The sequence below is a fragment of the Canis lupus genome, chromosome 7 (assembly GCF_048164855.1).
Source record: "Canis lupus baileyi chromosome 7, mCanLup2.hap1, whole genome shotgun sequence".
Taxonomy (NCBI): domain Eukaryota; kingdom Metazoa; phylum Chordata; class Mammalia; order Carnivora; family Canidae; genus Canis; species Canis lupus.
Window position 1 is genome coordinate 22,591,732 of NC_132844.1, and position 72,089 is coordinate 22,663,820.

Here is a 72,089-nt window from a genome sequence, read left to right on the forward strand (position 1 = left end):
AGATGAAAAACTGTCAGGGAAAAAAAATCAACTTAAATGGTATGAGACACTGCAACAACCATTGGAACATATTTGGAGAAAGCTTGGGACTATAGAGGATGCTACTTGTCTAAATGTGAATCATTCAAAATATACAGAATAGTTTCTTTGTTTCTAAATGTTAATACTTGCACTTTCCTAATTATAGAGGAAATCATTGCAGATGAGGAATCCTGGTCTCTGAGTTAACTATCCCAAATGAAGGACTGGAGAGACAGGTTTAATAGAGGTGGGCAAACTTTGGATAAACTTAATCTTCCAAAAGCTGAGATGCTTATCTCTTAAGTCCTTATAATTAATATCTCTAAGTAGTAGTGTTTTGTAATGTTTGGTCAGAATTCAACACTTTAAAATAAAAAAATTCTACAAGAAGTGGCCTTACTTGTGTCATAACAGTGCTTTTTGTTACTACTGGACTGAAATAGAAACTCAGATTAGTGGCATGAATCAAGTTTTAGGCTCACAACCAAAAGACTAAGGAAGCCCTTCTTATCTATTGCTAAGTACAAAAAAAAATTACATCAACAAGTTGACACCTCCTCTTTTATACATCTTTTTTCTTACTCCAATTCACTTCATAATAAGGGCTACTAAATTAATATTTAAAATTAAATCACCTACTGGGCTTTTTTTTCTACCCACTATTAATGAAACACTATACAAAATGCAACAAGTGATGTAGAATAATTATTATACCAAAATGTATATCCTTTTTTAAAAAGATTTTATTTATTTATTTATGAGAGACAGAGGGACAGAGAGGCAGAGATGCAGGCTCTCTGCAGGAGCCTGATGTTTGACCCTGAGTCAAAGGCAGACGCTCAACTGCTGAGGCACCCAGGCATCCCCAAAATGTATATCCTATTGCAAAGTTCAAAAAATTGCTTTCATGTGCATCATCTCATCCAACTCTCACAATACCCCTGCAATGTGTTATATTAGCTTGAAAGATAAGGACTCTAAGGTTTAAAGAAAGATTGTAACTATCCCAAGCTAGTAAACAGGAAATAATTGTGAATTCTAAGCAATGTTTTATTTCTTGCGGGTTTGTGTCTTTAAGGATGTTCTGATCCAATCAAGATTTGAACTGGAAAATCCTGTGCATCCACAGGAGTTTCTCTGGAGAATAAAAATAAAGATTTATTCCAAATAAGAGCTACAGAGATGATGTTCCTGGGAGAAGTGGGAGTGACTGGAAAGATCTTCTAGAAGCTCTTTGGAGAAATTAAAGGAACACCAGGAGCCTGGAATGGCAACTGCTGGAGGAATATTAAAAGACAAGCATGTAGGAATGCAGTTTTCATAGTTACCATGCAGAGGAGTGAGGGCAAGGTAAAAATATTTAGAACTTGAAACTAGTAGGAAAATCCTCAAGGAGAATATTCCAAAGATCAACAACAACAACAAATGGTCCTTTCTATGGTCAAGCAAATAAGTATTGCATATTCAGGTTACAAAGTCAGGACCATGCAGCAACTTTTTGAGGGGAAAAAGGAGGCACTCGGGGCTTGGACATCCAGGGTTTTTGCTTTGCCAGACCAATTCTTTAAAGGAAAACCAAAATGAGTGAACCACAGATAGCTCAAGAAATCAACGATAACCTTATAGAAGTAAAGAATAGAAGAAGAAAATCCACTCAATCTATTTCAGAAAAGGTTGATGATTGTTTACTTGACCTACTAAGAGGAGGCATCTCTTTGGTTAATGATGACATACACAGTCCAAATGCCACTTGTGACATCTCAAAATAGTAGCACGGGCATACGGGGCATTATGTGGGCATAATGACTGAAAAATTCACAAATCTAGGACTCAAACTTAGATCTTATGGCACTAAATTATATTCTTTTCCCTTCTATATCATAAAAGGGAAGAGACAGAACAGCGAGTGCTCTGCCAAGACACTCTCTAGGGCTTACTACGAGTGTCCCTGTGAATGAGACCTGACCTGTGAGGCTGAAAAGACCATCACGGACTCCATCACCAATACCAACTTTGGCATCTGCCACAATGCTGGACACCACAAGGAGTATAACCACTGAAGGATGCTCCTCCTCCACCACTTCTCCCTGGCTGGCCACCCCCTGGACCAGCACCTTCCTTTCCTGATTGGATTCTCAGCAATTAAAGCTCTTCCTGCAACCTTCAAAAAAAAAAAAAAAAAAAAAGAAAGAAAAGAAAGCAATTACAAAATATTGCCCCAAAATTAAATAAAATATACTCTACTCCACTCTCCCATTCCCACGTGTTTTAGTCTCTTTAGGCTGCTGTAACATATGAATTTGGAAGGGAGAGGACACATTCAGTGTAAGGCACCATGTAATTTCTTATTTGGACAACTGTGATTGTCTCCTGATTGATCATCTATCCACCATTGCTCCTTGCTCTATCCATCTGCTACACTGTATCCGGTGTGATCTCTCTAAAATGTGGATCTGATCATGGCACCCCCATTTGCCCTAACATAAACATATTCTGAAGATGCTTTAATGACTTCCCACTGAATACAGAGCAAAGCTTTTCAGCATAAATACTTCTTATACTTTTGTCATACCAATTTCCCAAACACAGAGCACTTCTAGCCTCTGCGCCTTGTTACTGTCTGCTTTGCCTGGAATATTTACAGCCTCCTCCCTTATGTCTGCTAAATCCTGTTGCTGTCTTCAGGCTCACATCCCCTACACAGCCTTTCCTGAACACATCATCCAGTTTATTTCTTCTACTTACGTTATATGATTATATTTTTGTGAAGATGTGAAGGAAATGTTATTTCTGGCACAAAAAAGGTCTCTTAGGAAAAGAATTGAATTTCTTTGGAAAAAAAGTATATCCAAAAAAGGTCTGGGATAAAAGGTGAGATCACAAATGGGCTGGATCTGGGGAGAACTGCTGGCATCAGACAACAGAAGAATGTGTTATTCTGAGAACAGTTGGGAGGTGAGAATCCAAAAGGAAGGGATGGAGGGTGGGGGACTCTGAAAGAGCAGATTGTTCAATGAGATCCTTCCATGAATAACCTGGAATTATTGGTACATTCTACAAAAATGCAAGGAAACCTTGGTGTAGATGGATTTATACTTGAAAGCCAACATAGGAATGAATCTTTGAGTCCTGGAGAAGGTGGGTAGAGAAAGGAAGCACTAATACAGGAGCCAGACTATAACAGGGCAAGCCCTGTTAGTTTGCAAAAATTTTAGAAGTTTCACATATACTCAAGTCATAGACTTGAACATATGAAATAATGATACCTATATGTCTAGAGCCAAGAAGACCCAAGCCAGTATCTAAGTTATCCTTCAGTTATGGGCTCTACCTTAGTCTGTCTTTATTATAATTAATTATATATGTCTGGCTCCCACACTGAATTATGATCTCATATAGGACAGGGACCCAGGCCTACTAACCTCTGTATTCCCTTATATAGGAAATACAGCAAAATACTTATGAGTAGAAACTCAACAAATGTTTGTTGAACTGAATTGAATTGAATTATTAATAAGAACATTTTCAAAATGTTCAGAAATTCCAGAATAATCCCTTTGAGATGCAATTTTCAAAAATCCACCAAACTATAAATGAGGGCTTGGGAAGAAAAAAGAAGGAGGTGGTGTAATTGTGGCAGTGGGAAAGGTTAGGATGAGATAGTAATCATTATAGTCAACATGTAATATGAGGCCAACATATAGGAATGGGTCCTTAAGAATATCTTCCATTAACTTTCTCAAACTTGAGACCGTTGACATTGGATCAGATAATTCTTTACTGTAGCTATCCTACGTATTATACAATATTTAACAGTATCCCTGGCCTCTACCCTCTGGATGCCAATGACACCAGCCAGTTGTGACAAGTAAATAAATCTTCAAACATTGTCAAATGCCCCCTGGAGACCATATCACTCCCAATTGAGAATGGCTAATCTCAAGTGTAGATGATTTATAGCACCTACTGAAGCAGAACTGGGTCCCAGCTTCTAAAGGGGATGGAGTAAATGTCATGGAGACTGACAATTTGCCATGAGCTATTCAGTTGACTTCTTCACACCCTCACTCTTGGCTGGTCAGTCTTACTCCTGATTTCAGCTCCTACTCTTCAATGCCCATCAGAGCCAAACTCCGCCACATCTCCAGCTTGGCAGCCCTGTGGTAGTTAACATGATCTCTACTGGCTGACCAGTTTGTCCCAGGCCTTCTTACAACCACTCATTTTTTTTAATTTTTATTTATTTATTCATAGAGACAGAGAGAGAGAGAGAGAGAGAGAGGCAGAGACACAGGCAGAGGACCAAAGGCGGCGCTGAGCCACCCGGGCCGCCCACAACCATTCATTTTGATGCTTTTAATTTTTGACCAATTTGTCATTGATTAATTAAGTATTCCACTCAAAATTCAAGCTCCAGAAGTCAGTAGTAGCCTGACACTCTCCCAGTTCTGCTTCCCTCTCCTGGCTCTCTGCAGCTTCTCCTCTATCTGTATTTTTATCCTGAATATTCTACTTTGACATGAAAGAGCCAGTTGCAGTACGTGTTGCAGTACGTGTATCACCATTGTAGCCAATTTCTGTGAAATAGGAATCTTTGAATCCCACCAAGTACAGCTTCAGGATATACAGTAGCATTTCCCCTTTGCATTATGGGTTCTCAATATCTACAAACTATCACTGAATGGAAGAGGAGCCAATGGTATCAAGAAAAATGATGACAATATTTCAGGGTCTTTCCAGACCATATTACATTCTAAATAAATGCGTGGGACAGCAATATTCTATAATGTAATCTGCTAAGTAATTTAAATAAGACTTTAGAAAAATACAAGAAACCAAGACACTATCACTGAAACCACATTGATTATTTTGGAATGGATGACAATGTGGAATGGAAAGAAGGTGGAGGAAGGTAAGAAAATAGAAGGCTGAGGTCCCCATCCAGTCAGAAATTGAGGAGAGGTCATTTAAAAAAGAGAATACTGCCCAACAACAAGCCAATGAATAACTCAAGCATAGCTCATGTTATGTATGAATTACAAGTACTCAGGATTCCTCAGAAACTTCTAATTAGAATTGAGAGAATTGACTCTGAAAATGAATTATGGTAATCAGTTTCTTACAAGACTTGAGTCCCAGGAAATCAAGAGTTTTAAACTATTAATTGACTCATTTTGTAAGAAAGATATATGTTTAAATCAAGTTGGAATTCTCTATTGGCCTTATTTTACACAAAGAGAAGAAAGAATATGGGAGGAGGCTATTGAGCACACAACCCATTACTGATTGGAGCTTAAGGAGAATTTATGATATATTTTACCATTAAAGCCTTAAAAAGAAATATAGCTATTTTTTAATCAGCTGCTGCTCCAACCCAAGTGCTTTTCCTCATTTTGATTTCCAAATGCAATAATTAAATATATATATGTATATATATATGGACTTACTTTAGTCTCAAATGTGAGAACATTTTACTCACATACACAAACACACACACAAACTAATCATAGCACAGACTACTCCATTCATTCATCAGTCATTTATCTAACATAATTACTGAGTGCCTCCCTTGTCTTAGAAAACAGCAAAATTTATTTACCTAAAATAAATTTGGTGTAGGTGTATTGTCTACAGTCCCATTCAAGTAAATCTTCCAAGTCTAAGTCCTTGCACAAGGTGCAAACATATTTTATCAGACGGCTTCCCAAACCCTCACTGAAGGTGATTGGCTAGGGATGGTCACCTGACACAAGGTCAGCCAACCTAAAGCTGGCCAGCAGTTGCTCAAAAAAGATAATCAGAAACCATGAGATTTCCACCCTCGGGAAATTTTTCCCCCCCTCGGGGAATTTAAGGAAAGAACCTTAGGAGACTGATATAGTCAGTGGTGAGAGCTGAAGTACATGAAGTAAGAGACATCAGAAGAGACACAAGATCCTGTGACAGATAAAGTTCTCCAGAGTTGTTCTGTGAGTCAGCAAAAGAATCTATCTGGAGAGGGAGAAAAAGAGTACGTGCATTGATCCAACACAGACCAGGGGGCAAAGGGAAAAGTAAGTCTCTGGAACTGACTTACTCTTGATCACTTCTCATCCCAGGCCACCAAAATTTCAATAAGGGGACCCCTTTTTTCTTAAGATGTTTGACTGAGTCTCTGTTTCCAGTCCCTGAATGACAAAAAGTAGGCTCCAGTCATATGCTTAAGATAGCAATAACCCATTGAAAAGAATAAAAACAAAACAAAACAAAATCCAAAAAATTTCACCCCATTATTGAGTCAAAATTCAATTTTGATATAAGCACTGATATGTCAGGCCAGCAATTCAATATCTGCTTTATATGCAAAATCAGGACACGCCCCCCCCCCCCCCCCCCGCCCCACCTCTGTCTCTAGTAAGCTTTATGTTAGATGTTTGGATTTGCTGAGGCAATTCTTTTTGAATCTGTATATTCCTGTCAGGCTCCAGTCTGAACTGCTTAAATCCCCCATGTTGCTTACCCTGGAGTTATGAACAGGAAATAAAGGCAAAACGGATGGCACCTAAGCTAGCAGGGAGACTAATGTAAGTAAAACACAGTATTGTACTGTGGAACTTGTAATTGGTTTTAATCATATTTAACATCTGTTTCTCTACTTTAGCATATAATTTAGATGAAGCAGCTTAGAAATCTCAGCAAGAATTCATATTTTACATTTATTGAAAGAGGAGCACTTTCCAAGTGATCAAATTGCTCTCCTAATTCACTCATAATAATGTAGTAATTTGGAAAGTCTTTTTTATTTTCCTCATGAAACATTCTTAATCAGTGGTCCTAGCTACTAAAGACTTCCCATCTGCCATTCCCGGCAATAGCAATGTAAGATTATCAACCCAGCAGAACTTCTCAGAATTCTCCCCTCTTTGGCTATGTCTCTCTCTTCATTTGACCTCTAACTTTACCTTGCTGCTGAAACTGCTCTTTAGAAAGTCACCAACTCCCTCCTACTCATCAGATTCAATACACTACTCTCACTTCTTGTCCTCTTTAGCTTCCCAAAGAGATGTATCCAACACAACTTGACATTCTCACCTCCCATGGTGTCATAGGGATAAGTGAAACCTTGTGAACAATGAGAACTAGGTTCCAGTCCTATTTCTCTGGGTGTTTTCTGTCCACATCAGAAGGAGAGCTCCATGACCCTTGGTATAGTTCAGAACCACAAATACATTCTATTTCTCCTACCCAGTGCTTTTAAGTCTAATTTAATGTGTTATAATCCTATGATTCCCATTATAGTCTAGAGTTATGACTTCTTTGAAAAGTCAGAGGATCTGGCCTACTCATAAAACTCACCAGTGTCCCCATTAAAAAAGGCTTACCTCCTTGGTGCCTCAGTCCCTACCTCACACTCAGTTGGCAAGTATTCTCTGAGCTCAGACTCCCCCTCCCTTTTTAAGTTACCGGCCTGACCCTTGTGGGCTCATCCAACCCCTGCTCCCACTGTGCCTTCATCCACACCATTATACCAACAGTTGACATGTACTAGCATTTTAACCTCTGCTTTTGTCTTCTGTCTCTTCAGGAATCTTATTTTCCATAGCTTTCCAAAATTACTTCTGAAATGACACCTAAGTGTATACTTGAATCCTTATATCTCATCTAGCTCCATATTCAAATTTCTAACTGAAGTTAGTCACCTCCACTCAGAAACCCCACTTAATTCAACACACTCCAAATTGATCTCCTGAGGTACTCCATCTTCCTGATCCCACAAGCCAACTTCTCTCAAATTCTTTATGTCTGTTATTTCTGTCTCTTCCTCTCAGTCACCTAGGCCTCAAACCTCCAAAAATGTTGACATCTTCTCCCTTGTTTCCTATAAAGCTGGTGCTAGGGGCACCTGGGTGGCTTATGCATCTGCCTTCAGCTCAAGTCATGACCCCAGGATCTTGGGATGGAGCCCTGTATGGGGAAATCTGCTCAGCAGGGAGCCTGCTTCTCCTTCTGCTTTGCCTGCCATTCTGCCTACTTGTGCTCTCTCTCTGTCAAATAAATAGATAAAATTTTGAAAAATAAATATAAATAAAGCTGATGTTAAGTTGGTAAAGTGCACTTCTGCAAAGCTTCTTGAATACCTCCCCCTTCCCCTGCCACAGTCCAAGTACATATCATCATAACCATTGGCTCTACTGAGCCAGGCCATGAGCTAGCTGCTGAACTCCTAAGCTGTTCCCTTGCTGGAATATTACAGTCTCTCTTTTCCCTTGAATGCTACCTGTACCCTCCAATTCATTCTACATGCTGTACCAAACTAATTTTCCAAAGCACAGCTCTGACTCTGTTAAATCACATTGCATTTTTTCCCCTGAATGTTAACTAAATGAAGAACTTCCATGATATGGCCTAATCTATTCTCCTATATCCATCTCTTCATGGATATGTAATGCAAGCATCATGTTCCGCACAAACTAGGCTGCACTGTTGCTTGCACATGTGTCATGTCATCCAACTTTTTGTTTTCCTTCATGCTATTCTCTCCGTCAGAAAACATTCCCAACTGTCTCTTCCCTCTCTGCTCTTTAGACAGTCTTTTCAAGATCCATGGCAAAATTCACTTCTTCCTTGGAGACATCTTCATGTTAACTTTTCCCTAATTCCCATAATAGTTTAATTATGCCATCAGTTTAACATTCAAGGCTCATCCAGGAGTGACCAAAAAGTACCTGATTTTGTGTGATTTATCATATGAGTTGCACATAGAACAAGGCTTTGGAGCAGGAGTGAGTTGTTCTACTAATGAATTAGCCAAGCTTCAGATGTCTACAAGATAATGTCCTCTTTTGATACATAATCTCACTTAAGAGACATATAACAACTTACATTTTATAATTTTTCATTTTAAAAATGAAAAAGCCAAAGAAATTGTTAACTATAGTGATATTTAGGAATCTAAGGATTCACCAAGCTTTCTAAACAATAAGATTTAGTCTACTTCTCTTAAGGCATGAACCTCTTAACTTAAACACCTACAGTCATTGTGTCCTTGTCCAATCCATTATTCTAGATTGAATTTCCTTAGAGCAAATATTGTAGCTGCCATAACAGCTAGCATAATGCCATGCACATGGTAGATATTTAATATCTATTAAAATGAAATAGAGGGGAGGGAAATCAACTTTTCAGGTCCACCTTTTTCCTGAAACTTTGAATTTGAAAGAATTGTATCAATATCAGAGCATTAAGTATGCAATTGAAAGAATGCAATTTCAATAAAGAATCAAGTGATGTTCATTAGTGCTTCTCGGGGAATACAATATGAGACATAAGAAGAATCAGTATTGCAGACCACCCACCTCAGGGCAAATGGGTTAAAATCTCCACAGCGCTCAGAACCACTCTTGACCCAGCTGCTCTAAGGAGTCACTAGGTCAAAAGCCTTCCTGAGACTAAAGCCCTGGTATGGAAAGTTTTCTTTTAGCAGGATCAGCTCAGCCTGAGACTATCCATTCTTGCTTCCTTCTGTCATGGCACATTTTCTTATTTAAGCTGTTGGCATTTGAAAGGTCCCTCTGAATAATTGATGACTTTCTGGAAATATGCAGAGAGCATTTTGCCAAGAACAGGAGCCCCATTTGGGGAGCTGGTCAGATTAGAAATTCAGTTTCAAGTCCAAATCCCTTTCAACCTGAAACCTTCTGTCAGCTTGGAAAAGGAAGGCCAGGTCTGGTCAGCACTTGGCAAGGAAATAGCCATATATAATTAGGAAATATTTTTTAAAGCAACAAATATCACTCATTTCAATGAACAAAAGCAGCTTTGGGAGTTATTGTCACTGCCATTACTCTTTTGTGAAGCTTGATCACTATATATATATTGCTACATGGCAAATCTCATGCCTGTACATAAGGCACAAAGAATTGAAGTCATGGTTATGTCTTACATGACTTTTTAAAAGATCATTTATTTATTGCTGAGAAAGTCCAAACAAATATAGTTAAAAATACTTTTTAACCAATATATGGGGGAAAACCCACAAAGAGTAAAATAGTTATGACTTCTTTTCTCATATAGATATCTCGGACATGTAGTAGTAACAAAATGTTACCTCTGCAGTCTCCAACTTATAATCATAATAGACCTGGTCAGTAAAGGGATCTTTTCTTTGTCAACTGTGGTTAGGCTACTTGTCTTCAAAACATCTGACCTGTTAACTCCCAAGTAAAGACAATCATATTATGGCTTTGACTGCTATTAGATCAGGGTTTCTTTTTTTTTTTTTTTTTTTTTTATCTATTCATGATAGACACACAGAGACAGAGAGGGGGGGGGGCAGAAACACAGGCAGAGGGAGAAGCAGGCTCCATACAGGGAGCCTGATGCGGGACACGATCCTGGGATTCCAGGACCGCGCCCCTGGCCAAAGGCAGGTGCCAAACTGCTGAGCCACCCAGGGATCCCTTTGACCAGGGTTTCTTAATCTTTCCTGGGCCATTGCCCTTTGGAGAGTCTTGTGAGTCTTCTGCATTTCTTCTTAGAAATGTTCTTAAATGCATAACATAAAATAAATGGGATTACAAAGGGACCTAGTTTTATCACAAAGATACCATTTTTTTAAAATTTTTTATTGGTGGTCAATTTACTAACATACAGAATAACCCCCAGTGCCCGTCACCCATTCACTCCCACCCCCCGCCCTCCTCCCCTTCTACCACCCCTAGTTCGTTTCCCAGAGTTAGCAGTCTTTACGTTCTGTCTCCCTTTCTGATATTTCCCACACATTTCTTCTCCCTTCCCTTATATTCCCTTTCACTATTATTTATATTCCCCAAATGAATGAGAACATATAATGTTTGTCCTTCTCCGACTGACTTACTTCACTCAGCATAATACCCTCCAGTTCCATCCACGTTGAAGCAAATGGTGGGTATTTGTCATTTCTAATAGCTGAGTAATATTCCATTGTATACATAAACCACATCTTCTTTATCCATTCATCTTTCGTTGGACACCGAGGCTCCTTCCACAGTTTGGCTATCGTGGCCATTGCTGCTATAAACATCGGGGTACAGGTGTCCCTGCGTTTCACTGCATCTGTATCTTTGGGGTAAATCCCCAATAGTGCAATTGCTGGGTCGTAGGGCAGGTCTATTTTTAACTCTTTGAGGAACCTCCACACAGTTTTCCAGAGTGGCTGCACCAGTTCACATTCCCACCAACAGTGTAAGAGGGTTCCCTTTTCTCCGCATCCCCTCCAACATTTGTTGTTTCCTGCCTTGTTAATTTTCCCCATTCTCACTGGTGTGAGGTGGTATCTCATTGTGGTTTTGATTTGTATTTCCCTGATGGCAAGTGATGCAGAGCATTTTCTCATATGCATGTTGGCCATGTCTATGTCTTCCTCTGTGAGATTTCTCTTCATGTCTTTTGCCCATTTCATGATTGGATTGTTTGTTTCTTTGGTGTTGAGTTTAAGAAGTTCTTTATAGATCTTGGAAACTAGCCCTTTATCTGATATGTCATTTGCAAATATCTTCTCCCATTCTGTAGGTTGTCTTTGAGTTTTGTTGACTGTATCCTTTGCTGTGCAAAAGCTTCTTATCTTGATGAAGTCCCAATAGTTCATTTTTGCTTTTGTTTCTTTTGCCTTCGTGGATGTATCTTGCAAGAAGTTACTGTGGCCGAATTCAAAAAGGGTGTTGCCTGTGTTCTTCTCTAGGATTTTGATGGAATCTTGTCTCACATTTAGATCTTTCATCCATTTTGAGTTTATCTTTGTGTATGGTGAAAGAGAGTGGTCTAGTTTCATTCTTCTGCATGTGGATGTCCAATTTTCCCAGCACTATTTATTGAAGAGACTGTCTTTCTTCCAATGGATAGTCTTTCCTCCTTTATCGAATATTAGTTGACCATAAAGTTCAGGGTCCACTTCTGGGTTCTCTATTCTGTTCCACTGATCTATGTGTCTGTTTTTGTGCCAGTACCACACTGTCTTGATTACCACAGCTTTGTAGTACAACCTGAAATCTGGCATTGTGATGCCCCCAGATATGGTTTTCTTTTTTAAAATTCCCGTGGCTATTCGGGGTCTTTTCTGATACCACACAAATCTTAAAATAATTTGTTCTAACTCTCTGAAGAAAGTCCATGGTATTTTGATAGGGATTGCATTAAACGTGTATATTGCATTAAACGTGTATAACATTGACATTTTCACAATATTAATTCTGCCAATCCATGAGCATGGAATATTTTTCCATCTCTTTGTGTCTTCCTCAATTTCTTTCAGAAGTGTTCTATAGTTTTGAGGGTATAGATCCTTTACATCTTTGGTTAGGTTTATTCCTAGGTATCTTATGCTTTTGGGTGCAATAGTAAATGGGACTGACTCCTTAATTTCTCTTTCTTCAGTCTCATTGTTAGTGTATAGAAATGCCACTGATTTCTGGGCATTGATTTTGTATCCTCCCACAATGCTGAATTGCTGTATGAGTTCTAGCAATTTTGGGGTACAGTCTTTTGGGTTTTCTATGTACAATATCATGTCATCTGCAAAGAGGGAGAGTTTGACTTCTTCTTTGCCAATTTGAATGCCTTTAATGTCTTTTTGTTGTCTGATTGCTGAGGCTAGGACTTCCAGTACTATGTTGAATAGCAGTGGTGAGAGTGGACATCCCTGTCTTGTTCCTGATTTTAGGGGAAAGGCTCCCAGTGCTTCCCCATTGAGAATGATATTTGCTGTGGGCTTTTCATAGATGGCTTTTAAGATGTCAAGGAATGTTCCCTCTATCCCTACACTCTGAAGAGTTTTGATCAGGAATGGATGCTGTATTTTGTCAAATGCTTTCTCTGCATCTAATGAGAGGATCATATGGTTCTTGGTTTTTCTCTTGCTGATATGATGAATCACATTGATTGTTTTACGGGTGTTGAACCAGCCTTGTGTCCCAGGGATAAATCCTACTTGGTCATGGTGAATAATTTTCTTAATGTACTGTTGGATCCTATTGGCCAGTATCTTGTTGAGAATTTTTGCATCCATGTTCATCAGGGATATTGGTCTGTAATTCTCCTTTTTGGTGGGGTCTTTGTCTGGTTTTGGAATTAAGGTGATGCTGGCCTCATAGAACGAATTTGGAAGTACTCCATCTCTTTCTATCTTTCCAAACAGCTTTAGGAGAATAGGTATGGTTTCTTCTTTAAACGTTTGATAAAATTCCCCTGGGAAGCCATCTGGCCCTGGACTCTTGTGTCTTGGGAGGTTTTTGATGACTGCTTCAATTTCCTCCCTGGTTATTGGCCTGTTAAGGTTTTCTATTTCTTCCTGTTCCAGTTTTGGTAGTTTGTGGCTTTCCAGGAATGCGTCCATTTCTTCTAGATTGCCTAATTTATTGGCGTATAGCTGTTCATAATATGTTTTTAAAATCGTTTGTATTTCCTTGGTGTTGGTAGTGATCTCTCCTTTCTCATTCATGATTTTATTAATTTGAGTCCTCTCTCTCTTCTTTTTAATAAGGCTGGCTAATGGTTTATCTATCTTATTAATTCTTTCAAAGAACCAACACCTGGTTCTGTTGATCTGTTCCACAGTTCTTCTGGTCTCGATTTCGTTGAGTTCTGCTCGAATCTTTATTAACTCCCTTCTTCTCTTGGGTGTAGGATCTATTTGCTGTTTTTTCTCTAGCTCCTTTATGTGTAAGGTTAGCTTTTGTATTTGAGTTCTTTCCAGTTTTTGAATGGATGCTTGTATTGCGATGTATTTCCCCCTGAGGACTGCTTTTGCTGCATCCCAAAGATTTTGAACGGTTGTATCTTCATTCTCATTAGTTTCCATGAATCTTTTTAATTCTTCCTTAATTTCCTGGTTGACCCTTTCATCTTTTAGCAGGATGGTCCTTAACCTCCACGTGTTTGAGGTCCTTCCAAACTTCTTGTTGTGATTTAGTTCTAATTTCAAGGCATTATGGTCTGAGAATATGCAGGGGACAATCCCAATCTTTTGGTATCGGTTCAGACCCGATTTGTGACCTAATATGTGGTCTATTCTGGAGAAAGTTCCATGTGCGCTTGAGAAGAATGTGTATTCAGTTGAGTTTGGATGTAAAGTTCTGTAGATATCTGTGAAATCCATCTGGTCCAGTGTATCATTTAAAGCCCTCGTTTCTTTGGAGATGTTGTGCTTAGAAGACCTATCGAGTATAGAAAGAGCTAGATTGAAGTCACCAAGTATAAGTGTATTATTATCTAAGTATTTCTTCACTTTGGTTAATAATTGATTTATATATTTGGCAGCTCCCACATTCGGGGCATATATATTGAGGATTGTTAAGTCCTCTTGTTGAATAGATCCTTTAAGTATGATATAGTGTCCCTCTTCATCTCTCACTACAGTCTTTGGGGTAAATTTTAGTTTATCTGATATAAGGATGGCTACCCCTGCTTTCTTTTGAGGACCATTCGAATGGTAAATGGTTCTCCAACCTTTTATTTTCAGGCTGTAGGTGTCCTTCTGTCTAAAATGAGTCTCTTGTAGACAGCAAATAGATGGGTCCTGCTTTTTTATCCAGTCTGAAACCCTGCGCCTTTTGATGGGGTCATTAAGCCCGTTCACATTCAGAGTTACTATTGAGAGATATGAGTTTAGTGTCATCATGATATCTATTCAGTCCTTGTTTTTGTGGACTGTTCCACTGAACTTCTTCTTAAAGGGGAATTTTAAGAGTCCCCCTTAAAATTTCTTGCAGAGCTGGTTTGGAGGTCACATATTCTTTTAGTTGCTGCCTGTCTTGGAAGCTCTTTATCTCTCCTTCCATTTTGAATGAGAGCCTTGCTGGATAAAGTATTCTTGGTTGCATGTTCTTCTCATTTAGGACCCTGAATATATCCTGCCAGCCCTTTCTGGCCTGCCAGGTCTCTGTGGAGAGGTCTGCTGTTACCCTAATACTCCTCCCCATAAAAGTCAGGGATTTCTTGTCTCTTGCTGCTCTAAGGATCTTCTCCTTATCTTTGGAATTTGCAAGCTTCACTATTAAATGTCGAGGTGTTGAACGGTTTTTATTGATTTTAGGGGGGGATCTCTCTATTTCCTGGATCTGAATGCCTGTTTCCCTTCCCAGATTAGGAAAGTTTTCAGCTAGAATTTGTTCAAATACATATTCTGGCCCTCTGTCCCTTTCGGCACCCTCGGGAACACCAATTAAACGTAGGTTTTTCTTCCTCAGGCTGTCGTTTATTTCCCTTAATCTATCTTCATGGTCTTTTAATTGTTTGTCTCTTTTTTCCTCAGTTTCCCTCTTTGCTATCAACTTGTCTTCTATGTCACTCACTCGATCTTCCACCTCGTTAACCCTCGTCGTTAGGACTTCTAGTTTGGATTGCATCTCATTCAATTGATTTTTAATTTCTGCCTGATTAGCTCTAAATTCTGCAGTCATGAAGTCTCTTGAGTCCTTTATGCTTTTTTCTAGAGCCACCAGTAGCTGTATAATAGTGCTTCTGAATTGGCTTTCTGACATTGAATTGTAATCCAGATTTTGTAACTCTGTGGGAGAGAGGACTGTTTCTGATTCTTTCTTTTGAGGTGAGGTTTTCCTTCTAGTCATTTTGCTCAGTGCAGAGCGGCCAAAAGGAAGTTGTATTGGGAAAAGGAGAAAAAGAGAGGAGAGAAAGAAGAAAAGAGAAAGAGAAAAAAAAGGAAGAAAAAAAAACGAAAAAGAAAAAAAAAGGGAAGAAGAAGAGAAAGAAAAAGAAAGGAGAAAAAAAGGGGGGGTGGGGGAAGGAAACAAATCAAAAAGCAAAACAAAACAAAACAGAACAACAACAACAAAAAAAGAACCACGGGGGAGTATCTTCTGATGCTGTGTACTTTAAGTCCCTTGGCTTCTCCTGGAACTTGTCCTTCTAGCTGGTCTTCTGGGGGAGGGCCCTGTTGTGCTGATTTTCAGGTGTTAGCACTTGGGGGAGCTGCTCTGCCCCCTGCCTGGTGCAGGGCTCAGTGGGGGTTGTTTACCCCGTGAGGCCGCAGGAGGAACAGCCCCAGTGGCGGGGCAGCTCTGGAAACCTGGATTCAGCCCCCGCAGGAACTCCGGAGCTCTCCGTCTGCAGGGCCTGGAGGCTCCGGGGCGGGGCCGCTGATCTGCTCAGCTGGGGCAGGAGCGTCCTCGCCGTCCTGGGCCCTCCCGGCCTCTGCCTGTCCCGGGGGAGGCCGGATCCTGGGCTGTGTCCCGGCGCCCTGTGCTCCGGAGCCTGCGCTGGTGGATTCGCGCTCCCGGGCCGCGCAGCCCCCTCCGCGGAGCGGCCGCCTGAGCCCCCCGCGAGCTGCTCCTGGAACCGCGCAGCCCCCTCCGCACGGAGCCTCTTCCTCTGCCCGAGCCCCTCCGGGCTGCTCCCCCCCGCAGCCCCCTCCGCGGAGCCTCTTCCTCCGCCCGAGCCCCCCGAGCTGCTCCGGGTCCCGCCGTGCGCGCTGCAGCCCTTAGGGAGCTCGGCGCACTCTCCCGGGGCGCAGGTGTCTGTTACTGTCCCGGGGAGCCCGAGGGCATCCCCGCCCTCCTGGGTCCTGCTCCAACTCCCCGCGAGCCCCTTTCCGCCCGGGAAGGTTGGTGCAGCTCCTGCTCCTCCGGGACGGGGCTCTCCTGTCCTGGGGACACTCGCCCCGGCCTCAGCCCGGCTCCTCGCGGGGCCCCTCCCCCTTGGAGGCCTTTTGTTTCTTTATTTCTTTTTCCCCGTCTTCCTACCTTGATAGAAGCGCGAACTCTTCTCACTGTGGCATTCCAGGTGTTCTCTCTTTAATTCTCAGGCCGAATTCATAGATTTTCAGGATGATTGGAAGGTTTTCTAGGTAATTTGGTGGAGACAGGTGATTTGGAGACCCTACTCTTCCGCCATCTTGCTCCTCCCCTCCCATTTTAAAAATTTTATAATATAATGATCTATGTGCTTCTTTGCTAATGCGTTTAATAACAAAATCTAATGGATTTGTCTAATACCTACCATCATTTCAAATTAAAAATGAGCATACATTGTATTTCAAGATATCTGTAACCACAGTAATATATGCAAATATCTTGTGTCAAGGTCACAAATACTAGTCTTTACTAGAATGGTTTGTTGCCTACATTCATAACAGATGGAAATGTAAAATTTTAGTTAAAGGTTAGTGAAATTACAGTTTTAAGTTTCTTTCATCCAAGTTCAGAACCCTTTGGACTTTATTCTCATAAAAACAAGAAGCACATCCTTTTAATTAGTTCTGTTGGTTATTATAAATCCCCAGTATTGTTAGAAACTTTATTCCCCTACCTTAAATTAACACATGGTATGTGTTTCTCAATTCAGTGATTCCAAACAGACGTCATGGAGGGCAGGTAGAGATAGAAGGTATTGCTTGTATGTGCAGATCCACAGGTCTGCTGGATCTATTCCAGCTTTATTCTATTCAGTAGATTAAGTAATGTACGTAGTTTTTTTGTTTTATTTAAATTCAATTTAGTTAACATATAGTATATTAGTAGTTTCAGGGGTAGAATTTAGTAATTCATTAGTTGTATATAACACCTGGTACTCATTATATCAAGTGCCTTCCTTCACTCTCATCACGCAGTTACCCCATCCTCCCCACCTGCCTCCTCTCTAGTAACCCTCAGTTATAGCACATTTTCTCTGTTAAGGTTTTCATTAACTCCATAGATTTTTATATAATGTTAGGATTATCTGATTTATTTGTTTAGACGGAAATGCATCTCTTTAACATACTGTGGTGTTCAGTAAAGGGCTTCTAACAAGAAGCAAAGATTTAAACAATCATTTAGTAATCAGTAGGCCTTCTCAAATCACATCTTAGCCCAGGTACAAATCAGTGACTTATTGTGAACAAAAAAACACCCCATTTATTGAAATAATCTTTTAAAACCATCCATCGGGTGAAATTCTTATTAGACTCTAAAATAGAGTCTATGCACAACAGAGGTGTATATTTTCAATGAGTTATTCCAAAATATCTATCGAGTACCTATTTAACTAGATATTGAGGAAGTTCAAAGAATATGAAATAGACTGCATTCTGCTTTCAAGAAGTTGATAACCTAAATGTAGAAAGCAAAAGATCTTGGAAGTAAAAGATATCATTTTAAAGGTTACAGTCTTACTGATATTATATTCCAGTGCCCAATCTTTAGAGGCCGTATCTTTACCACATTGATTTCAGAGAAATCAAGAGACATTTTCCTAAAGAAATATTTCAACACTTGCAAATTTTAAGACTAATTTCCTCATATGAATCAATTTTTTTATCCTTTCTTGTCTTGAGTTTTCAGTTTTAATTCCAGTGTAGTTAACATGCAGTGTTATATTAGTTTTAAGTATACAATATAGTGATTCAAAAATTCAAAACACTACTCAATGTTCAACATTAAGTGTATCCTTAATCCTCTTCACCTGTTTTACCCATCTCCCCACCCACCTCCCTTCTAGTAACTATCAGTTTGCTCTCCATAGTTAGTTAAGAGTCTATTTTTTGGTTTGTCTCTATTTTTTTCCTTTGTTCATTTGTTTTGTTTCTTAAATTTCATGAGTGATATCATATACTATCTGTCTCTGACTGGCTTATTTCGTTCAGAATTATACTCTCTAGATCCATCTATATTGTTGCAAATAGCAAAATTTAATTCTTTTTATAGCTGAATAGTATTCCACTCACACACCCACATACACACTATACATACACAATTTATATATACGTATATACAATGGTATATATATGTGTATATGGATATAAATATACTAGTTTAAATTTATATGTATATATATATTATGTGTGTGTATATGTGTGTGTATATATATGTATATATAAAACATCTTTATATATATATATATATAAAACATCTTTATCCATTTATCTATTGATGGACACTTGGGCTGCTTCCATAATTTGGCTATTGTAAATAATGCTGCAATAAACATATGGTTCCAAGTATCCCTTTGAATTACTGTTTTTGTATTCTTTGGGTAATATACAGCAGTGCAATTACTGGATCATGGGGTAGCCCTATTTTTAATTTTTTGAGGAACCTCCATACTAGTGGCTACACCAGTTTGCATTTCCACCAACATTGAAAGAGAGTTCCTTTTCCCCACATCCTTGCCAACACTTGTTTCTTGAGTTTTTCATTTTAGCCATTCTGACAAGTATGAGATGATACCTCATTGTGGTTTTGATTAGCATTTCCCTGATGATGAGTACAATGTTGATCATCTTTTCATGTGTCTGTTGGCCATCTATATGTGTTTTTTGGAAAAATGGCCATTCATATCCTCTGCTTATTTTTTAATTCTCATATGCATAAATTCAAATAGAGGCTTTTTATTCTTAGAGTGAATCCCATTATATTCATTGTGGTCAGGGGCAGGTACACCACAGTGATGTTTATCATACAGCTCTGTGCCCACAATCTTATCTTTTTCCAATTATCGTTGACTTTATAGCTGACAACTTTAAAGAATTTTAAAGGAAGCCTGGTTTACTTTCCTTTTTAGTTTACTCAGGATCATCTCTAATATTTCCCAGAGTTCTTTCTGCTAAATAATAGCACAGTAAAGTGATATTTTATCACATCTAAATTATGTTGCAAGGTTACTACTTTGGAAAGTAGAAAAAGAAAGAGGGGAATTCACAGGCCAAATGCTAACACCTCTGCTTGATGAAAGTTGAAATAATATTTCTAATGGCTCTTTATATTGTTTCATTATAATAAAGTAAATTTAAAATAGCACTCTCAGCACATGGAATAAAGGCATGGTTCACATTATTCTGACAAAGGGTGTATGTTATTTCTCTTTACCAACTAAAGAGGCACTGCCAGTAATTGGGTATTATATACCCAGTTTATAATTTACTCAGTTTTGAAATTGTATAATTTGGGCAACTTTTTTTTAATTTGAAGGACTTCCTTCATCTCACAATTTACATATAAAATATTATTAATATTTTATATTACCTTCTTCAAAATTACATAATGAATTCACATTCATATGCTATGTAATCAAGTTGCAATTTACTGTGTCCAAATCACCAACAAAGTTACTTTTAAGCATTATTGCCCCTGTCTACTTTTAAAATTTTTAGATCCTAGGGCAGCCCTGGTGGCTCAGTGGTTTAGCACCGCCTTCAATTCAGAGCATGATTCTGGAGACCCAGGATCGAGTCCCACGCTGGGCTCCCTGCATGGAGCCTGCTTCTCCCTCTGCCTGTGTTTCTGCCTCTCTCTCTCTCATAAATAAATAAATAAATAAATAAATAAATAAATAAATAAACAAATAAAATTTTTAGATCCTCAACCATGGGACTACATTCATAACTTACATAGCTCACATAACTTACAGAGCATTTAAGATTTGCAAGACATTCTCTCTTATCTCATTTGGGTATAATAATGGTTGTGTTCAATAGATAGGAAACTTAAAATATATTCTTATCTGGGCAAATTGAGACTCATCAAGTTTCATTTCTAGTAAGTAATGCAACCACAACACAAACACAGGGTTCCTGATTTTAAATCCAGAGACTTTTCTTACCAAAATGAAAGACATCAGATGAGTAGGTACATAACAATCTGTCAGATGAACAAGCAATTATTGCTATGATAATCTGAAGGAGCACTCTAAGATATAATGGTCAGGAAAACTTTATAAAAACAAAACAAAGAAAGAAAAAAACCTGGTGTTTCAGCTGGCTTTTGAGGGAATTAAGCAGAATTGCTGAAGGACACATCTTGGCTCAGTTGAATAGTATGAGAGAGAAAGAGGAGAGTATTTAATAGGTCATAGTTTTCAAAGATCATCACTGACCATACTTCAGTGGGATCACAGATTGTGACAGAGCATATTGGTAAATAGCAGCTAGGATCACCAGACCAGAGGAGACAGAGTAGAATGCCCTTCAATCTCTACAGTGAGAAGCCTGTGTGTGCCATGACACATGGTGTCATGGGAAGAGCACTGTCCTTGGACCCAGGAATCTAAAGCTGTTCCAAATTATGTCTCTGCCACGTAAATATTCTTTTGGAAAAAGCAAGCCATTTATTTCCAGGCTCTTCATTTTCCACATCTGGAACATGATTCTTGCTTTGCCTGGTTCACAGGAAACTGGATAAGTAAATAGGAACGCATTCCATGAAGGGATTCTAATTTCCTTTATAAATGTAAGGGGGGGACCTATGAAGAGTGGAGCAGAATGCTAGTTAATGAAGGAGCTCTGTGTGATGGTAGTTTACGTAGTTAATAAAGAGCACATAAAAACAAAACCTATTATTTCCCTTGTATTCCTGATAAAAATCTCTATTTTTTCCAGTTATTAAGTGAATATATGCTCACTGTGAAATTCAAATAGCCCAGAAGTGATTAAAGCAGAAATGAAATTTCCCCTTCTTCCTCCCACCCACTCTCATCCCATTCCCCAGAATAACCATTGTCTCCAGTTTGGTGTATACTCTTTGTAGGCCAGACATCTTCAGAAGCATGACAATGACAATGGGACAAAGCATAGACGCCTGTCCTTGGCCCCATCTAAGGAAGAGCACACACTCTTCACCTTATCGGTGGTTCTGGGCTGTAAAGCATAGTGTCAGTGCTAATGCTAACTAGAATCATGCCAAATGCCCTGTGTATATCTCTGCTTTTTGACTCAGGTAGAACTGGGAATCTCGACTGTCTGATGCCACTTCCCACTTCTGACAGAGATGAATGGCTTGCTGTCTTCATTCTGATTAGTGGCCATTTTAGCCAGCCTGGGGGATGTGGCCCTTTTCCCTCAACAGCATTGGCATGTCAGAATCAGAGGAGCCTCTGCCAGCTTCTGGCTACTGCCTGTAAATCAGGCCCATGTGATTCAGTGCAGAGAACAGGACTTCCCAGAGAGAATGTGGGCTCATTCTGCAAGGGGTACTCTCAACTCCTGATTTATAATGACTTCCTGGAAACCAGGTGCAAAATCCAGGTTTGTAAATCAGGTCTTTTTATTTAGGATTTATTTGCACATGATTTGAAAATCTGCTTCAGGACTTGTAAATCTAGATTAGAATTTGTAAACCCATTTAAGGATATGGAAATTAATTTTAGGACCTACAAAACACTAAAAACAGTTTGCGTATAACCACCATTAGAAAGAAGAAAGACTTATAAATCAATAGCAGCTGGTAAGATTTGCAGGCAGGTTCCATAAATTAAATCCTGGGTTTATGACTTCAAGTGAGTACAAATTTACCCAACTTGTGAATTTTCAAAAAAAAAAAAAAAAAATTCCAATTTGTAAATTATCAAAAAAAAAAAGCATAAGATTTTGATTCTAATTTGAAATATTGCAGAGCAGCACCACTGTTGATACCCTATTGATAAGCTAAATAGTCCAAACTAATAGTAATAATCTATATAAATTAGAAGGATTTTATATATGGAACCAATAGTTCTTTGTTGGAAAACCTATGGGGTAATTGGTCTATGCTTTTATCTGGCCCACACTGTTAGAGCTGAGGGAGTCTGAGACCATATAACTGGATAAAACCTGTGAGAAAATCACTACATTAACTCTGAAAGCCCAGGCCACTTTGTCCATGAACTGGGGATATTTAATAAATGTTCACTTTCCACCATATAAGCCAAACTTCAACATTGTACATATTCAATAAATAGGTTTATATTAATTTTATACTTCTTGAATAATAACATTGCCCAAAGAGACTGGTCACAGCCACCAAGATTGTTATGATAGATAGAGTGGTGATTCTCAACCAGAGCAACTCATCCCCTCAGGGGACATTTGGCAATATCAGGAGATTTTCTTGGTTGTCGAAACTGAGGAAGGATGCTACTGGCATCTAGTGGGTAGAGGCGAAGGATGCTGCTAAACATCCTACAATTCACTAAACAGCTGCCCACAGCCAAGTATCTGGCCAAAATCTAAAAAGTGTAGAAGTCGAAAAAACCTGCCATACCAGGCTATTTTTAGCACAAGCTAGTACAGAATGACTCTGTCAAGACTCCTCCAACTCCAGTTCCAGTGATTCTGCCATTCAGGACAACCCAGAAGCTTTTTCTTATTTAGTTGTCTATGTTCCAAACTCACAATGTGGTAAAAATGAAAAATCCCATCATGAATATGCTCTGCTACCTCAAATGCACCCTGTATCTGATCAACAGGTCTTCCACAGAAACTGAAGTTGTAGTATTTGGTGAAATTATATTATTTGACTGGAGAAACCCCTTCATTTTATTTGGAAACAAGTATGTGGGTTAGGAAGGGAATGCAAGGCAAAGAATTCTTTCAGGCTTTGTTCAACAGTTTTATAAAGCAACCTCATGTAGTGAACTCCCTGGGAGCCTGAGACCCTTTTGATTATATGGTGTTTGGAATAAAATAAAACAAATCCCATGTTCTTTTATTCTGACCTGAAAATGATTTCTAAATGATCACCTTGGGTGTTCTTTCCCTCTACTTATTGCTGTGTTCTTCCATTTGAATTACTGCTCAGCATCACCTCAGAAGCCAGCTGAATGTTGGCCGATTGTAAGAAGACAGTCTCATATTGAGATTATAGCAGCTCTCCTCAGACTTGCCCTATTCATGGGCCTGGCCATTATAAGAACCTAAAGATGGAGACAGGACTCGACATTCAAATGGTGCATTTGAAGCACACGGTGAAGTATATTGTGTAAATGCAAATGAACAGAAATATGGTATTGTAAGAGCTCAGCCACTTGTGCAATTAGGAAGGAAATCAGGATTGCAGAGTGCAGCACCCAGCAGAGCACTCAATTCTGTACATGGGGAAAAAAGTTTAAAGAAACTTGGTGTGGTAACTCAGGTCTTTGGAAAGTTTAAGTCCAGAATGTCTAAGAGGCAATCAAGAAATAGGTGACTGTAATCATACCCCATCTCACCTCCTGCCCTCTACACACATTTCTCCGCTGACATACTAAAATGCACATTATTCCCCTAATTTATTAAGGCAGTGTTTTTGTCCCATTTAATGAACCATCTGTGGCTCTAACTCAAGAGCTCCAAAGCCATTTTTCTCATGATAAGATCCTTAAATATTCCAGGTACAGCAAAGGCCAGCAAGGAGGGTCACCCATGAAGTCACTTGGATTGCTTATAGGAGCTTGATATATAAATATAGATTGGATAAGATCAGGAAAATACTGCATTTCTTGGAATATCCTTATTCTATGTGATACAACAGCAAGCAAACATAAAACCTTATGGTTAGAAGCAGTGACCTCATTTTATATTAAATTCATTTATCTAGTAGGTGAATGCATAAGAAAGAGATAGAGGACAACTTAAGGAAGACTCTCAGAAGAAATATTTAAGATAATTGATATTTTTAGGCAGAAAACCTACTCCTCTCACTGTTCTCTACTTCTACACAGTAACCTTCCCCTATTGCCCAGGATGTACCATACAGAACCAGCCCTCTCCTGAGAATATACAGCTCATGTCCATAATTCTTTTAAAACTATTTTCCCTCCAACCACATCTGCTAGAATTTTTATATATGGCTTTCAGATCCACAATTCATTCAGTAAAGAATCATTCAGCTAACATTCATCATGAACCTAGGTCTTCCCAGCCTCTGCTCAGTGATAGGATACAAAGATGAATAAGCCACCATTTGATACTGAGGCACTCACATCCTAATGGAGGAGACAGACATGTAAATAATTATAACATATCCCATGTGTATCCCATGTGCTGATAAGAAGACACTTAAAGCTACAGCAAGAGCATAGAGAAAAGTGGTGAAATCTTTAAAAGGTGATGGTGCTTGAGCTAATTCTTAAAAGATGAATAGTGTCTAGTAGGAAGTGCAGCAGGGAAGTGATGAGAACATGATAAATGAGGAAACATCCATGTCAGACACAATTCATAAGGAAGCCAATATTCACAGTATTCAAAAAATGTGGCATGGATAGAGCAATGATTTTCAACCAGGAGGGAGAGCAGAAGATGGTATCAAAACCACCTATATCAAACCATGCCTCATGAAGCATATGACTAGAGTACAGGATGCAGGTAAGGGACTCATAAGTTAGTGCAGAGGAAGGCAAGAAAAGTAGATTAAAACATGACAACTAGATAATCCAAAGATTTAGTCATGGCCAACTCATTAGTAATATGCTTTCTTCTTTGTGCCTTCCTTTATTTTCTACTAACACACACATCCAGAGGAATATCTTACCATTTGGGTTGGTTTGGTAAGAGATATGGATTTCACAATTGTCTCATGTTCTTATGGCAGCTCATGAAATAGCATCAATTAAGGTGGTAAAAAGAGAGAGAGAGAGAGAGAAACTAGGGGTCTAGAGAGTCCATAAGCCATAAAATTAACTTCAGGATGATTTAATATTGACTTTATTGGGAAACTTATTGTGTACTCAAGATTTATTAGCCTTACTAATAATCAGACGCAGGGAAGTTAAGGAACATCACCTAAATCATATCAAATTAGACTGGCTAAATTTAGCACCTCAGTATGGAGTTTAGGGAATGATCCCAGGGATATATTAAATATATATATAATATATCCTCCTGTATCTTCAAAGAAAAATCTTACTTCTTCATATAAACTTATTTCCAGTTTCTCTCAGGAGGTAAAAAATAATCTCAGTTGACTACCCAAATCTTTCCCGTAAAATTCTTCTGGTCTTACAAACGTTAAAACCAATAGGAAAGCAAATTTAAATCAGAAACAAAGCTACACAAGAAACACAAGGAGGGAGAAGGGGGAGCCTGATAGATGCCTGGTCTCAGATTTTTGGGGACAGTTATCTCCTAACACCTGAGGCATGTAAATCGGTATTAGTCTCCCCAGGCACTCTGTGGTGAAGGCTGGATGGCTTTCCTGAGTCAGTGTCAGTTATGTCCCTCATGTCTGCTCAATGGAAACCTCAGTTTATGAGGGAGGGAAATTATAGATTGAAAAATGCCCTTTTTGTAAAACTCTGGTCGTAATGTTCGGTGAAATGATAAATGAATAGGTTTTTACTGGCAAACTACGGTAATTAGGCCATTCCTCACTTTTTTATTGGAGGCAGACCTAGATGTTTAATCATCATTATGTGATCATTTAGTTCTAGCAAAGCATTACTATTGGAAAAAATTATACATTTACCTTGTCCCCTCCCCTTTTTTAAAGGTGGTGATGAAAAGAAAAACAAAAAGCTCTAAATCATATCTGGGGTTTAGGGAGATACAGGACAGTCGTTTTAAATTTCACATAATTTTAGTACTTTTTTCTGATTTTCACTAGTATCATGTGATATTATAATAATAGTGTAAAAAATGTGAAAAACCTTATTAGGAAAAATTAATATTAATTAATTAAAATTACCCATCATTCCAATTTCTTAAGAAACCATTGTTGTTAATTTTTTAGTGAATTTCCTTTCAGCCTTTTTTCTTTGGGATTTTATCTTATAATATTCACAAAATAAAAGATTTAAACTAATATCGGGTGCACAAAAGCATGCCAATAAAAGCAGTAAAATATGGTTATTTTAAAAGTAATTTTGGAAAACTTAGAAAGCATTTTCATAATAATCACTGACCAGGCATGGCCACAGTAAAGAATTAAGTTTTTCTTCTTATCTTTGTGCCTGAAATCAACTAGGGGAAATGAATAAACATAAATTAAGAACTTTGAAGGAATAAATATCTTCAAAGAGCTTGAATCTGTAATTTCCCTGAAGAACAGATTTATGATCTAAGCCCATTCTTTTCAACTTAGTGCATCGACTCTTCCATGGGCTGGTAAAAAGCAGTTCAGTTACTGCATCTTCCGTCCTCGGTGATAAGATCTCCTGCAATAGGATCAATAAGACCTGCTTTCATAGAACTTTTTTCTTATCCCATAACCTCAAAAATCATTTTGTGCCACAATGATCACTACAGGGAGGAAAATAAAGAGATGTTGAATCTATCAAAGTTTTTCATAGCGAGGCTGGTTTATTTCAAACCATCACAGCATGGTGGTTAACAGCTCTGGAACAGCCAAAGGATGGAAGCAGATGGAAAAAAGAAACTGAAAGATCCTCTCCTTTCTTTATAGAGACCTTCAAAGTTAAAGGGGAATAAGATTCATATTCCAGGCATTTACTACCTAATTTGGCACTGGGAATTTCAAACTGGGCTTATTTTTTTAATCCCACTCTTAACGAAGAGATTTCTGAAATAAACTCTAATTCAGTATCGATATAAACATTGTTTAAAAATGGAATAAAAAAGAAAAGAAGATCTAGATCTAAGTTAGTTAGGAAAACCTGTAAATAAATAAATTTATTTTTTTGTAATATTTTTCTGGGTCTTTCCTATATCATGTAGCCTGTGAGTCTCCCAGAGAGGCCTGTAGTGTACAGTATTCCTCAATTTTGTATTTCCATTTTTGTTCCTGAGTTCCACAGAACTTATTTTGAAAAATAATTATTTTGTATGCTTCTGAGTATCCAGATAGAGTAAGTCCATGTTCCAGAGTTGATTCCTTTTAATGTGAATATAAAGGTCATACTCATAAATACAAAGTCATAATTATAAAGGGCTTACATGGCATGAACTCTTGCAGCATAATGTGTGAGAAGTATCTCTAAGCTTGGAAACCCTGGTGTAGGGCCACATACTACAATACCACATTTAGGTTTATGACCTTGGACAAATGATTTAACCTTTTTGAATCTTAGTTTCTTCCTCTGGAAGCAAAAGTCTTGTCTATCTCACAGGATTGTGAGGATCAACTGAAAGCTCTTTAGAAAATAGAGATTGTGTAAAAAGTTATGGGGAGTTATTATAATTGTGACTACTGCCTCCTTTTACACTAAAATACATGCTCTTTGCCAGATATTTTCAAATAAGCTATAAAGAAAGCTTCTGTGTCATGTTCACTCAATTATTTTCTGAACTTCTATTTCTATACCTTTGCTAAAAAAAAAAAAAAAAAAAAAAAAAAAAAAGCTGAGGCACCTTAAAAACTTTATAGTTTACTTAAGTAAAAATCGATTCCAATTGGGCAGCACCAAAACAGAAGTGGTTTGGAGCACTCCACCAATAGGAGCCCAGGTAAAGATGTACACAGAAAATGCAGAGGCAAAGGAAAGCAATTATGTGACTGCCATAGCTCGTTGTTCGTGACTGATGTGATTTTATAACTTTAAGGCGGTCATAGGCTTAAATTTTGTTTTGCTTACATAGGCTCCCACATCATTAAATAACCACCTCAGCCTTCTAGTTAATTTAACATCTTAGAGTGCAGTTTTTTTCTAAATTTTTTTTCTGTGTCCTAATCTTATCTTCCACAACAGACTAGAAACTCCTTGAAGGCAGGATTGGGGTTAGATATTTCATTTGACTAAGAGATTGCTTGATAGTATTATGTTAAGATGGAGAATATCATAGATATAGTTGAAGTACTCCCATAGAAAGCATGTTCACTCACGCAGACATCCAAAGTCAGAAGATGGAAGACTAATACCTGTAAGCTGTTTCTGTTAGGATAATATTTATATACATCTTGTATGTAAGCAACAATTCAGTCAAAATGGTAAAACCACCTAATATGTCAACACAGCACTGAAAGTAGAAAAGCCTTTATGATTGAGATAGTTGATAACAATAATTATTTAAAAAGAAATACTTTCAAATCCAAGAAGCAAATCAAAAGAGGTCAGAAGAAAAAAATGTGAAGCATGTTGATAAATCTACTTTCTCCAGATAAATAATGCCTAAGTTAATTCCAAAATAGCTTTATCACATTTTAAATATAATGCCAAGAATGTAAAACCTTTGTTTTTCCCAATTCTATTTGCAGTTAGAGAAAAAGTTCTGCCAGAATGTATCTAACAGCAAAACTATATTTGAATTTCTTTGGCTTAAATTACAATCCAACACATGCTTTCTACAGACAGTAGGTCATGCTCCCTATTGTTTAAGCCAGTTCTCCTCAAACCGTTCTAAAATGCCCTTAACTGAAAAGCAAGTGTGATTATCCCTGGGAACTTGGGAGCCTGGGAGCCCATCTCCGAAGCAGGGCAATACAATGTGAAATTTTTTTAGTCTTATATTTTATTTACCTTAAAATGCAGGGACGTTGTTCGATATACTCACAATACATTTGTGTCTGTTTTAACTAAAATTAACACTTATATTTCTTATCATCAAGGAATCCTGATGCTGCAGGAAGGTGTGTCATATGTCTAAGATGTCCCCTGCAATGCACACTGGGCATGTGCTGAATATGAGCATCCCAGTAAGGATCTGAGGATTCTTCAATTTTAGCAATCTTATTAAGCCCTTTCTTCCATGTTATCCAAAGATATACTACAACAATAAAAAATATATTTGCTTCCTTGAGGAAGAGAATATCTGCAATTCGCACATGGGTTTCTCTCATGAAATAATAAAAGAATTTTTAAAATATGAAAAACCATAGAGCAGATGAAGCTATCGTGTGACTTCATGCTCCAAGCAAAGTACATGAACTTAATGAAGCTAATGTTTCTACATTGAACTGAGGAAATTTCTTCTTAATGGTTTTCTTCTTATTGTAACTTAAATTTATGTCAAGGAGCCTCACATTTCCCTAAGGACACATGTTCAAGGTTTCTGCCTTCTAACTTCATTGATATACAAACCCTCCTAAGCCCCGTTGTGGGAATGCAAGCATTATATCTTGCCTTTCAAGAAAAAAGAAATCCTTGTACTATTTGCTCAAGTTAAAACTGACATAAGATGCTTAGCCCAACAGTATCTGAATATGGTGTATTAAATGCTATTTATAAAAAGCAAAGCTATGCTAATGTGCCTATCTGCCCCCTACTGCTTAACAGTATTAAAGATTAAAGCCAATTGTTTTGTAAACTGAAGAGGCTGTAATGGTTTCTTGGGAAGTGCTTCTCGTCAGCATTCCAGATAAGGTTGCTATTAAATTTTTGCTGCTATGGATGGCTGGCTTGGGTCATTATACACTTAAATTGAGTTGCTGTCATTGTTATATAATGAAATGAAAGAGCCTTTGGCCTATAGTAATGTGGTATACCTTTTAAAGAATGAGTACCACTACCAGATTTATAAGAATGGGTCTGTTAGCATTATTGTATCAAGCTACTGGGTGTTTCAAAGTGATTTAGATGAAATGTCCAAAGAATTCTCATGTACATCAAAGACAAATAGCTGAGTTTTGCATTAACCTGCTTTCAATAATCATTGAAATTTATTGAGTGATTACAGGATGTAGCAGATTCATGGTTCTTTTTTCTGTCTTGTAATTTAATTATGTCTTGCTCTGAAGTGAGGATAGTCAAGAACCTGGATTTTTTCATAATCCTATAAATTACTTGTTCAGATTAAAGAATAGTCATTCTGATCTCTTCATTCTAAGCATGTTATTTGACAATCCTCTTACAACTTGAGACGGCTATACATTATTTTAATTCTTAAATAGGCCAAAAGGTTAGTAAAAAAAAAAATGAAGGACATTACATTTTTTAGGCTTAAATATTCTTTCTTTCTAATACAAACAGAAAATTCCAGCTACCATTTCTGTAAGGATAAATAATTTTCCTCCTCTTTTCCCAGGTTTGTAACATCACAGCTCACTAATTATAGAGAAGAAAGTTTGTCACATTTCTAAAATACTTATTTATAAATATTACCTATGTATTCAAAAGAGTTTTCTCCTCTACTTTTTGAACATATAAAAAACTTTTGCTTAAACTACATGAATGCCAAATAGGAATATAATAACTTTGTTAATATTTTAATAACAGAGGCTCAAGAAAAACTGAAGTTAAGAACTCAGCAGATGGACAGATTTAGTCATAATGCAGATCTTTGCCATCTCCAATTCATAGTAATATGAATTGCTTTGTTAAAACTACAAGTCAGCAATGTTTAACTGTAAACTGGCATGACAATTTTTTTCACTTACAGTATTCTGTAAAAATTGAAAAACTCATGCATTTTCAATTGATCCAACAGCTCAAGAATACCTGAAATTCTAATCATCATCCCTTTTCTGGGTCTTTAGCACTTCACACTCTCTGTTCTGCTTCTCTGGGAAAAATGTTTTCCTCTCCAATGTATCTTTATCTTCATCTGTGTACTTCAAACTAGAAAGAGAGGACACTCAAATGCTTAGAGAGAGTTTGCTTTATTATGTGGCTCTACTGAGTCTAAAAATGCTACAATCACAAACAGCCCTCTGAAGATGCCTGTATACTCAAACAGATACATGATTTTTCCCAGCAATGGAAAGCAATTTATGGCTTTTTCTATTGCTCCAGAAGTTCTTCAGAAAATGGCACTTGCAAGAATAATGTTATAGCATGCAATCAAAGAAGATATATCTTTAAAGATTAAGTGAGCTGTCCAACAACCTGTAGCCATGACAACTAATGTTGGTCCATAAGCTCAGAAATGGCAGTGCCATTGGGAGCATACACCATCGAGTGAATGGGGCACCTGGCTCCAGCATGATGATGGAGAGTGGACATTTGTGGTACAGTGTCAATCTTTGGGAGTATAGTAAGGTGCATCATTCAAGTCTGCTCTGTGGCCATGTGTTGTTTCACCATTTCACCTGAGTAATTCTCTAGAAAAACACAGTATCCTGCAATACAGTCCAGTCTGCAGAAGATAGAACTCTGTGCAGGTTTAGGAAAATGGGCAGATCCTAAACTTTTATATTTTAGAGATTCTTTCCTACATTATGTTCCAATTTTATCTTTAGGATTTAGGTTCCAAGGTTAATTATTTAGGCTTAGCACTAAGTCTGAGTCATAAGCTAGTGTCATAGCAATGAAGTTAGTAGCCAAGTGGAGTTTTATGCATGAGATAACTGCTCTTCTGTAGCCGGTATCGAGACTATGAAAACTTGGGAATCTGATTCCCATAGGTTATTTTATTGCATTTTATTAATCAGCAAGCTCAACTTGAACTAAACGCTTAGAAAGAAAATTGTACCAGTATGGTTTCTGCTCTCAGGCAAGATACTGATGATGCATTATTTATGAAATGCAACATTATGTGAAATTTTAGTCAGAAAATACTTCTAGAATAAAATAAGAGCATGTGCTGGAATAATAATAAAAATATCAAATACTTATGTAACATGAACTGTTCTAAGAATTTTATGAATATTAATTTAATTCTCACAACAACAGCTGGAGTAAGTGCTGTTATTATCAGCATTCATGGATGGTGAAATGGAGACAGGGATGAGTAAGGTCTCTCAGCTAGCAGTGGTGAAGCAGTGACTCAAGCTCCAGAGTTTGTATTCTTAAAACTCTGCTATAAGTAGACTGACACTAATAAGGAGGTAGAAGAAAAGATGTGACAAGAAAAGTAGGAAAAGCAGAGTGAGATGATAAGGCCCCGGGCTTGGTTAGACTGAAGTTGGTCCTTATGGGGGACCATAAGTCACGACTTTGAATGGGCATAGGTTGGCCAGTCAACAGAGAATTTTGAATTCACTACTGAGAGTCCTTTGATCAGAAAACTATTATGGATTCTTGGGAATGTAAATAAGGTAATTTAAGAAAATATATTTTAGCAAGGTAAAATAAGCTACTTAAATATACCCAAAGCTATGAACACTTTATAAAACAATTTGGCATTACCCTGCAAAGGCAAATATAGATATACCCTCTGGCATAGAATTTTAACTTACAATATAAATCCTAGAGAAACCCTTGGACATGAGTGAGTATCAGCAGGTATATACAACAGTATTTGTCAATAATAGTAAAATGTTTAAAATAGGATTAAGTGCTTTTTAACAAGAAAATGGAAAAAACAAATTATAGTATATTCACATAATGAAATATTATACAGCAATGAGAAATGAATGAACTGCAGCTATACTCAAAAATACAGATGAATCTTAGTAATGTGGAATTAAAGCTAAACTGGAAGTCTTCATATAACATAAAAGGAAGGAAGGGAGGGAGAGAGGAGGGAGGAAGGAAGGAAGGAAGGAAGGAAGGAAGGAAGGAAGGAAGGAATAAAGAAAAAAAAACATTCAAAATGGTCTAGATAAGAAAGAAAAATAAAGGAAAGAATATGGGGAACAAAAAAGAGAAGAAAGAAAATCAGTAAAGAAGAAGGCTCGTGGACAATAGTGACGATGGAAACGGGTATCATGAAAGCACAACTCTCACTTTTGAAATCTTCTGATTCCTAGTTCAGCCCTCTTCTACTTTTCCACAATTGGTTTCCTAGAAGAGAATAACTCTTTAATTAAATCTTATGTGTTTTTATATTGCTTACAATACCAAACTCAGTACGAGGCAAATGGTATTTCCTCAAAAATTATGAATTTTTTAAGACTTTATTTATTCATGAGAGACACAGAGAAAGAGAGAGAGAGAGGGAGAGAGAGAGAGGACACAGGCAGAGAGAGAAGCAGGCTTCATGCAAGGAGCCCGACGTGGGACTCAATCCCGGGTTTCCAGGATCACACCCTGAACTGAAGGTGAGCCACCTGGGCTGCCCTTCCTCAAAAAGTATAAAGAGAATGAATATAATTGAGTGGAACAGATACCCAAATGATGGACAATGTAAATTACTGTCTTCCACTCAGAAATCCCTCCTACAACAATCCTGGCATTTTATTTCTGCTTGAACACATTCAGTAATGAAAAGATCACTGTTTTGACATCCCCATTCCACTGTCAAACAGCTGGACTTGATAGAAAGGTATTCCTTATAGAGATCCCAAATTGATGACTTAAGTCCTAGATCTCCTCTGTAGAACAATGAAATACAAGTCTATTCCCTTTCCCAGGACAGCTTTTCAAATGTTAAAGAAAAATATTAAATCCTTGTAATTTACCCTTTTTCTAAGATAAACTTTCCTAGTCTTTAACAGCATGGTTTCCTGACCCTTTACTTCCTGTAATGTTCTCACCCAGTGCTGTCCAGAATAACAGCACTCTCTTTAAAGCACTGTCCCCAGACATGAGCAGTTTTCCAGATGAGACCTGACCAGTTTAGAGTAAAAAGGACTTAATACAGGACTTAATTAAGGACTTGTCCTTAATCTGAAGTCAATACCTGTAAATTTGCTACATGTAAAAAAGTTGGCTTTGGCCTTATAAGGCAAGAAATCAGAGTTTAAAGATTGAAGGCAAAATCTTTCCTTTTCTCACATGAATCTTTCCAAAGATATCATAGAAATAACAACATATTATATTTGCAAAGCACTTTAGAGTCCATTAAATGCTTTCATGTACATTATCACATTTAGTCACAGTCAGGTGTTAGTATCCCCATTTTTCAGATGAAAAAAACAAAATCATAGAACAAGAAATGACAGAGCCAGAACTAGACTCATGCATTCACACTCTGAGTCCAGCAGTCTTTCCACAGTAGCATGCTGCTTCAAATAATCAAATAATCATCAAATGGTTGACCTCCCTCTAAACAACCAACTAGGAAACAAATTTTGCAACAGAGACCTAATATGTTATTGATTTTTAAATCAATAAGAAAAAGACTGGCAATCCAATAGAACAATAGACAGTGAATTCATCTGGCAGGTTCACAGAAAAAGAAATACAAATAGTCAATATACATGTTTTAAGATGCTAAGTTTGACTCATAGTTTTAGAATGCAAATTAAAACATCAGTAAGTTACCATTTTTCACTAACCAAATTGACAAAAAAAATTTTAAATGATGGTGCACAGTACTGGTGAGAGTGTGGGAATAGCAGAAACATTTCTACTGAATAAAAGAATAAATTAACACACTGGGAGTGGAAGAGCAATTTTGTACAAATTTTTGAAGGTCAATTTGGCAATAACTATTGAAATATGTACACATTTGCCCTATGACCTAGCAATTCCATGTTAAAGACCATGTCCTCAAGACTTATCTAAGCATGCAAATATATTTGTCCCAGGATGTTTATTGTTGCATTGCTACATTAGCAAGTAAATGGATATATTCTAAATATCTATCATTAAGGGATTATTAAATAAAGTACATTACATCCATATAATAGAGCAATGTGTAGCCATTAAAAAAGTAAAGTATTGCAATTTTCATTCCAAGGACACACATCCATGATGTATTAAGTGAATAAAGTGGATTGCAGAATGATATATAATATGATATATATATCATATGATATATAATATGATATATAATATTTTTCACTTGTAAAAAGAAACATATATGTGGTCATTTTTATGTATATCTATTCAAATTGTACATATTATACATACCCATACACTTGTTTAAGAAAAGAAAATGTCTGGAAGGACATGAGATATATCAAATCATCAAAAATGACTATTTCTGGAAAAGGGAATTCCATAATGTGAAAGATGGAGAATAATAGAGAACTTCTACATTTCTGGCTTCTTGGATAATATACCATACACAGGAAGAGGTCTGAGATATTTTGCAATGTCTAGAACATTACAAAAACTAGAATACAATGAGGTTTTCTTTTGAACTAAAAATTTATCAATCCCATTACTTTCTATCCTCTAGGCAACTACTTTGTGTCAGGCATTACACTAAGTACTACACACATCTTATTTAAAATAACCTGTACATTAAAACACATATGAGGTAAATATTAATATTCCTCATTACAGTGGAAGTATAATCCAAACTTCTAATATTATGATCCATTGATTGCACCAGAATGGAGGGGATACATATACTTACCCAACCAAAATTCTTTCTGACCTGTATCTAATGACAACAAGAGAAATCAAAATAGCAAAAATTCAGATTTTTTAAAGGACTTCAAGAGAAAGAAAGTTATCAAATTCACTCTCAATGGACTAGGAGAACTATGTTAAGATTATGATTTGTTGTTGAGGCCAAAAATTGACCTCCTGTTTCTAAAATCTTAGATGCATTAGATATTTTAGATTATGCATCAACATTTTCAAAAGGGGCAATGCCCCTAATGAAGTTCTCTACAAAAAGAAATTTTTTTATTGTACATATCAATCATTGATTAAAAAAAACACTATAGATAAGATAACGTGAAGGGAAGAAAGCACAGCGGGAGAGAGAGAAAGGAAGAACATTTGAAATCATGTGTCTCAACCATTCATTTGTCTTTAAAGAAATAAAAAAGGAGGTGTTGATACCATGGAAAGCTCTCTCAAAATATTTAGTAGAGGCTGTCATTTGAAAGGAGAGTTAAATTTGCTCTGTGCCATTCCTTCTATACCAATGAAAGCTAGAGAGAGATTTCAGTTCTATTTCAGTGGGTAACTTTTTAATACAATTGTCCACATGGAATGGACTGCCTTAGGAAGAGATAAATTCCTCATCTCTTGAAGTTTAAGCACAGTTAAATGAACTCTCAGTAAAAAGCTATAGTAAACCTTTATGATTGAATATTTCCTCAAATTAGAAGAACTTTATGTTCTCTTTCATGCTTTTATATTCTCTTATACATCTTGTTTGCTATTCAGATAGCAAAACATTTGGGAATCTGTGTATATATTACTTTAAAAATCAAAAATAGAGAAAGCAGAGAAATAAAAGTTAATGCTTATTGACTGCTTATTTTGTGCCTTGCACTTGAAATCCTTATGTATTAACTCATTTAATTTTCACAAAAATATGGTAATTCCTAATAATATCTTCATCATACAGATGAGGAAAGTGATGTACAGAGAGGTTAAGAAGTTTGACCAAGGTCACACAGCCACTAAGTGGAGGAATTGGGATTCAAATTTGGTCTATCGGTTCCAAAGCCTATTTTCTTAACTCTATACTAATGACTAAGAGTGACATTTCCTGACTTAAAAACAACTGAATATTTTACCATTCGGAGCTCTTCATAAAATATATATTGTATTAAAAACTGTATCATAAGGAAGAGTCAGATAAATTTAAGATTATCCAAATAGACACAAAATTCAAACTCAATTTTATTTTCTAAGTCCCTAAGAACATTTTCACAGTTCCACATAAACAGAATGACTATCACCTCCAGAGTTAGAAGTACACTTTCTCCCATGTTCGGATTAGGGGTAAAAGGACAAGAACATGGGATCAAGCTTCCAGAGGTATGAATGAGATCTCAGTCCTGCCCCCAGGGCACTGTGACACACTGAGTGAGCCACTTGGCCACTCTTTAAATAACAGCACAAGGCTCCAAAAGTTCCATTTTATCTGAAAAAAAATCCCATAAAGCATTTAACTGAGAATTGTTCGTGTAAAATGTATTTATGGCTTTTGTTTTTCTTATACAAGACCTTTATATTTATTGGAGTATGACCTTACTCAGAGCTGGTAAGAAATATAAAGGTCCCTTCCTCATGATTTATCCTTTCTTCATGATTCATCAAAGTTTATTCTGGAGATCTTAGCTGGAAGTTTCATTTCCCCTAAGAAAGAGAGAGATTAATTTACAGAGGTGATTATATTAACAAGAAATAACATGCTACATAGCCAGAAAAAACACTTTTAATGTCCAAGAGAAACAAAATACAAAAGTAACCAACTATATAATCCCATAAATAACTTTGAAATAGCACTACATTACCAAAATTTTACTCATCCCATTGATTGGACATTATGACTTAATAGTGTTTCTGTCTTTCTAACAAATCCTACTTCCTACTTTTCCAGTGTACAAATCTTTTTTGTAACTAACACATTAATAATTCATCATATCAAATCACATTAAACCAAACAAAAATGAGATAAAAAGGCAAGAATAAAATGTATTTAATTTCTTATAAATACTGTGTTATCTATTTTATTTACAACAAGCTTTGTCCCACAGATTATTTGGAATAGCTCTCAAGATTACTTTCACTTAAAAATAAACAAGTAAAAAATCAGGGTCTGGGAAATTATAAATTAAGATAGAATATTAAGAACAAAAGATAGGTTAGACTTGCATGTATGTTCTATGCTGTTACTAAAATTGAGATAAAATTTTGTCTCCAAGCATCTGGGTAACTTCTAATGAATGAGGAAACAAAATCAGATACATGACCTTTTTTAGTCATGAAAAAGGAGAAATCAAAGAAGTTCAAAGATTTTCTCAGAGGCCTTAAAACAAGGCACATTCAGGGATATAAAAGGCAATATTTTTAGTATCATCCTTATCATATATGCATTAATAGGTTTTATTTTTAAAAATGTCTTTTGTATAGCACACCTCAGTGTACACGAGGACAGAATGTCAAACCATAACTTATTGACAATTATTATTTAGTATTATTTTTAATATTTTATTTTATCATTTATTCATGCAAGACACAGAAAGAGAGAGCAGAGACACAGGCAGAGGGAGATGCAGGCTTCTCACAGGGAGCTCGATGCGGGACTCAATCCCCAGACTTGGGGGATCACGCCCTGAGCTAAAGGCAGACACTCAACTGCTGAGCCACCCAGGTGTCCCCTTAGTGAAAATTATTTTGCAGAGGATGAGGGTGTGGAAGGGAACAGAGGATTGAAATTAAAATAGATCTGGCTGCTCACTCTTATGGTTATACTAATCTTTTTAAATGCATTCAGCAAGTCTTAATGGCTACTCATGGAAAGAAAATACATCAAGATGGCAACCTGACACAAATCCTTATAACCCAAGCAATACACAGAAGCCTCTGAGAGGGTAAGTCCTATGGTCTCCACAACTTGGAGATGATGACCTGGGAATCTCATCCTCTGTCCCAGACCAATTGTCAAACCTTCCCTGAAGGCAGAGCTAACTTGGCCATATGTAGTTTCAGCCCTAATGATCATTTCTTCATTTCCATGTCATTTCTCTCCTTATAATATTGCTAATAGGAACAGGTGTCTTCGTAGTTGTACAAGACAGTGTCAGGCAGCTTTTGATTTATTTGGTTGACTCCAATTTATCTTATTCTTGTGATCTCCAAAATAGAAACATTTCTCTTTGGAATCTTGTCTTACTGAATAGTCTGTGCTCTTTAAAATCACTGTCTTTTATTTTTATGTACTAAACCTTATATATTTCTCTGCTCCAGTACAATAGATTTTCTTTCTCACAAATAGTACTCAACATTTTCCAACCTTTTACATATCTTTCTTGATATTTTATCTTTTTTTTTTCTTTTAGAGACAGAGAGAGAAAGAGGTGGGTAGAGGCAGAGGTGGAAAGAGAGATTATTTATGATAGGCACAGAGAGAGAGAGAGAGAGAGGCAGAGATACAGGCAGAGGGAGAAGCAGGCTCCATGCACTGGGAGCCGGATGTGGGATTCGATCCCGGGTCTCCAGGATCCCGCCCTGGGCCAAAGGCAGGCGCCAAACCGCTGCGCCTCCCAGGGATCCGGAGAGAGAGAATCTTAAGCAGGGTCCATGTCCAGTGTGGAGCCCAACACGGGGCTCTATCTCACAAGTCTGAGATCATGACCTGAGCTGAAATCAAAAGTCAGACACTTAATCAACTGAGCCACCAGGGTACTCCTTAATATTTTATCTTTCACTTTTGTATTTTTACCATATTCTTCTATACTGATACTCCCCACTAGAGACTTACAAGAAATAAATTTGTTTCAAAATTCATTCTATTTTAGTCCAGTTTATGATTGTTAATTTGGTTTTCATCGAAGATTGACTATAAGATTTTAATAATTTGTACTGGTGTATAATATTGGTACACCCCCACACACACCCTGCTCGGGTTCCTTGGAATGGAGACATGGAATACCCTCCCAACCCTATAAAGAACTTCAACATTTATAATTTTTGTATCCATAACACGCTTATAAGTTTATCCTTGGTGATCATTTTAGTAGAAAAGTATCCATGTAAGTACTTGCCAGGGCAGAGATGGGCATCTTGGCATGGACCTGTCAAGTAGCATTCCAGAGCCTTTAAGAACTCCTCATGCTCCATCTGCTCAATGCTCAGTTGTAAAATACACTTGCATGATTTCTCATGTTAATGTTCCTTAAATGGGAAGGTCTTTTATTTGCTGGAACATCAAATACAATATTTATTTTAAAACTTCTTATTAAAAAAAAAAAAAAAACTTCTTATTAAATCTTCATTGAAATTTACTATTAAAGGCATCTCAGGAAATATGATAGTGGAATTTATATTATTCCTTTAGAAACAGTGAGTTAATAGGACCATTCATGTATTGAAGCCTATCCTGGTGCATGACAATTAAATCATACCATCTGCATAAAAAAGAAACTTCTTTATGATATATATAGTCATGCTTCCATATCATCCAAAATTTTAATAATTTATAAGTAACCTCAAAAAATAATAAAAGGGAGGTAGACTATAGCCTTGCTTTATGCCCCTGTGAATTATTCTCTAATGTATAGAAGATCATTCACATCTACACAGATTCTTAATATAATATTAAGACATTGGGTTTATACAAGCATTGGTAACTGTAGGTGCATCTCAAGTTCAACTACAGATACGTATCGTGACATTTAACTTTGTCCAGACTAAAGAGTCAGTGACAGAAGATTACCCTACAACCTGTTTGTTCTATAAATAGACTTGAAAAACCAAAAAAAATTGTTTTTAAGAAATTCTCATTAAATTTAGAAAGAAATGTCCCATAAAATATGTAGTTTAAGGGATGTAGAATAATGCCTTTTAAAAGACAAAAGAAATTTAAATCTGAACCACTCAAACAGGATCTTGCACATAGAATTTGACAATGGTAGGGATCCCTGGGTGGCGCAGTGGTTTAGCGCCTGCCTTTGGCCCGGGGCGCGATCCTGGAGACTCGGGATCGAGTCCCGCATCGGGCTCCCGGTGCATGGGGCCTGCTTCTCCCTCTGCCTGTGTCTCTGCCTCTCTCTCTCTCTCTCTCTGTGACTATCATAAATAAATAAAAATTAAAAAAAAAAAGAATTTGACAATGGAGTCCTTGAAAAGACTTTGAACAATTTTGATGACTGAAAAAAAAAATGTACCTTGTACTTTTTAAGCAGAGTCTTTCAATGCATATTTTTATGGTGGACATAATAGATGCATTGGTTACATTTTTAAATCATCAAAAAGTGCAAAGATAAAACTGCTTTTAAAATATGTCATTCTAGTTAAGGATCATGATAATGCATAATGCATATGTGGCTAATTCAAACTAAAACTCTTTGAATGGAGAATGAGACAGCACAACTGAAGCAAAATTTGAGTCAGTTTATATCTTATAGTATATGTGTTAGGGAAGAAATCACCATCACAAAACTAAATATAATAAAAATAAACATTTATCAAATATTTACCAAATATAAGGCACTATACTAAACATTTTATTCATTTTAGTTCATAAAAATCCCTACAACACTTCCAAGTAGGTATTTTATTATTTCTACTTTATTTTTGTATTACTATTCCCATTTTATAGGTGATGAAACTAAAGTTCAAAAAGGGATAGTAAGTTCAAAAAGTAGCTTGTTCAGCAGATAAGTGACAGAACAGAGTTTCAAACCGAAGGGGTCAGATCCCAGGGCCTCTGTCTTGACCACTACACTATTGAGAACAGTGGGCATTCTACTGGGCAAGCTTCCTATGTAAATCCCCCAAGTTAGGTCTCTCCACAATTCCAAGGGGATGGAAAACTCTTTCACCTTCAAGAATGGTCCTCCAATTTGCACACATAAGCTCTTTCATATTTGAGAAGGGAGGCTCCTATGTAACTAATCCTAGAACTAAAACTTTTTTCTCCTACTGGATTTAATTCCAAAGATATAATAACTACTGTGATTAAATATCTCAGTGGCTTCACATATTTCGATTTAGAATGTCATATGGCTACAGTCTTTAATTCTACTATAAGTGCCCTTCCCTTTCAGGTTAACTGCATGGCCAATTAAATACTCTGCACAAAGGCAAGGTGACTCTGGAGGGAAACATGCAATTATGTAGTTTCCAAGTAGTAATTATCTAAAATTAATTGCTGTTTTATGGGAGTTTTGATCATAACAAACAATATTTACAATTGCAATTCAATTCCAAGATATCTTCTTACTCTGCTTAAGTTATTTAGCTATCTGTTCAGTCATGTCTTCTCAGGTTTGGGAAACATATATGACTTATAGTACAGTTAAGTGAATGTTTTATTAACTCCAAAGGGAGCTATTCGAACAGTAAAAATATGCAATGGTGTGGAAAAAATAACATTGAAGAACCCAAGGGTACTTAAGAAAAAACACTGGCCTTCTAAGTGTCCGCTTGGGTTAACATTTCTGACTTTCATTAAAAAGTCTACTGTTGTTATTTGTATAACCTCATCAAGAAAATTAAAGTTTAATTTTCCATGCTTTTCTCCAATCCTCCATCCTCTGTCTGCCATCAAAAGATAAGGGATCTAAGATTCTGTCCCATTTAAACAATGAATCAACTCAGCCATTTTTCAAGTCTCTCAGGATACTGATTTGCCTGTGTTCCTTTTTTCCCACTAAAGTAGAAACTTTTGAAAGTGAAGGCTAGGGCTTATTATCAAAGATCCTTTGTAGTTATTAAGCACAAGAAATTTGTGTTTCTGATGCTTATCACATATTTAATAAGAAGATATAATTACTGCAAATGGTCCCCTGCTTGAAACCAGTGACCGTTCCTATCACATATTTTTTGAAAAAAACATTTGTGATGAAAACGCCACCCAAGGAGCATTTACAGAACATTCACTGGTGACAATGCACCAGGATAAGTGTATGATCAACTGATACTTGTCGGTTTCTGACATTCTTTGCTTTAAGAGGGACAGACAGCATTAACACTGACAGACATGAAAAGATATGGCTAAGCTTATGTTAAATTCCACTCTGAGCTCTGCACTCCTAGGCAATGATTATCTAGTTTCATATCCTAGAAAGAAAATGCATTCATTTAGCATGATCAGATTGGGTAAAATCTAATTGACAAAGTTTTCAGAGTTGATGTTTCACCAATGAAGCTGTGCAAGACCAGAATCTCTCCCCCCTCTCCCCGCCCCCAGATCTACAAAGGGTGACACTCATTCTGAAGCAGAGAGAAAGCTTTTACCATTATTCTTTGGGGGAAACAGGCTTTGGTTGATACCTACTCCTCCCTCAATTGTATCTGTCCTCACTTTCCCTCATGCAAGTCAGTTTTCTTCACTGCCAATGCATTCCTGTTTATTCTCCCTAGCCTCAACCCCTACATTCTCTGGCCCCCTTCACCTACAGGATTTAAAGCGAAGGAGACCACACTCCCACTCAGAACCCCAGAGCAGGGAACTGAGAGAGCTGTCACAACCCAGCAGCAGTGAGACCACCAGACACCTTGGAATCTAAAGAATGAATGGAAATTCAGTTACATTTTTATGAGTCACTGCTTTTGACCATGAAATAAATATCTCCCAATGACACGAAAGAAATGGAGATCTGTATATATGTGAGTAAAGTTTCATGCATCATTGCTTCCATGGTGTCACTTTGGTGAAGGTTAAAGGGTTTATACATTAGTGGCTAGGTTAAGCCAATAGATATTTATAAGCAGGCATTTATACTTCACAATTATTGGAGAGAATGAATGGACAGGATAATGTAGAAAAATAACTATCAGCAATAACATATAATAAAATTGGCATTTACAGTAGCCTACAAAACAATAAAAAACTTATTAGGATGCCAAAGATTCTTCACGGAGCCTCCCATACCTCAAACTTTGCCGTGGAATTGCTTATTCGTTGAAGTGAAGGGAGTTGCTGAAGTCTTTGACCTCAGAAATGAAACTTGACGAGTAATTGATAGCACATATTCCACATGTCCGGAAATGTAATAATTAAGTGATTATACATCCTTGATTCTTGATAAAGATCCTTTCCAGCTGTTGGGCTAGTAGTACCTTGAGGATCTGTAACTAATTCCAGAATAATTAGTGTGTGGTCCCTGCATCATAAGTATTCTCCAGTCATTAAGTTTCTAGGGAGAAAGGCTTAGCTGAACCAGTATCACCATCCTGATCTAATACAATCTCTTAGCATTCCCTTGTCATTGCACAGCACAAATCACTGTTTCTCCCAGACTGAGTTTTCTAAAACATCCTGAATTCAGACAAATCAGAAAATTCTCTAGAAAGATTTTTTTAAAGTTCTATCTGGGGGCTACTACAAATTTTCCAATGGAAAGAGATGATGCTTAAATAGATCAATTGATTGATTAACTGATTGATTGTTGTGGTTCTTGACTCTTCTTCGAGGTAAAGAGATTTCAGCTTTAATCATCTAATCTGGTCTTAGAAATCACTTTCAAAATAAGCTCAAGGAAATTATATTATGCTCAAAAAATTATGTTTTCCTCAAGCAAAATATCAATACTGTCATCCCATACAACTCCGATTTCCCAAATACTAGTAAAATTTTGCCAGTGCTTTGGGTTCTCCTGATCAACTCAAAGACAAAGTTCGATTTTTAAAAACAGCCCAAAATTATAAGTAAAATATTATACATTTCTCTGACATATTATTAATTATAAAAAGAGTAAAAGAAATTATAAAAAGAGTAAACATTTCTCTTTGTTTGATTTCTTTGAACAGCAGAACACAGAATCCAGAATTTTGCTTTTCATATTTTCCACCCGAAATGGCCTAATTGATATTCTGTATCTGGGCAGTACAATTTCATAAACCAACCCCCAAAGAGAGACATCTGCTCTTTTTCCTAAAATCTCAAGCAGGCAATCAACATCCACTTTAGAAGAACGACAGTATTAATAAATGAAACTACAAAACTGCATCATCCACTGGGAGCAATATATTGCCCTGCAAAGTTATTTTACAAATGAAGAACCAAAGGGCAGTCAGTCTCCAGTGCCAGAGGATGGTTCTGATGAGAGCCACATGGAAGAGAAATTCCCAGCCCAAATGGTTAGCAGAATTATCTAAGGGACAATAAAAATATATAAAATCCAAGTGCCTCTAGACTCACTGACTCAGATTCTCAAAAGGTTAGCCTAGGAATACATATTTTATAATAGCTGCTCAGTGATTCTGATGACCCACAAGTTAGGGAACCCATTGATCCAGGACAATGGTTCTCAAAGTGTGGTCCCCAAAGAGCAGCATCAACATTGGAATTGCAAATCACTGGGCCCCATCCTAGGCCTTCTGAACCAAAACACTGGGACTAGAGCCCAGCAAGCCACCTGAGCTTTAGTAAGGCCTCCAGGTGATGAGGATGCAGCTAAAGTTTAAGAACCATTGACATAGAGAATTTAAATTAAGTTTCAGAAAACAACAGCAACAACAACAACAACAAAAACAAACAAACAAAAACCCAAAGGATTGGGGCATTTGGGTGGCTCAGTTAGTTAAACATCCCACTCTTGATTTCGGCTCAGGTCATGATCTCTGGGCCATGAGTTCTAGCCCTACATGGGGCTCCTCACTGGGCATGGAGCCTGCTTTTTTTTTTTTAATTTTTATTTATTTATGATAGTCACAGAGAGAGAGAGAGAGAGGCAGAGACATAGGCAGAGGGAGAAGCAGGCTCCATGCACCGGGAGCCCGACGTGGGATTCGATCCCGGGTCTCCAGGATCGCGCCCTGGGCCAAAGGCAGGCGCCAAACCGCTGCGCCACCCAGGGATCCCTGGAGCCTACTTTAAATCCTCTTTCCCCCTCTCCCTTAGCCTCCCCTGCCCCCCCCAACCCCCACACCCCCCGATCAAGTGCACACAAGCACAATTCTCTTTCTCTAAAAACAAAACAAAACAAAACACAAAGGATTTCATCCTTAAGTGGTCCTTAAAACCTAAAACCAACTTATTTAACTTTCTAAGGATTCTGATCACAATCATTTTTGGAGGGAGCAGAGTGTAGACCAGTACTAAATATGACTGTGGGAAACAAAGGACACCTAAAGCCACATTGCCCATGCTTAGATTTCATGTCCCAAAATAAGCAAATTCTGCATGAAACAGAGAATATATCAAACATGACTAATTGGAGAACTTCTGTTTCCTGACATTTGCAGAGACATTTTAAAGAGCTTATAACAATATCTCCTGGGTTAAAGAAATGAACTTAACTGACTTATTATTTTATTTATGTAAGTTTTGCCCATTTAAACAGCAAAAACAAAATTCTTTTTTATGATGCTTGTGTATTTGTCCTTCTCTCCACTTCCTTCCGTTCCTGCAAGTATTGTATATCTATCTTCCTTCTTAAATACTACTTCATATCTTCCTCTTTGACCCTTGTAACTTTCAATATTTCCCTAAGAATCTGAAACTCTAGAGCAGTGTTTCTCAATAAATTTTCATTTTCACACCTCTTTTTAAACAGACATCTTTAAATAATTTTCCCTAGTCTCCCCATGATATACCACAGTTATACTGTATAGCTGTATATCTGTGGGGGGTTTTTTGTAAAGATTTATTTATTTATTCATGAGAGACAGAGAGAGAGAAAGGCAGAGACACAGGCAAAGGGAGAAGCAGGCTCCATGCAGGGAGCCTGATGTGGGACTCGATCCCGGGTCTCCAGGATCATGCCCTGGGCCGAAGGCAGGCACTAAACCGTTGAGCCACCCAGGGATTCCATGTATGTCTGTGGTTTATATATAGAGGGAGTAGTACTTTTTTTCACCCCTCCCAAGAACTAATTTACATCACCTTGGGGGTAATATTACCCTTGTTGAGAACACACCCTTTATGGTTTATAAGTATAATTTTTTTTCTGATACATTAGAGGTAAAAGATGTTATACCTATTTTTCAAAATCGAAAAAAATTTAAAAATCAAAATAATCAAGTCTTAGTCCTTTGGGGGCACACTCACATTAGAACCAATACAGTGCTGGAAAATTGCAGAGGGACCCTGGATTTCAGTCCATTATGTTTGTCACTGAGATGCTCTTGGTCCTGCCCTCTCCAAGGAACTTCAAGGGCCCAGAGCAAAGGTGTCTCTTCCTTCTTTCAACCTGTCAAACATGCAAACACAAAGCACTCACATTCCAACTATTTCTATTGAGTTGAGCTACTTTTCTGCTCTCTCAATCCTAGAAGTCACCTCACTATTAACCTGGCTCCTCCTTCACTGAAACTTACACTTTAAAAAAACAAAAGCCTTTTTTAAAAAAAAAAAAATTATTTCTTTATTCATGAGAGACACAGAGTGAGAGGAGGCAGAGACAGGCAGAGGGAGAAGCAGGCTCCCTTCAGAGAGCATATGAGGGACTTGATCACAGGACTCCTAGAATCAGGACCTGAGCCAAAGGCAGGTACTCCTTTGAGAGTGCTGAGAGCCCCAAGAACAAAATCCTTTTAATTTCAAACCCTGACTCAAGGCAAATCCAGGTCACACATGACTGTCCTCTGGAGGTAGAAGGCTCATGATACGTCTCAATCCTGTTAGGTAAATTTACAAGCCAGTTTATTTCTCAGTTACTTTATCCTGTTATGTCTAAAGTCTAGATTTATCAGAGGTTAGGCTAGAGCTGATCAAAAGGGACAGTTTTAAACCATGAAGAAACCCCTTTCCCAGCACGCTGGTTGAAAAAAATTCTTGTTTCAGACTATCACCACTCTACATAAAGAGCACATGCTTAGCTTTAGAGAGATAAAGGTTCTAATCCTAGCACTACCAGTTAGTACCTGTGTAGTATCTCAATACCTACATTCTACAATCTTCAGTAGCTTTATCTATAAATTGAAAAGAATAAAAAAAAAAGAAAAGAATAACACCTATTGCAAAGGTTTATCATGGATATTAAAAGAGAATTCATGATAAATCTTACACAGTGACTGGTATTGGGTAAATGATCAATAAATGGCAACCTTATTATTGTTAGCTGTAAGTCAACCAACTGAAATGGAAATTTTCTCATTCATTGATTCTGAGCACCTGATCAGGGAAGTATCAAGGAGTACTGTATAAATGACTTCACCATAAAGATTTCCTCCCCTTCTTCAGAGAAGATGATGTTTCTTGTAGTTCAAGCTTAAGCCATGATGGGCCAGGAACTTAGAAAAGAAAGTGGGGTAATTTCTGAGTATACAGTGGCTGAAAGATGAATGTAAATTAGGCTGGGTGAGCTGAGAAATACAAGTAGTTATCTTGGGATCCACTTTCATTTCCATCAAATTGTATCTGAGCGGCTGGGTAGCTTCCATCTCATTCACTAGAGTGCAATGTCCTATCAGCAGAGGACACTTGTCCACTCACATTCCTTTGATCAAGGGATATCATGTTGCAAGTTTAGAATTGGCTAACAAGAAAGTAAACTGCGAAAAGGTATAAATTGTTATTCATCAACAGCTTTTTCTAGGAACTTCCCAACTTTTGACTTGCTGTGTTGCACACTTAGAACTGATTCAGTCAGCGGGGAATAATTAGCAGCCATGCCACACAGGAACAAAGTGTGCAGATTTGAGTTGATGTTGTGCTTAATGAGCCTATTTTAAAAGTTAGAAATCACCCAGCTTCCTATCAACCTCCACTTATCACTTTCTCATGTAGAGTGTGACAAAAATCAGAATCCATGCAAATGAGGTAATTCAGTCTTGAAATTTGCCATTTCCCTACATGCCAAGGGTCAAGGTTTATACCAAACTAGCAGATAAAAGTTTTTTCTTATTTATTATATCTACAACTACTACTATAGGGTTAGTGGGAAGTAAAGATCAAGAAAAACTATTATCTGGTCACTTTGATATATCTGGACAGATAAATAAATACATAAATATCATCCTGAGCAACATATGACTTATTTTTTTTATATAGCAAGAAGAAATTTAAAAAATAAACTGTGCTATAAATGCCCTACTAACCTACAAAGACATTTAGGTTTTGTTCAAGCATTATTGATTGAGAAATATTTTCAAAATCCTCTTTTCTATGACAATCCTTCCCCATGAAATTTCACATTTGCTTTCATAATTCGTTGCTGAATAACTCTACTGGGATCCTCTTTTCAAAAGTCCAATGAGTTTTGCACATTTAGGATGTGGGAGATGCAGAGGTGATTCTAACACAGCTCAGGCTGACTTCTGGGAGATCTCCCACCTGAAGAACAGGGAAAGTTTAAGTTCCTTTTCTTTACTTTTCTTATTCTCCCTTTGTCTTCTGTCACCCTCTTTCCCCAGGTAAGCCTATTAAATGCCTAATGCAAATACCAGTCTTCTTTTCAAATCTTATTTTCAGGAAAATATTTTTGAGATTTTTGACAAAATAGCTTTGCTGATTCACCATTTCAAGTATCTTTGATTTGTTACACCCCTCTCTATGCACACAGCCATACCCCCACTCTCTTTTATCACCACCTGCCTAGACCCCTCTTCTCGACATTCTTCTCTCTCTCCCATGTAATCCTTTCTGAAAATGATGTCAGATCAATATTTCCAGAACACAAATCTTTATGCTTCACTATTGAACCATAGTAGACACTCAATCAAGTGTGAGCCAGATTTCATAGTTACTAGCTGAAGGCTACTGTAATTTATTTCTCAAATATTAATACATATTTATAAAAATATGTAAAAGACCCCCGCCTTTCTACATTATAATGCCATTTCAGGACTTAAAGTCGCAATCACTATATTCTAAATCACATTATCAATGTGATCAAAATGGAATCTTCTCTCTATATAGAATTTAGGAGCCATAGATAATATTCTGAAAAGCTACACAGAGTCCTAAGACTTAAAGATCAGCTATCCCATAATACGGCTTATCTAATGGCTTGGGTATGAATGTCAGACTCTTCCACCCCAGCCTCATAGCAACTATTCAAACCCTACATGCATCCTAACATCGTCTAACCCCTTTCAGACCTAGCTCCAACATACAATCCTTTCTCATGCAATCCATTCTCCTGGGATATTTCCATATCCACTGTTCCCATTTTGCTCCATCTATTTCTATCAGCTCTATATTATGACAACACTGAAGACCCCTACAGATTTATCAGTCTGTGCTTTGCAATGCAGATGTATCTTAAGCTACATTGCTTTCTCGTGCTACAGAAACAGTGTATGCATTTCGGTAACTGTGATATTCCAGACTATCTGGAATATCTCCATTGCAGCCCTTTCTTGAAGTTTCTCTGAATTCTTCAGCCTAAAGTGATGCTTCCCTTCTCAAAATTTCTGTGTCACCTATATAAAAACAATGATTTGTTTCCAACGTGTAGAGGTCTCTGCTTCATGATTTTTTTTAAAAAAATTATTTATTTACTCATGAGAAACACAAAGAGAGAGAGAGAGAGGCAGAGACACAGGCAGAGGGAGAAGCAGGCTCCATGCAGGGAGCCTGACGTGGGACTCAATCCCGGGTCTCCAGGATCACGCCCTGGACTGAAGGCGGCACTAAACCGCTGAGCCACCCGGGCTGCCCCTGCTTCATGTTTATTATTCATAATTCTTCAACTATGTTATAAAACCCTGGTGAGCAGGAGTCCTGTCTTTATATCAATTTTACTTTCCACAGAATCAACCAGCGCTGAGTACATTAATAAATGTTTGTTGACCTAGCTTTTTATCTTGACTAATACTTCACCTATGGGTCAGAAATAAGTTTTATGATTCTAGAAACATGTTTTAGTCTTATAGATGCTTAGTATTATTAAGGGAATTGGCCATACTAATAATAATTTAGAGGTAACTAATCTTATAGGGGACTGGATATCAACAAAATTAAATTGAAAATATAGTTTACAAATATACATGCATGATTGAGTACCAGCATTATAACAAAATGTGACAAAGGAAAAAGGGGTAGAAAAAGCAACTGTATACAAAAAAGAAAAAAGCTAAATAGCATACAGTAAAATAAGTGAAAATTGGTTGATGAACTTCTCCAATAATAAAAGAATTCTTCTAATAATAGGCACATTTTTACATATAAGAGGAAATTTCTTTGAATGTTTACCAGGATTGGGCAATAATTACAGAGTGTTCACTACATGGCAGATACAGCTTTAAGCATTTTACATATAGTATACCTAAGCTCTATGATTTATGATTACTATCTCCTTTTATCAGATGAGAAAACAGGCACAAGGAGAATAAGCAACTTGCCCAAGATCATTAAGGCTTATAATTGGTAGGGCTGAGATTTGAATATAGGCTTCCACCCCTAAGGTCTGTGTGGTTACTTCTATGTCTTACAAAAGCAGTAGTTGGTATGCAAAAGGCTTTTACACAGTTTTCTTAAATTTTTTAGTCTCTATAATATATTTTCCTTTGGGGAGAAAACTTTGCAAAATCTGAAATAATTAAACCTAAAGAAAGTTTAAATGCAGTCTGTTTACACAGGCTATACACCTATTTTCTATAAAAAAATTAATATCCGACTTGAAAATCACTAGTGGTAAATAAATATGGTAATGAATTTAGGAAGTGGTTGAGCCTGGTTCTTACCTGCAAAAAATGAGTTTAAATAAAAATGTATCCAACAAGTATTCACACCACCAGAGATTTTCCATTATCTCTATTGTAACACAGTTCTAAAAATGTTTCTTTAATAATTTACTTTGCAGCTGTATCAAAAGCAGCATTACTTTTCACTCTATGAAAACAGTATGTGAAAGTTGAGCTAAATTTTACTCAAGTGTTTCACTTGAGTGAAAGCTTTCACAAAGCATATTGGAGGTTCATAATAGAATATGAAACATTTCAATTTATTAAGTATTTTTCTTACAAGTATAAGTATAAAATTATTTTCATTCAGTGTATATCTTAGTCCGAATGGGCTAATGCTATGCTGTGATAACAAAAAAAGTCAAAATGGGCTAATGTTATGCTGTGATAACAAAAAAAAGAACCAGTGACTTAAAAAAAAACAACAACATTATTTCTGCCTTATGTTGTCTATCTAACTATATCTACTTCAGACCCTGTCAAATGGGAGGATGGATAGGGGACAAAAGGGACTCATTTATTTTTGTATTACAAGGATTCACACTGATAAAGATTCCACCATTTTATAACTCTATCATCTCAACTGAGGTTTCAGGTTCACTGAGCTGGGAAAGGAAACATAAGAAATTAGCTCCTTTATATCTCCACTAAAGAGGGAAATTTCATTACCAAAATAAGGCACATAGCCATGCCAACTAGAATTTTGGTGAGCACAAGTGATATTTTGCAGCCATTTTTATTTTCATCAACTCTTTAGAAGTAGATATTAACTTATGAGTCTAAAAAATTAAATTTCAATATTTCAGTTTTTTTAAAAAACAATGCACAAACAAAAGAAAAGTGAAAGTTTAGTAATCTGATAATCTTTTAAATTGAAATGAATTGCTTGAGAGATAAATGGATTGTGGGCATTGTGGTGAGGACAGAGCTGAAGTCTTAGAGAAGGGATGAGACATACTAATGCAGGGAAAAAGTAAATCCCTATAGTAAATGGCTTGGAAAAGCAATGGGGCCCAAATCCCCTGAGTTCTTATAACCAAGAAGATTTAAAGCTTGGAGTTTTAAAGTTCAGCATGCTTGTCCATGGAAGAGTTCAAAAGACATTGGGGCTGACCTTGGAGAAAAGGCAGGGCAAACAGCCTACATAGAGCCTGGAAACAGCAATCTATGGAGCACCAGAGGTGCATAGTGGGAAGATCAGTTGTTCAAATTGGAATATGTCCCAGAGAAGCAACATTCATGGAAAGACCTTCCTGGGAACAAAGGAACTGCCAGGTGTCATTTCCCCAACTCCTCAGTACAAGCAGAGGGCCACTTGTGGGAACCAACATTGCACCCATACTTGCTACATAACTTGATTACAGCAAGCTCCTCCCCACAACACTCCAAAAGAACTGCTTTTCCCAGTCATGTGTGCCTCATTCTCAGTAAGACAGGCCCCTCACCAAGAAGGCTGCCTCAAACCCCTCAGTAACTCCATCAGGTCCCTAAACCCAGGAGTTTTGCAAGGCCTCAGATACAGCAGTAGATGTAACAGCTCTCATTTCACAAACAGACCAGAGCACACCAACTAAAACATGCCACACTCAGGCCAGGGAACAAACACAACTCATAATAGGCAAAGAGAGGCCCTTCAGATAACTGACCTAAAGGATAGAGCATCCAGGACACAACAACAAAGCATAAACAGCTCATATTGGGGGCATACTTTTGGAAGCACCAGTACCAAGGGAACAGAGGACACTATATGGCATGGCACTACAGGGCCTCTTCTTCATAAAATCAGTATCTGGAGGAACAGAATATATAGCTAATTTTACTAACTAAATATTATATATATATATATATATATATATATATATATATATATATATATATACTAGATAAAATGAGAAGACATAGAAATGTGTCCCAAATGAAAAAATAGAATAAAGCCATAGCCAGAGTCCTAAGTGAAACAAATATAAGTAACATGCCCAATAGAGAACTTAAAGCAATGATCATAAGCTCACTGGACTTGGGGCACCTGGGTGTCTCAGCTGGTGAAGCATCCAACTCTTGATTTCAGCTATGATCATAATCTCAGGATCATGCGATTGAACCCTGTGTCAGGTTCCACACTGGTCATGGAGGCTACTCAAGATTCTCTCTCCCTCTCTCTCTCTGCTCCTCCCCCATTCTCCCACTCTCTTAAAAAAAAAAAAAAAAAAAAAAAGGATACTCACACTTAAGAGTGAAATATATCAGAGATCATTAACACAGAGAAAGGAATAACATAGAAGAGACAAAGCATTCAATAAATGAAATGAGAAACATACTTGGTGGTATGAACAGCAGGCTGGAAGAAGCAGAGGAAGAAATTAATGACATAGAAGACAGAGTAAAGGAAAGTAATCAAGTTGAACAAAAAATAGAAAAAGAAATTATGCAAAACAAGAATAAACATAGGGAGCTCAGTGACTCCATCAAACGTAAAAACATTCATATTATGAGTCCTAGAAAAAGAAAGAGAAAAAGGGACAAAAGATTTATTTGAAGAAATAATAGCTAAAAACTTCCCTAATCTGGAGAAGGAAATAGATATCCAGACCCAAGAGGCACACAGAAGTCCCAACAAAATCAACAAAAACAGATCCTTACCAATACATATTGTAATTAAAATGGAAAAATATAGTGATAAAGAAAAAGATATTAAAAGCATCAAGACAAAAGAAGATAGTTACATACAAAGGAAACCCCATAAAACTATCAGAGGATTTTTCAGCAGAAACTTTTCAGGCCAGAAGAATTGGCATGATATATTCAAAATGCTGAATGGTAAAAACTTGCAGCGAAGAATACTCTATACAGCAAGACTGTCATGCAGAGCAGAAGGAGAGATAAACAGCTTCCCAGACGAACAAAAGCTAAAGGAGTTCATGACCACTAAACCAGCCCTGTAAAAAATACTAAAGGTGATTCTTTTAGAGAAAAGGTAGGATCAAAAGTGACAGTATGAAGGTAGGAAACATAAAAGCAGTAAAAATGAATGTTTCTGTAAACATCAGTCAAAGAACTCACAAAATAAAAGAATATAAAATATGACAACATATACCTAAAATGTGTAGAAGAGAGGAGTAAAGAATGGTTCAAATTCAAACAACCAGCAAGTTAACAGAGACTGCATATGCAAATGTTATATACAAATCTAATGGTAACCATATATTAAAAACCACTAATAAACATGAAAATAATAAAGAGAAAGAAATCCAAATATATCACTAAAGAAAATCAACAAAGTATGAAAGGCTCAGAGAAAACTCAGAAACAACCACAAAACAAGTAATAAAATGGCTATAAATGCATATCTATCAATAATTACTTTGAATGGAAATGGATTAAATGTTCCAATCAAAAGACACTGTGACAAAATGGATTTTTTAAAAAAGACCCATTTATATGCTGCCTACAAAAGACTCATTTTATACCAAAAGACAATTGCAGATTGAAAGTGAGGGGATGAGAACAATTTATGATGCAAATGGATGTCAAAAGAAAGCTGGAGTGGCAATACTTATATTGGATGAAATAGACTTTAAAACAAAGACTGTAACAAGAAACAAAGAAGGACATTATATAATAATGAAGGAGGCAATCCAAAAAGAAGATATAACAATTATAAATATTTACATGCTCCATATGGGACCACCCAAATACATAAAATAGTTAATAACAAACATAAAGGAATTAATTGATAATAATGTAATAATAGTAGGGGATTTTAACATGCCACTCACAGCAATGGACAGATTGTGCAAACAAAATAAATCAACAAGAAAACAATGACTTTGAATGACACAGTGGACCAGGTGGATTTATCAGATATATTCAGAACATTCCATCCTAAAAAAGCAGAATACACATTCTTTTCAAATGCACATGGAACATTCTCCAGAACAGATCACATATTAGCCCACAAAACAAGCCTCATACAAGAAGAAGTAAATCATACCATGCATCTTTTCTGACCACAACACTATGAAACTAGAAATTAACCACAAGAAAAAATCTGAAAAAGACCACCAATACATGGAAGTTAAGTAACATGCTACTGAACAATTAATGGGTAACCCAGAAAATAAAAGAAGAAATTAAAAAATACATAGAAACACATAATGAAAACACAACTTTAGGATGCAGCAAAAGTGGTTCTAGGTGGGGAGTTTATAGCAATACAAGCTTAAAAACCAGCAGAAGGAAGGAAATAATAAACATTAGAGCAGAAATAAATAATATAAAAATTTAAAAATACCAGAACAGATGAATAGAACCAGGAGCTGGTTCTTTGAAAAAGAAAAATCAATAAAATTGAAAAACCTCTAGCCAGACTTATTAATAAAAAAAAGAGAAAGGACCCAAATAAATAAAACCACAAATGAGAGAAGAGACATAACACCACAGAAAAACAATTTTAAGAGAAAATTATGAAAACCTATATGCCAACAAAATGGGCAACGTAGGTGAAGTGGATTAATTCCTAAAAACATATGACCTACCAAAACTGAAACAAGAAGAAATAAAAAATGTGAAGACTGCCAGCAAAGAAATTGAATCAATAATTAAACAACCCCAATAATCAAAATCCCAGGACCAGATGGCTTCACAGGGGAACCATATCAAACATTTAAAGAGGAGTTAATACTGGGGTGGAGTTTGAGACTGTTGATCTTGGGGTTGTGCATTCAAGCCCCACAATGGATGCAGAGCTTACTGAAAACAAAACAGAATAGAATTAAAAGTCAATACCTATTCTTCTCAAACTATTCCAAAAAATAGAAAGGGGAAGAAAACTTCCAAATTCTTTCATGAAACCAGCACTATCCCAATATCAAAACCAAATAAAGACACCACAAAGAAGAGAACTACAGGCTTATATCTCTAGTGAACACAGATGCAGAAATCCTCAACAGAATACTAGCAAACCAAATTTAACAATGCATTTTTTTAAAAAATATTCACCATGATCAAGTGGGACTTGTCCCTGGGTTGTAAGAGGTTCAGTACTTGCAAATCAATCAACGTGATACATCACATGAATAAGAGAAAGGAAAAGAACCATATGATCTTTTCAAAAGGTGCAAAAAAAGCATTTGACAAAGTACAACATCCATTCATGATTAAAACCCTCAACAGTGTAGGTTTAAAGGGAACATATCTCAAGATGAGGAAGGCCTTATATGAAAAACCCACAGCTAACGTCATCCTTACTGAGGAAAAATTGAGAGCTTCTCCCCTAAGGTCAGGAACAAGACAAAGATGTCTACTCTCACCATTTTTATTCAACATAAGCCTAGATGGCCTAGCCCCAGCAATCAGACAACAAAAAGAAATAAAAGGCATCCAAATCAGTAAGAAAGAAGTAAACCTCTCACTATCTGCAGATGACATGATACTATACATAAAAAATCCAAAGACTCCACCCCAAAACTCCTTCAACTTATAAACAAGTTCAGTAAAGTCACAGGATATAAAATCAATTCACAGAAATCATTTGCATTTCTATACACAAATAATGAGTAGCAGAAAAAAGAAATTAAGAAAACAATCCCATTTATAATTGCACCAATAATATACGATAATAATAATAATAAGATACCTAGAAATAAACCTAACCAAAGAGGTGAAAGACCTATACTCTGACGACTATAAAAAAGCAATTGATGATAACACAAAGAAATGGAAAGACATTCCATGCTCGTGGATTGGAAGAATAAATACTGTTAAAATGTCTATACTACCCAAAGCTACACATTTAATGCAATCCCTCACAGAACTAGGACAAACAGTCCTAAAATTTGTATGAAACCACAAAAGACCCCAAATAGCCAAGGCAGTTTTGAAAAAGAAAAGCAAAGTTGGAGGCATCACATTTCTGGACTTTAAGATGTATCATAAAGCTATAGTGATCAAAACAGTATAATAACTGGCACAAAAAGAGACACATAGGTCAATGGAATAGAATAGAAAACTCAGAAATAAGCCCACAATTACAGGTCAACTAATCTTCCAAAAAGCAGGAAAGAATATCCAATGGCAGGATGCCTGGGGGTTCAGTTGGTTAAGTACCCCACTTTTGATTTCAGCTCAGGTCATCAGGCTCCAAATTCAGCAGGGAGTCTGGTTAAGATCCCTCTGCTTGTTCTCTCTCTCTCTCTCTCTCTCTCTCATTCTCTCTCTTTCCATTTCTCTCTTTAAAAAAAAAAAAAAGGAAAAAATAATATCCAATGGCAAGATGACAGTCTCTTCAACAAATGGTGCTGGGAAAACTGGACAGCAACATGCAAAAGCATGAAACTGAACCACTTTCTTACTCTATACGTAAAAATACATTCAAAATTTATTAAAGACCTAAATTTGAGACAGGAAACTGTCAAAATCTTTGAAGAAAACACAGATAGTATCTTTTTTGACATCTGCCATAGCAAATTTTTTCTGGATAGGTCTCCTGAGGCAAGGAAAACAAAAGCAAAAGCAAACTATGGGGACTGCATCAAAATAAAAAACTTCTTCACAGGGAAGGAAACAATCACCAAAACTAAAAGGTAACCTGTGGAATGGGAGAAGATATTTGCAGATGACATAACAAGTAAAAGGTAGTATCCCAAACAGATAAAGAACTTATAAAACTCAATACCTGGAAGGAAAATAATCCAATTAAAAAATGAGCAGAACAGGAATTTCTCCAAAGAAAACATACAGATGGCCAACAGACACATGTAAAGATGCTCATCACTTATCAGGGAAATGCAAATCAAAACTACAATAAAATGCCACCTCACATCTGTCAGAATGGCTAAAATCATAATACAAGAAGCAACAGGTGTTAGCAATGATGTGGAGAAAAAGCAATCTTCTTGCATTGTTGATGGGAATGCAAACTGGTGCTGCCGCTGTGGAAGACAGTATGGAGATTCCCCAAAAAGTCCAAAGTAGAATTACCATACTTTCCAGCAATGGCACTGCTGGGTATTTACCCAAAGAATACAAAAACACTAATTCAAAGGGATACATGTGCCCCAACGTTTATAGCAGCATTATCTACAATAGCCAACATATGGAAGCAACCCTAGGGTCCCTTGATTTATGAATGTATAAATAATATGTGATACATATATGAAATATTGAATATAATATATGAATAATGAAATATTACTCAGCCATAAGAAAGAATGAAATCTTTCCATTTGCAATGACATGGATGGAGCCAGAGAGTATAAGGCTAAATGAAATAAGTCAGTCAGAGAAAGACAAATACTATATGATTTCACTCATATGTAGGATTTGAAACAAACAAACAAAAAAAAAAAGGAAAGGGAAAAGAGAGAGAGAGAAAGAGAGAGAGAGAGAGAGAGAAACCAAGAAACAAATTCTTCAGGGAACAAACTCATAGCTACTAAAGGGGAAGTGAGTGGGGGTGGGGTGAAATAGGTGATGAGGATTAAGGAGTGCACTTGTGGTGATAAGCACCAGGTAATTAAAATAAAATCTTAAAAAATAAAAATTAAAGAAATTAAATACTAAGAGCAATTCCAAAAAAAAAAAATTGAGAAGTCAGACATCTACATCCACAGAGTTTTAAAAATAGGTCAGATAAGATGCCTATATAAAAAAAATCAAATAGAATGCTTAGTAGATAAATGTCCCAAAAAATGTCATGTAAATTGTCATGTGTGTTCAAAGATAAGAGATCTTTGAGTAACAGTTTTAAAGCTGGAAAGGACCATGGATATTTTTGGGTTCAACATCTTTATTTTACAGATAAAGAAAATGAAACCCAAAAAGTTTCAAAAAGATCTGTCCAAAATTACTCACAGTTTGGTAGTTGCTCAATGTTGTTCAAAGACTAAAACTTCTTTACTATAAATGAATTCCATAAAGAAAAAAAATGCATAAAAGGGAATACATCCAGAAGTTTAAGAAGCACTGGGAAAAAAGAACATTTGGGAATTAAGTAATTAAATCAAAAATTTTTTTACATTAGAAAAGATTATTACTAATTGTCATAATGACTAAAAACATTTACACTTTAAAATCAGTATGAATAAATGCTATTTTAATGAAATTCTCTATCTCTAAAAGATTTGTAAGGAAACTGTTTTCATATAATCTATTTATTATCCCACAAAGCACTAGCCAAAATCTATGAAAACTATAACAGTAATTTAAATGCTTAGCCTACTACCTTTTCAAAAAGCCAGAGAGGAAGAGAAAAATCTAAGAATAAAATTACAGCAACTTTATTAATTGCTACTCAAAATGCCAAATTTACATATGTTTAAATAAATCTAAATGGCAAAACTGACCGCTAAGCATTTTTAGACGAGTTTGGAGAAATTAATTATGTACTTCATCTTTTAAAAAGACAACTTAGTATTCCAAGCATTCGCCTTTTTGTCAAAGATAATAAATTTGATTAAGATTATATAAATTACACTGTACTAAATAGGATAATAACTTAAAACATATGGAGAATGGGATTAGCCATACTCTCTGCATCACTTCCAATTTTAAACATAATACCAAGTATGTATGCTTAACTTAGAGACTTTTTCTAGTCTTCTTTTTAAAGCTGCTATTCATATAAAGGTCACTAGGTTGTCTTTTAAAAATAAATCTATAATCACTACAAACTGTCATTGTATCTGACCAAGATCAAGTGAAAGACCAAAGGCTTAGACTTGAGTGCAGTTGCTCAAGGAGTTAGAATGAAATGGTAGATGTAAAAATTCAAATACATGGGCCAAGACCTGTCCCAACCGCTCAACTGAAACAACCTATTTGACTTTTGGTAGTCATAACCTTGACTGTCTGAGCATTTCTTAATCCACAGTGACTCCTAGCCATGAGCTCACTCTTTCAGAAATAGTAGAAAAGCACCCTGAAACTATAGCTCTTAGGTTACCTCAAGAATCATATTGGTTAATTTTATAGGACACCACTATTTATTCTCCACAGCAGTGACTTTCAACTTTCCTGCTTTCCCAGCCCACCGAAGCAAGGCAACACTCCAACTGAAAGAATGGAATCACTTCATTGAGTAGAGAAAATAGTAGGATTCAGACCCAAGGTATACAACCTGAGATGCAATCTCAGGTTGCTTGCCCCTTCAGCCCCACACCACGATTGTCAATTGATGAGCACTGCTGTAAAGCTTTACAGTAAAACAATCTGACTAAACAAGTTTGTACTATACACCTGTAAGGTTCAATGAAATGGAACAACACCTGCTAAAAGAGAGACTCAGACAACTCTGACAGAGGATGAACTGTGGCAAACTCCCATCTCTCCTATCTTGCCTCTAATCTTCCAGCACTTTACTCAGTTTGAGCATCATTGCCATCTCTTCCATGTACACATGCAAACTTCAGTGTGTTTTAAAGCCATAAGACTTTAAAATTCTCATACATAATCTTCACAATGACCCCATAAGGAAGGTGTTATTGGTCCACTTAAGAGATCACTAAAGTGGAGTGCTTGGGTGGCTCAGTTGGTTAAGCATCTGCCTTTGGCTCAGGTCATGGGTGCTGGGACAGAGCCCTCGCTGAGCAGAGACAGCTTCTCTCTCTCTTCCCTGCTTCTACTCTCTCTTGCTATCTCTCTCTCTCTCTCTCATAAATAAATAAAATCTTAAAAAGAGAGAGGTCACAAAAGTAAGGTACAGAGCAGTCCAGAGTCTGCCCAAGGTCTCAAAAAGTGGCTAGGTGAGGTGCCAAATCTCCATCTACCAGATAATATCCTAAAGACTGCTTCTACTTCTAGGATAAAGAGGAGACAAATGGGAATCCCAGGGCTCTGAGACAATCACTTCTCAGGTGGACCACTGATGTCAATGCTGCCGCTATTTACTCCTACATCTCACTGCACTGTATACACATGACATTGATTTCTGAAGGCAATCCATAAATTTTGGTTTTATTGCTCACATCTCACCCTAAGATAAAGTCTGAAATATCTCAACCAGGTACCAAGACTCTCCACAACCCCATTCAAACACATTTTTGCAAGTTTATCTATCACTGTTCTCTGACTGAAATTTCTAGTTCTGCCAAACAGATCTTCTCCCCTCACAGCAAACTCACTTGACTAACTCACTCCAGACTAGCTTCTTCTTTATCAGAACTTCCCAAGAAAACTCCCACATGGCCCACTCATTTGGCATTTATTTTAGAATGCCTTGAACTGTGCTTTATGAAGCAAGCATGCCTTGTCTCTACAGACTGGTGAATTACAGACTGTCATAGCTAGGAACTAATTAAGATATTACATGGTCCAAAGCTCTCACATTTACCAAAAAGGAAAGTGAGCCCACAGTCACACAGTGGATAGATCATATGCCTATCATGTTCACACAAACAATTACTATTTTATCTTACTATTTTAGATACTCCATTTTATATTAATCATCAGCTCTACATTTATTATGTCACTATCCAGAAACTGCAATGTAATAATTTATGAAAGAACCGGCCCTAGAATCCAATTGCCCTGACTCCTCTTTAGAACCCAGCTCCATGATAATCAGATGAGTATATCTTACAGCAGCCAGCCCAGAGTCTGTACATAGGCATTCATTAACTATTCTTTGAATACAGTTTATTTATCCCAAGCATTTCCCATCCAAAGAAAATGTTCTTCATATACTTGACACATGTAGACATGATTTATCAGGCCAGTAACATTACATAACAAACATCCATCCTTGATTCCTCCTTCTCCTTATACTCCATATCAAGTGAGTTTTGTTTTAGCTCAAGATCTATCTGACTTTCAACCTCTCCATTTCCATCATCCTAGTCCAGGCATTATAATGATAACATTATAACATTATAAACATTATGTTTATCTGGACTACTGCCAAAAAAATCCCAATTGGTATTTCTACTGTTCTTCCCTCAGTCTTCACTCAATCAGTTCCCCTCACAAGCACATCACCCACACTCCAACTTAGAAGTATTCAGTGATTTCTCATTGCACTTAGAATAAGATCCAAACTCATGACCATGATGCAAAAATTGTCTCACATTTCATTCTCTACCCCCTCCCTTCTTGGTTTTCTTTCTGTCCCTCAAACATTCAGGCCCTGTTGTCCTCCAGAGTCTTTTATATGCCGTTCTTCTTGGCAGTGCTCTTCCCTTCCTTTAGAGCTGCCGCCTCAGGTTTCATGTTGCACTCAAATGTCATTTCCTAAAGAGCTTTCTCTCCCTAAATCAACCTCTCACCACCACTGGACACTTGTTTTATACCATTGTCTCCTCCACCTTATCCCAGACTAAACAAATGAGATCAAGGACCATATTCACCATATCCACCTTCTTCTTACAGTAATATCTCCCTGGTTGGTATCAGGTCTGGCCAAGAAGAGTCACTTAATATATCTCTTTTAAATGTATAAATGTCCTTGAAGACACACAAAAATAATTATAAATATAAATTGGACTTCAACTCAGGGGCTACCACCAATTAGATGATATTTTAACACAAAAAGTATAATGTATCACATATGTCTAAGTCATACTAACACTTTTTCTTCCTTTACTGAGAAATGTGATAAGATAGTAAATCTGGATTTCAACAAGGATTTGACTACTTCTCTGGTCATATCCTTTTGGAGTAAAAATGTCATTAGCATGAGCTATCAGTGCTCCTGAGTTTCTGAGGCTTCCCAGGCAATTCTGACTCAGTAAATACGGATTGGGACCAGGAATTTGTACTTATAAGTGCACTCCCAGATAATTCATGTCATCAGACTTTTAGGGAATTACTGTACTGGGTCAATTGTTCTCAACCTTGGCTACACATGAAGAGCTATCACCTGGATAGTTTTAAAAAATTACTCAGTCCTACTCCAAGGATTCTGATATAATTGGTCTGGTATAGGGACTGGGCATTAGGATTTCTAAAAGTTCTTCAGTTGACACTAATGCGCAGCAAAAGTTGAAAACCACTGGGCCTGATGACAACATTATATGATACATTTGTAATAGAGTGGATAACTATGCCGAAAAGATACCAATTAACAGATTAATGCCAACGTGTGAGGAATTTCTTTCTACGCACTCTGAGCTCAGTCCTTTCATGATCAAAGTTTACTAGTGACTTGGATGGAAATAGAGAGGCGTGCTTAACAGTTTTTTTCTATTGCACAAAACTGTGAATATAGTAAATAGTTTGGATGACAAAATTAGAATCTAAAATATTCACCATATTGAAGTCATAGGACAACAACTGTTCCAAACAAGTGACTGCATAAAGGCAAAGTGGGGTGACATGTCTCACCAGCAGAATAATTTGAAAAGAACTTAAGAATTTTATCTGACATTGAGTCAATAGATATCTACAGGTCAGCCTGGGTGATTCAGCGGTTTAGCGCCACCTTCAGCCCAGGGTGTGATCCTGGAGACCTGGGATCGAGTCCCACGTCGGGCTCCCTGCATAGAGCCTGCTTCTCCCTCTGCCTGTGCCTCTGCCACTCGCTCTCTCTATCTCTTTCTCTGTCTCTCATTAACAAATAAATAAATCTTTAAAAAAAATAGATATCTACAGTATGCTATGGTTACCAAGAATACTGTTTTCCATTAAAATGGCAATGTAATAATTTTTTTTAAAAAAAGGACATAGATAAGACCATGAGTTCACTGGTAGCAAAGGTGACCGACAGAGGAAGAAATAAGGACAAGAGGAGGAGCAAAGACATGACTACATATGTCTGAGGGTTCTTACATAAACCTAAATTAGATTTACTTTGAAGACACCAAGAACTTAGAACTAAGAACAACAGACAGAAGCTATAAGAAGACAGACTTAGGCTCAACATGAACAAGAATGTTCTAATGGTAGTGTCTAAAGGTAACGTGAGCTGCCTGGAAAGCAGTGAATTCCTCATCATTGAGAATCTTCTAGGTCTAGAAAGTAGTCACATTGACACTTCCTATGTGACCCTCTCTTTCTTTTCTTTTCTTTTTTTTTAAGATCCTATTTATTTATTCATGAGAGACACAGAGAGAGGGGCAGAGACATAGGCAGAGGGAGAAGCAGGCTCCCTGTGGGGACCCCGATGCAGGACTTAATCCCAGGACTCTGGGATCACACCCTGAGCCGAAGGCAGATGCTCAACCACTGATCCACCGAGGCGTCCCATGATCCTCCCTTTCTGATCCATTTGTTGCAAAGCATGAAGTTGATCAGAAAAGTTAGCAAACATCCATTGGAGCCTTGAACTTGGTTGTGTTGTGTAAGGAGGATTGAGCCAGGCTGATCCTTTCCCTAAGCAGTTCATTCCCTTTTGTCTCATCCATTCTTTTTTGTTGTTGTTCCAAGACAAATAATCCCCTATTTCTCTTTCCCTTCTAGTTTTGGTAGCCTTCTAAAAGGAAAGAGATCATAAATCAGTCTTTGAACCCCAACAATACTCAGTAATCTGGCAAAAGTAAGTTACAGAATTTACACTTCTTTTATACTGCTTGTTCTAAAATATTTTCCTCCTTTCCCTGAGTTCCAGCCAAAACATTATCAAAATAATTCATAAATCTGTGTCCTGATGACATACATTTATGTTTTGCTCCCTTTCCCCTTCTGACACAGAGAGATCATTCTGTCAACTCAGAAAGTTTCCATTTTCAAAAAAGTCTTCCCTCCTCTTTTACCTGTGTTTCCACCACTGTTCCTGAATGAACATTGGGAATGATCCAATTTTCAAAATCAAACAGGGCCACATATTATTAATCCAGATTAACATAAGATCTGGAAAAATCCATTTTTATACAATAAGACATTTATCATGTGCCCACTTTGTCAAGCAAGGCCAAGACCTTGGAATATGTCAGGAAAATACATACAACTCCAGATTTGTTAAGCATTTAAAAACTGCTAGTCATTCATTCACTTCAACAAATATGTATATTTATTGAGCATCTACAACAAGCAAGCTCATTGTCGGTGCCTAAAGAGAGTGGAGAACAAAGACTGACTCTATCCTTGTTCTGATAGATATAGTTTCTGGGGGAGAAGGACATTAATTAAATGATCACTCAAACAAATGTGAAATGCAAACATGATCAATGTTGTAAGGAATGATGAATGGAGTTTTTAAAACAAAAGAAAAATTTAACAAAGTCAGGGATGGCTTTGGGGAGAAATGACCATTAAGACTAAAAGTAGACATTTTCAGTATCTCAACAGAACTTAAACCTAAGTGAGGCACATGCTAAAATGTTAGTCCTTACAAAAGTCTTCTCCCTCTATGCCACTAGCACATTTTCAGTTTTATTTTTCATAGAGCATTTATCCTTTTTTCAAATTATCTTATATAATCACATTTTACATTTTTATTTTCCGTCCACTACTAGAATCTAAGCTCCAAAAAGGCCATTTTTTTCCTGTCTGGTTAACTACTGTATCTTCAACCACATACACAGTTAATAGGTAAATTATGGAATGTTCTTGACTATTTCAATCTTGCTAATTTGTAAATAAGTTGTCATTAGTAAGAAAGAGAAAGCTGATACACAAAAACTGACAGAAAAGCCATTCATAATCATTCAGAACAAAATGAAATATTAATACTTTGAAAAGATTTTTATTAGCATAAATATTAATTTTCTATAACAGATAATCCTCAGGCAACCCAACCTGAAGCTTGAATTGGACAAAAATGGATAAATATCATCCTCGTGGGTATCTCCAAAAAATGTAGTTGTCACCAAGTTTGCAAAGGTCTCTTAACCTCCTTGTTTCTGTGAGGTTGTTACAGCCACTTAAAGCTCAGCTGAGAGCAGAGTACCCATTAAAGCTGTCCCCAGAAACCATGTTACACAGGCTCAGCCTCAAAGCCACATCACTGCTGGGAGATCCTGCCTGCTGAGGCAGGACCTTTGACCTATACAGCCCTCAGTCCCAGTAAAGGAGGCTTTCTTCTCTGGCCAGGCCCTGCTTCATAAAGCAAGGAGTCTCTGAGACCCATGGTACTTGGCAACCTGCAACCCAATGCTTGCCTTCCTAGAGAATTCTCTGAGCATTCAGGAGCCTGATGCTTTCTGTCCCAATAGCCTTTCATCTGCCATAAGGACTTGCACAAGATTCCCTAGGGCTCTGTCCTTCCAAGGGCAAATGGAACAAATATGCTCACTCTTGGGCACAGAGGCAGCTGTTAATTGTGAGAAGACTAAGATACAATTACGTGCGATGCCCATACAATTACAGGGGAGCGCTTCAGAATAAGGAATGAAGCTGTGGGTGGGAAGAGAATGAGCTCAGACCTCCTTTTGTGGCTTCACTGACTCCACCCTAACTTTGTTACCCCTGTCCCTGGTATTGTAGTGGCCTTTCCTCATCTTATCCTCTCATAGCAAATGTGACTTAAGTCTTTTTGGGTTTTCTTAAAGCTATTGATACACATCCAAATGGTTTTCAAGCTCATCACCTTTTCTTTATTCCCATCACTATTGCTCTTCTCTCCCTAGAATACTACTAAATGTCTCTAAATTGTTCTATGACCTGCCTATCCTTCATCCTATTCTGCCATTGTGAGAAGTTTTCCAGATTGCTTAAAATCCTTGGGGACTTTCTAGCACTTTCTGAATAGATGTCAAACTCCTAAGGGTGGACACTTGGGTCTGTAGCCTGCTTCTCCAGTGTCAGCTCTGGTAGCTTACAGGAAAAGGCCATGCTTTTTTCCATCTCTGCTCCTTTGCACATGCAGTCAGTTTAATCTGCAACACCTGCTCCAGTTACTTAACACTCATTCATCTTCCTGGTCTAATGCAAGGGTCACCACCTCAGGAAGCCTTTTGGAACCTTGATCTGAGCTAAGACCCCCCTAAGGGTCCCCATAATACTAGAGTACCTCTCTATCATAATTATCTGCTTTAACCTGAAAGACTAAATCCCTTGAAAGCAACTCTTTTACCTTTGTATTCCCAAAGCCAGAAACATTTTTTAAATATTTGCTAAAAATTACTGTAAGTAGTTATATATAAGACATATAAGACACTCAGATTTTGAAAATCTGTACTCATTTTGAAAACAGAAGATCACTTTCTACTTTTGGTTTGCAAGAGTTATATTTATTATTCTTAGCCTAACATAAAATTAGGATCTGGAAGGTAAAAATATACAGTTTACATAAGTGAAAATACTATTAGTAGGCAAACACTGAAAAATGTTCATCCATGCTAGTTATCAAGAAATGCAAAATCAAGCAATGTTAAGAAACATTTTGCATATTAGACTAGCCAAAAATATTTTAATGACAAAACTTAAGGTTGATTAGAGTGAAATTGTTACATCTTTGTTCCTGGCATTGCAAATTGGTACAATTTTTTGGAAAGTAATTTGGCAATATTTATTTAGAACCCATGAAAATATTCATACCTTTTGACCCAATAATTGGACTCTTGAGGTTTTGCCTAGTCAATATAAGTTTCCTAAATGGAACAAAATGCTACAAAATATTCAATAGTGTGTCATGATACCAAAACACTGAAAACCATATAACTGCCAAAATGTGTCTTAATATACACAAATAATTTGGTATAAGATATTTGCAACCCACATAACCAATAAGGAACTCATATCAAAAACAGGTTTCGAAAAAATCCTATAAATTAATATCACAAAGTATTAGACCAAAACATATGAAAAGGCATGAAATGGAATTTTTCATTGTAAACATGAAAAAATATGAATGGCCAATAGCCACAGAAATGTCTTTGGTATTTAAGAAAATGGAATTAAAATCAAAATAAGGTATCATTTATACTCATCCAATTGTCAAAAGTGAAAAAGTGACAACCAAATGTTGATTGCCTATAACTTATGTCCAGAAATCTTTCTCTTTGGGATCTCTCTAGCCTAGAGAACTCAGATTTACACAAGAACATATTTTCAAAAAGGCTCATTAGAGCACTTTTTGTATGAGCAAAATACTAGGATAGCTCAAATGTCCATCAAAAGCAATACAGATAAATAAATTATGGTATGTACCATAATAGAATACTATACAGCAGTGAAAATTAGTACATTGTACATGAAACATAGAGGAATCTAAGATTAAAGTAGTAAGTGGATAAACCGAGTCACAGAAAACTATATAAAGTATTATTCCATTTACAGAATGCTTTTAAATGCACAACTAAAGGTACTGGTTAATTACCAGTAAACTCATTGGTAAGGGATATACTCATGTAGAAAAACAATAATTAAAAACAATGAAATGATAAGCACAAAATTCAGAACTCCCCTTGGGGTAAATAAGAACAGAAATTGGAAGGAGGACATAGGGGCTTTACAGGTAAGTGAGTTTCCATTTCTTTAAATAGATGGTTAGCATATGTGTATTTGTTTAATTCTTTACATCCCTCACATATTTTGTAAATATTATTTTTTCTATTTAATATTTAATAAGAATTATTTTTTAAAAAGCAACAGATCACAAAATAGGAAATATAGTATATACCATCCATATAAAACAAGGCATATTGGTGTAAATGGTAATATGAGATGTAGACAGAGTGAATCAGTTATCAATGATCTAGGAAAAATATAGAGGAGGATTTATATTTGATTGGAAACATTGAATCTTCTGTATGATTATGTATAATTTTCATATAGCAGAACCAATTATAAACTTCTCATTTTAGAGAAAAAATGAGGTAGATTCATGTGGTAGAATTGAATTTATTTATTTATTTATTTGTTTGTTTATTTTTGGTAGACTTGAATTTAGATATATTTTACCTCTGGGACTTCCCTCTGCATTTCCTTTTTGTCAATTCCCTTTGACAGGCTCATCAATTCAATACAACTCATTGTCTCAGAGATCATTCCAAAAGAAGAAAAACAAGGAGGAGGAGGAAACGAAGAAGAAAAAGGAGAGACAAAATATGTATTTGGGCTTTAAGTTTCAAAATAGGCTGTGCAGGAGCTCTTAACAAAGGAAAAGTTTTGAAAGTCAAGGCTATTGGTTTGTCAGAACCAGGTATTTTGAAACTAAAGCAAACTGGACCTAAAATTTATGCAATTAATAAAAGATTGTAACAATAGTTGATGAAGGACCTAGCCATACCTGAAAGAACTCACATTTCCCCTGTATCCTCAAAAAGGGTACAAAACAGGACAGAGAGAGTCTTATAGTTAGGATTAGGAAAACATAAAATTATTTACATGGCCATAACATAGCCAAGGCAGACCCTGACATATCAACAGATGCAGCCACGCAGAAAGACCCACTGGATGAATTACACCTCAATGGATGCCTGCGGATGCTGTCTGGCCACATACCCTTCCCCATCATTACCTAAACACAGCATAACACCAGCTGAAACTGAAATGTTACCTTGAACAGAGGGGGAGACTTACCAAGGAGAGTGGGGGAGTGGTGAATTGACTGAGAAATCACTTCAAAAAGCTACATATACCTAGAAGTAACTCCATAGGTTTTGACATTAAGAACAGTTAGGTCTTGGAATAGAAATAAAGTTAGCAACAAAGAAATAAAGGTATGTTTGTTACATAGGAAATGTCAGAATCACTTCATCTATTGATCCCATTAAAAAGAAATGAATGGGTTTACATAAAAACATTTTGAAAAGACAATGGATTTTTTATTGATACTTTTATGTCTCTATATTTGGCCTAAAATATTTTATAATAAGCATATTTTTTGAGATGGAAGAAAGCTAATAAAGCTAATAAAGCTATAAAGCTAATTCCACTTTGAAGATTTTTTAAAGCTATGTAGATTCAATGTTCGCATCATTATCTATTCAAAATCTAAATTAATTGTAATATAGGATTTTTCACCTACAAGGAGATAACATTTTTTAGTAAAAGTAACACACTGAAAGATCACTTAAATTTCAAATGAACTATTCAAGTCACCAATATTTCCTCCAACCACAGAAAAACATGATTAACCTGGTGTAAATCCCTCCCAAGAAAAGTGGTTTTGAGTATGGATTTGGGGAGACAATCAGCTTTTATTTTAATATTAACTTGAAATTATTTTCCTAGACAAATTTCAAATGTTTCAGAAAAATACTTTTGATTTAAATCTCTAGAAAATTCCTTACTATAAGAAAATATAAATTCTTGGCATGATTGCTTAATATCTTGATAAATGATTCAATTCTGTATAAATTGATTCCCAAAGACAATAATTAAAGAGAAATTGTTTATAGTTATAGGAGGAGCCTTGATTATCAGTGTATATGACCTAAAGTTATTTCATGAATTATATTTTCTGAAATTTTCCTAGACTTTATTTTTTTAAATATTTTGTTATGGAATATTTCAAACATATTTAAGCTATTAAAAAATCTCTTTAAGCCATAACTTAGCTTAAGTAATTATCAAGTCATGGCCAATCTTACTTCATCTATATCCCCAGGTACTCTCCCTGCCTCTAACTATTTTGAAGTCCCAGATTTTTTAACCTTTTTGTAGAGCTCTATCACTTCTGATAAATATCTAATTTTACTGATTACACTCCTAACATTGACATACTATAAAAAGGATGAGCAAGAAGGCTACCAATAATCTGAAATAGGAACAACAAATCATAAAAATGACTGAGGAGATACTAGAGATCAATAATAAAATGGCTGAAATTTTAAAACATAGTATACATGAGATTAAAAGTATATGATTATAGCTGAAGAACAAATCAGTGAACTGAAAGATCAAATGAAAAACTCTGGCAGAAGGCAGTAGGAAAGCAAAAGTAGATTTAAATATAAAAAGATGAGTTGTTAAGTATAGAAGAGTCTTCAGGAACACAGAAAGCCCAGAAGTAGAAGGAAAAAAAAAAAAAAACAAATAATTATGTCATTCTTATTCTATGCCAGGCATTATTCTAAGTACTTACATACATAAATTTATTTAATCTTTATGAGAACTCTAAGAAGAGAACATTATTGTTCTCATTTTATGTATGAGGAAACTAAGACACGGAGTAGAGATTGAGTAATTCACACAGCTAATAAGTGATACAGGATGCAGATCTAAATCTCTCTGGCTCCAAAACCTGTGATCTTATCTACTACAATATGCTCCCTCTCATGGAAGAAAGGAAATATTTCCAAACTAATGGTGTTATGTTTCCAAAAACTACAGGAAGTTTAAAAACTTCAACTTGAGAATGGTTATGTGTGCTTAACAGAATAAATGAAGTCTCTACCTGAGCAGATTATAGTAAAATTTTAAAATAGAACAAGAGAAAACTAAAAGCTTATAAAGAGCAAAACAGATGCAAGAAAATAATGGAACAAATTTTTCAAAGTAAAGGGAAAAAATCTTGATCTAAGAGTTTTATATCTAGTTAGAAAGTAATTTAAATGTGAGACTAAAGACATTCTCAAAAGTTTATTTTTATTTTTATTTTTGCTTTTGTTATCTGTACTTTTGATATAATAGCCAAGAAATCACTGCCAATACCAATGCCAAGGAAATTTTTCCCTATGTTTTCTTCTAGGAGTTTTATAGTTTCAGGTTTTACAGTTAAGTCATTGGATACATTTTACGTTAATTTTTGTGAGTGGGATAGGGTCTAGTTTCATTCTTTTGAATGTGACTATACAGTTTTTCCCACATAATTTATTGAGAAGACTGTTGTTTACCATTGTTTATTCTTGGTACCCTTGTCAAAGATTAATTGACCATATATGTGTGGGTTTATTTCAGGGCTCTCTATCCCATTCCATTGGGATATG